Source organism: Euprymna scolopes, chromosome 15 (assembly GCF_053919585.1).
Source record: "Euprymna scolopes isolate OS-2025 chromosome 15, ASM5391958v1, whole genome shotgun sequence".
NCBI classification, from domain to species: domain Eukaryota; kingdom Metazoa; phylum Mollusca; class Cephalopoda; order Sepiida; family Sepiolidae; genus Euprymna; species Euprymna scolopes.
Window position 1 is genome coordinate 126,293,731 of NC_136496.1, and position 72,089 is coordinate 126,365,819.

At 32.6% G+C, this 72,089-nt stretch overlaps 1 protein-coding gene across 1 annotated transcript; it reads left to right on the forward strand.

The window, feature by feature from the left end:
* The first annotated feature begins 13,948 nt into the window (after window positions 1-13,948).
* LOC145294119 (uncharacterized) lies at window positions 13,949-41,185 on the forward strand. The gene is made up of 4 exons (XM_080141221.1): window positions 13,949-14,580; window positions 33,346-33,567; window positions 36,131-36,337; window positions 40,836-41,185. The coding sequence occupies exons 1-4, from the start codon at window positions 14,314-14,316 to the stop codon at window positions 41,031-41,033; spliced, it is 894 nt and encodes a 297-aa protein (XP_079997347.1). The 5' UTR covers window positions 13,949-14,313; the 3' UTR covers window positions 41,034-41,185.
* Window positions 41,186-72,089: the final 30,904 nt, after the last annotated feature.

Genomic DNA, 72,089 nt, shown 5'->3' on the forward strand with positions numbered 1-72,089 from the left:
GAGGTTACGGTCCTTAAGAGTATATCTGAGAAAATTTACCTCATCCTGTCTGCTCATCTTTCGGCTACCATTCACATTTGCGGTGACTGCAATGTCCATAATGTGGAATGGCTGACCCACTCAAATAAGACAGATGATGAGGGGAGGTTCTGTCATGATTTTACCATTGCCTATGAACTTACTCAGATTGTTCACGAACCCACCCGTGTGCCCGATACTACTGGTCAGTATGCAAGCCTTCTAGACCTTTTTCTCACAACTTCCCCTGAGCTATGTTCATGTTCCGTTCTATCTCCTCTGGGATCCTCCGATCACACAGTTGTATCAGTTAAGATAAAAATGAAATACAATAAGTCTTCAGATGTACCTCTCCACCGTACTGTATATCAATACTCTATGGCTGATTGGGATAGCTTCCGTACATTCATATCTGATCTACCTCTGCATTCCATGTTTAAAAAGGATGTATCCTCTATAGTATCAGACCTGACTGAATGGTTAATTGTAGGCATAGACCGATTCCTACAATCCAAAAAATTCCAACAAAAACCCAACAGCCAGCCATGGTTCTCCCCAGAATGTGCTGCTGCCATTGCGCACAGAAATCACTTTTTCCATAGCTACCAACATAATAGATGTACTGAGACGAAAGCTGCTTTCAGGACAGTCAGCAACCACTGTAAAAGAGTAATAAAAAATGCAGAGAGCTCAGTTTGTCAAGTCCAAAGTAGCTGAGCAACGGTTTGGTTCCCACCAGTTTTGGCAAATAGCAAACAGGATCCTGAACAGAAGCGTGCGTTCTATCCCAACCATCATCAATGGACCTGAGGTCATTACATCAGCATCAGACAAGGCCAAACTATTTGCCAAGAACTTTGCAGCTAACTCTACCCTCTGTGATGAAGGTCATCAACTCTCCGTATTTCCTCCTACAACAGACAACACACTATCCAACATACAAATATCTGTGCATGAGGTCGCCAAGCTAATCAAGAACCTTGATTCCAGTAAAGCAACTGGCCCAGACAGCATTCCAATTATAGTGTTGAAAAAGCTTCGATTAGAACTTGCCCCCATACTGACAAAATTGTTTAAGCATTGCCTTAAGAAGAAGTGCTTTTCAACACCCTGGAAAATCTCGTCAGTATGCCCTGTATTTAAGAACTCAGGTGATAAGTCATCTCCCTCTCAGTACAGACCAATAAGTCTCTTGTGTGTCATGAGTAAGTTACTGGAATCCATGTTAAATAAAGAAGTAGTTAACCACCTCAGCAGAAATAACCTCCTTAGTGACATGCAATATGGTTTCCGTTCTGCTAGATCTACAGCTAATGTGCTAACAGTTATATCTCATAGGATTAATGAATCTCTCGACAAAGCCTTCCTTTCTAGGGCAATTGCTCTTGACATATCAAAGGCCTTCGATAAGGTTTGGCATAAGGGCCTACTTCACAAGATTTTCAGTTACAATATAAGTGGAAATGTTTTCTCAATTATTAAATCATTTCTCTCTGATAGGTTCATAAGAGTAGTGGTTGATGGGCAGCAATCAGAGGCTCACAGTATTAATGCTGGAGTCACCCAGGGGTCCATCCTGGGCCCAACTCTCTTCCTGATCTACAGCAATGATCTCCTAAAACACATACTTAAATCATTCGTTGACATCTATGCTCATGACACGACCATCTAAGGCCGTAAATGACAAAGCTCTCGCTGATTCCCTCTCCTCTGATCTTGAGTGTGTGGTAAAGTGGGGGAAAAGATGGCTGGTTACTTTTAATGCATCTAAAACCAAGCTCCTAACTTTACATCATCAACGCTCTGTTCCTCATCTAGCATCAATTGAAATGGATGGCTCTCGTCTTGGGGAGGCTTCATGTTTTGACAAGCTCTTGGGTTTGACCTTTACTCCTGATCTGAAATGGAACACATATATCAAGTCTGTTGCCCGGGCCGTTAGGAAAATGGTGGGATCCTTCTACCGCTCCAGAAGATATCTCACTAGTGATGCAATTCTTTATCTCTATAAAAGCCAAGTACATTCTCATTATAAGAATTAAATTTCATTCGCTTGTCATTACAAGCATTCAATTTCATTCGCTTGTCATTACAAGCATTCAATTTCATTCGCTTATCATTACCAGCATTCAATTTGATTCGTTTGTCATTACAAGCATTCAATTTCATTCGTTTGTCATTACAAGCATTCAATTTCATTCGTTTGTAATTACAAGCATTCAATTTCATTCGCTTATCATTACCAGCATTCATTTTCATTCGCTTGTCATTACAGGCATTCATTTTCATTCGCTTGTCATTACAAGCATTCAATTTGATTCGTTTGTCATTACAAGCATTCAATTTCATTCGTTTGTCATTACAAGCATTCAATTTCATTCGCTTGTCATTACAAGTATTCATTTTCATTCGCTTGTAATTACAAGCATTCAAGTTAATTCGCTTATCATTACCAGCATTCAATTTGATTCGTTTGTCATTACAAGCATTCAATTTATTTCGTTTGTCATTACAAGCATTCATTTTCATTCGTTTGTCATTACAAGCATTAATTTTCATTCGCTTGTCATTACAAGCATTCATTTTTATTCGCTTGTCATTACAAGCATTCATTTTCATTCGCTTGTCATTACAAGCATTCATTTTCATTCGCTTGTCATTACAAGCATGCATTTTCATTCGCTTGTCATTAAAAGCATTCAATTTGATTCGCTTGTCATTACACGCATTCAATTTCATTCGTTTGTCATTACAAGCATTCAATTTCATTCGTTTGTCATTACAAGCATTCATTTTCATTCGCTTGCATTACAAGCATTCATTTTCATTCGCTTGTAATTACAAGCATTCATTTTCATTCGCTTGTCTTTACAAGCATTCAATTTCATTCGCTTGTCATTACAAGCATTCATTTTCATTCGCTTGTCATTACAAGCATGCATTTTCATTCGCTTGTAATTACAAGCATTCAATTTCATTCGCTTGTCATTACAAGCATTAATTTTCATTCGCTTGTCATTACAAGCATTCAATTTGATTCGCTTGTCATTACAAGCATTCAATTTATTTCGTTTGTCATTACAAGCATTCATTTTCATTCGTTTGTCATTACAAGCATTCAATTTCATTCGTTTGTCATTACAAGCATTCAATTTCATTCGCTAGTCATTACAAGCATTCATTTTCATTCGCTTGTCATTACAAGCATTAATTTTCATTCGCTTGTCATTACAAGCATTCAATTTCATTCGTTTGTCATTACAAGCATTCATTTTCATTCGATTTTCATTCGGTTGTAATTACAAGCATTCAATTTCATTTGCTTATCATTACAAGCATTCAATTTCATTCGTTTGTCATTACAAGCATTCAATTTCATTCGCTTGTCATTACAAGCATTCATTTTCATTCGCTTGTCATTACAAGCATGCATTTTCATTCGCTTGTAATGACAAGAATTCAATTTCATTCGTTTGTCATTACAAGCATTCATTTTCATTCGTTTGTCATTACAAGCATTCATTTACATTCGTTTGTCATTACAAGCATTCAATTTCATTCGCTTGTCATTACAAGCATTCAATTTCATTCGTTTGTCATTACAAGCATGCATTTTCACTCGCTTGTCATTACAAGCATGCATTTTCATTCGCTTGTCATTACAAGCATTCAATTTGATTCGTTTGTCAGTACAAGCATTCAATTTCATTCGTTTGTCATTACAAGCATTCAATTTCATTCGTTTGTCATTACAAGCATTCAATTTCATTCGCTTGTCATTACAAGCATTCATTTTCATTCGCTTGTCATTACAAGCATTAATTTTCATTCGCTTGTCATTACAAGCATTCAATTTCATTCGTTTGTCATTACAAGCATTCATTTTCATTCGATTTTCATTCGGTTGTAATTACAAGCATTCAATTTCATTTGCTTATCATTACAAGCATTCAATTTCATTCGTTTGTCATTACAAGCATTCAATTTCATTCGCTTGTCATTACAAGCATTCATTTTCATTCGCTTGTCATTACAAGCATGCATTTTCATTCGCTTGTAATGACAAGAATTCAATTTCATTCGTTTGTCATTACAAGCATTCATTTTCATTCGCTTGTCATTACAAGCATTCATTTTCATTTGCTTGTAATTACAAGCATTCAATTTCATTTGCTTGTCATTACAAGCATTCATTTTCATTCGTTTGTCATTACAAGCATTCATTTACATTCGTTTGTCATTACAAGCATTCAATTTCATTCGCTTGTCATTACAAGCATTCAATTTCATTCGTTTGTCATTACAAGCATGCATTTTCACTCGCTTGTCATTACAAGCATGCATTTTCATTCGCTTGTCATTACAAGCATTCAATTTGATTCGTTTGTCATTACAAGCATTCAATTTCATTCGTTTGTCATTACAAGCATTCAAATTCATTCGCTTGTCATTACAAGCATTCAATTTCATTCGCTTGTCATTACAAGCATTCAATTTCATTTGCTTGTCATTGCAAGCATTCATTTTCAGCCAAAGATCCCAGCAAAGGTTTGGAGGGAATTAACGATACTGAAAACACGGCATGGGCCGACAAGCCTACAGGTTCAACAATAACCTTCATTGAACAGAATATGCCTAACATACCCCTAGAGGGCTGGTTATGCCATGACATTAGAGCCTCTCCAGAAATGTCACCACGATTGTATTACGTTTGCTGAAACCATATTCAATTCAGACCACATATTATATGACTTTATAAACTTAGTCTTCAAATGAAGCCAACACATCATATTTTGTGAAAATAAAAGAATCATCATGAAAGGAAAATATTTCTATAAACAACAACAATATATTTATTTGAGTGACCTACACCATTGGATGTACAGGGTGGTATGCTAACGTTATCACCCTAAAGAAAACGACACTACAGCTTTATTTTAAAAATTTTATTGAAAAAAAATTAATTCAGGTAACTTGATCATGTTGTAGAGCTGACATTTATTTAATATAGCCGCCTTCAGCCTTATTTATCGCCTCAATGTGGGTCTGGAACTGAGAGCAGGATTTTTCCACAAGTGCTGGTGGGAGATCGGCGTATGGCAGTGATCAGACTGGCTTTGGTGTTGTGGAAGGTCATGTTAATGATGTTTTTGATGTATGACCAAGCAAAGTAATCCAAATGGTTCAGATCGGGGAAGGAGGGGGAGGGGTTAGTAAGAGAAGAGTACAAAGTCATAACACTCCTTCTGAAGACAAGCCTGGGTCTCTTTGAAATTGTAGGCCGGCGCCGAGTCCTGCTGCTACACCCAGTTTCTTCCAGCGACCACCTGTATCTCCACACACTTCAGCACATACAGGTACACTTTGATGCTGACTTTCAAGTCGACTTTGAAGATGTGAGGTGGCATGATGTGGTCCTCACTAGAAATCACACTAAAGATCATAATTATGACCGGAAACTTTGCTTTCATCACTCTGGGCACGTCCCTATTATTCATATCAATCCAACGATGCATTTTGAGGGTGCTAGCAATGGTCCTGTTGTCATAATTTTGATCAGTAGAGAGCATGAGTTGTACAGCGGCGCATCTCTGATCTCACTCGTTGAACATTGTGCCACTTTCAGACATGATAGAAGGCTCCTATCATTCTTAGTATTGGTACGCAACTGGCCAACTAGTAGATGGTCTGTAACAAAAAAAGAAAACTGGTTTTCATCAAATGGAAATGGAATCATGTTGTCTTTTCTAGGGCAACAATTTTATTATTCTACCCTGTAGGTTGATGAAAATTTAGGAAGTGAAGAATTGGAATTAAAGCAAGAAATTTCAGCTAGTTAAAGTATTTTTTCAAGTCGAAATGTATATATCTTCCAGTAGAAAATAGCCTCGTCTGGCTTTCCAATAGGAAGAGGCAGGAGGGCAGACATTTTTCTTTGTTGGTGCTAGGAACTTCTCTGATGACTTCTCGGTAATTACTCAAAGGTTGAAAGTAATCCTTCAAGAGTTGGAAGAAATTAATATGCCTAGAAATCTGATTGGTCCTCATCTGACCAAATCACCTTGTAGGGGCTGTTCTCCAGAAGAAGAAAGACCAAATATTTATAACTGTTATATCTCCTGCAACCCTCTCTATGTTATGTTGTTCCTTTTTATATGCTACTCATATCTTGTGTCCTGTTTTGTTTTTTTGTTTTTTTTTTTGTTACTAAAAGAGTTGTCTGTGTTTGTTTCTTTATTGCATTTTTAATTGATATAAGGGGCCTACTTTATCAAGGATTCAATTGTAATCAGGCAAGATGATACGTTAGCCAGTCAACCACTGGTAATATGGGCTATATCTAGTTTAATTTAGTTTTATGCAAGGTGGCAGAGAGATGGGATGAACATAAAAAATTTGACACCTTCGATTTCATTTGAATTTTAACAATGGGTATTAAATATGAATTAATTTTAGTTTCTTTGGTCTGTTTTAAAGGTGTTTTAAAGAGTTTTTAAGGGGCATAGTATAGGCACAACCTCTCAGTTGAAAATTCAAATATATTAGATTTGCATTAAAATAGTCATTAAACATAAATTTATTAAAATTACTCGGATTTCAATTTCTTTTTAAGGCCTCTTAAATTTAACCCTTAACTGTTAGATATTTCTAAAATCAAAATTGTGTAATAAATTTTCATTAAAATTAGAACAAGGATCATGGACACAAGATTTAGTAGAATTATATTTTGATTTTAATCTCCACAAGGGGACATAGAAGTGGTGCAAAACTATTCAAGCAAATAATTTTACCTGTTCTGGGATTAGTGTATTCAACTCTTCTTGCATCCTTTATTATAATTAATTAAGTTAACACAATTTCATTATTTGCTTTTATTTTATTTCGGAATCTATAGGAAACACATGCACACACAAAGTGCTTTTTATATATAAGTAAAGATATTGTAAACATAAGCACATTTTAAAAAAGATTTTGAGGGCAAATCTGCCTGCAAAATCATTTTTTAAAAAGTGTGTATTTGGGTGGATGCACCCTCTAAATAGTAATTTATCCACCCAAATACAAATCTGCCTTCAAAATTTTTTCAAATAAGTTAGATGCGAAAAAGAAAAGAATTTCTCTATATCAAATTTTGAGTTTATATTAAAAGTAAAACGTGTTTAAAAAGGATTTGTGCACGCATGAGCATCAATAATATGTAAGTGCTTGATAAAATCATAAACAATCAAATGTATCATTATGAATCATGTGTATTCTAGATAACACTATATGTAATGTGAGCACATTATTTTTTAATCTATATAATTTAGAATGAGCCACCAAAACATGACCATACCCCCTCAAGGAAAGAAAAAAATATAAAAATTTAAAACTAGTGCTATATTTAGTGTTTATACCTGTCCTGGAGCGGATATTCTACTAGTTATGGGTAAATATGGAATTTTTAGTAGCTGTTATAAATTTAAAAGCAATTGTACTACTATATTAAAACTTGCTTTTAAATTTTACTTCAATTTATTCAATACTATACATTCGATATAAACATAATTTCACTAAAATTACCTAAATTCCTTTCGTCTCTACACTGAATAAAAATGAAAATAAGCAGAAAAAAATCATTTTAAAATTTAGATTATCTCCCTTGGTAAAATCTTCATTAAAAAGAGTGATCACTTCCATAGTTTTCCCTGGAGAATTTTATACATATGATTTACATTTATTCAAAATAGGATATGTGTATTATTTGGATTCATCAAACTACTGTTCTCATTTTAAGTGTGATTTTAACGTTTCCATTTATTTACTTCACGGAGGTAGCGTACTCTTGTGCCATCAGCCATGACTGGATAGAGGTCCTCAGTGATAATTGTATTTTTCAGTTGCCCACACTGAGGATTGAACTTCCAACCTTCAGGAGAATATCACTTTTTAACAAATGATTTTTTTTCCAAGTACTCTAATCACCACACCACAGTTCCTTGTGGACAATTCTGGTTCGAATTTTAGGAGTCTTAAACCTATTTTATTTTTAGTTGTAAATATCACTATTTATTACTGTATATCTACATATATATATATTAATATTTTTACTTATTACATATATATATTAATATTTGTACTTATATATATATATATATATATATATATATATATATATATATATATATATATATATATATATATAATAATGTTCTCTCTCCTCTTTCTCTTCCCTGATCTTTCTTATTTATATTTATGCCTTGGAAGTAGAGTGAAAAGCTCATCTTGGTTGTTATTGTCACAACGTTTCCGCCGTTTTGCCCTCCGGCCTTCATCAGATGTTTTGTATCGAACTGGGGAACCGTTTGTTAGGAGTCTCGAACCAAACCCTTTATTATTATTACAGGGTTACCGTGTTCAGACTCCAGCTAGGGTTTGGGACATAGTTGCTGATTGTCTGTTTTGAATGTTACTTTTTCACTGCCTTCGTTCAGTGATTGAACTCAGCACCTTTGGGTAACTGTAAACTTTGATACAACGTCTAGGACCACCGGCCATATGTCACTAGGACAATTCTTAGTTGGTTTTTGTTAATGTTAAACCTATGTTGCTATTCAAGGTTTTCTCTCTCTATCAGAGATGTCCAAATTGCATTCAGCTCTATGCTTGGTTTGCTCAGTAAGTTGTTATGTCCGAGCATGTGAGCTGTTTCTTTAAGTTTTCTCACTTTCCAGTGGGTCTCTCTGTTTATTATGGTCCCCCCTCTCCATCCAGACATGGTTGGCTATACCCGATTTTTCCGTCTCCCCTTTAGTTACCACTTTTCGGTGTTCTTCCACCCTTACTTTAAGAGGGCAGCATATTTCACCCTTGTAAACCTTTCTGCAACTGCATGGGATGGAGTATATGCAGTTTTTGGTCATGTTCTCCTCCATGCGGGGCTTCACTCGTACCAGGTGTCGTCTGAGTGTTGACTCGCTCTTGAATACCGTCCTGATGTTGTAGGGGGCACATATTCTCTGAATTTTTTCGGAGATGCCTCGTATGTATGGTAGGCAGACCATTGGAGGTTTTTGGGTTTCATTCTCCTCTCTTATACTATTAACACGTCTGGTGGATAGTATGCTATCGGGGTAGTTGTTACAATGGAGGGTATTCTTCAACCTGACCATTTCTTGGTGGTATGTAATGGTGTCGCTACTTATTGTCTCTGCTCGATGTTGTAAGCAGATGAGGAAGTCAGTCTGACAATCTCAATCAATGAAAACACCTCATCTCAAAAATACAGACAATTACTAGAGTGAAAAGCATATCTTATTTTTCTTTTATTAATATTATTGGAATCTTTTCTTTTTTCCTTGTACACATTTTTGTGAATTATTCCATGGATTTCTGCCTTTGGATTATTATGGGCCATCTTTTTCCAATTACGGAATTTCCTTGGATTTTACTTGTACAAATGGAAATTCTTTTCACTTTCTTGAAGTTTTACATTTGGATTTTACCGTCACTAGATTTTTTATCTTCCACCAGATTCATGTGTAATCACCTTTTTCTTCACCATATTCCCTCTGATTCACTTTTTTTGTTTTCAAGTAAGATCTTTGACTTACTTGTTGTTTCATCAAATACTCTGCATGTAAAATCCGATCCCGCATTTTGCTAATTCCTACCCTCTGACGAGAAGGAAAGTATTTCTTCGAAACTCCGCGGATTAAGGACTAGCCACTTATCTAGTGTTACCTTTTCAGATTAAATATGTTTTTAACTCATTTCAAAGTGTTTTTTAACATATTTTATTAACTGCTTGCTCATATATATATATATATATATATATATATATATATATATATATATTACCTATTATTTATAATTAACACTTCCCATATCATAAATTCTATATTAGGTCTACTTAGTAATTGGTTGTCTTTCAGCATATGTGCTGCTTCTTTGAGTCGTCTTACTCTCCACCGTTCTTTCTATAATTTTTACTTCGTCCCATAATGGTAGATGGTTTCCCTTTTCCTTCCAGATATGGCCAACTATACCTGACTTTCCAATCTCTCCACATACTATGGCTTTTCGATGTTCTTCTAACTGTATTTGAGTGGACGACATGTTTCACTGTTGTATAGTTTTCTACATTTACATGGGATTTCATATACACAGTTCTTAGTCATGATTTTTTTTGTCGGAGGTCTGACTTACACAAGCTGTTCCCAGAGAGTTGAATCACTCCTGAATACTGTCCTGATGTCATATGAATTACATATCCATTGAAGTTTTTTCAACAAGCCATTCATATATGGTATACAAACTTTGGTGAATTTCTGAGTTGTGTCTTTTTGTGTCTGATCCAGATTTCTTGGAGCTGATGTCATGCTCTTTAGACAGTTGTTTCGGTGGACCAGAAATTGTCTGAGTAATTTTGTAGAGACTGCAGAGGTCAATTTTTTAAAACTTTAACCCCAATTTAAACCCCTTAACATTTATTATTTTGGGTCTCAAATCAAAATAAAAAGTTTTACCCATGTCCAAGTTACCTACATCTAAAATTTCAAGTGCTTGGACCAAAGATTGGCGGAGGAATTTGGTAGAATCTGCAAAGGTCAACTCTTTCAACTTTGACCTTTTGGCAGCCAAATTTTCGCCCCCAAACTGATTAAAATGCTTGCCGCATGTCTGAATACCCACTAGCTTAAATTTTCGACCCAAACCGATTAAAAAGCTTGCCCTATCTCTGAATATCCTTTATGTAAAATTTCAAAGGTTTAGACCAGAAACTGGCTGAGTAAATTGGTAGAGACTGCAGAGGTAAAATTTCAAAACACTTTTACCCCAATTTTGCCCCTTAACATTTATTGTTTTGTGCTCAAATACAAAATAAAAAGTTTGATCCATGTCCAAGTAACCTACATTTAAAATTTCAAGTTTTTAGACCCAAATTGGCGGAAGAGTTTGGTAGAGTTTTCAAAGGTCAAATCATTGAACTTTGACCCCTTGACAGCCAAACTGCTGTTGACAAGGCAACCAAAAACTGATTAAAAAGATTTTCCTAAATCTCAATACCCCTTATGTCAAATGTCGAGTCTCTAGAGCGGACACACACATACACACAGCCAATTTCACTTTTATAGATATACTAGCAGGGGGGGGTACTCGGTGTTGCACGGGTTTTTGTGTAAATATCTAAGAAAGAAACAATGTTAAAACGAATAAAGAAAATTTGTGACGAAACAAAGACAATTATAGAAATGAACGTGATGCAATACGAACAGTCCAGCGGTGCTCGGCTGTTTGGAAAATCCAAAAAAAGTTTGAAAAAAAAGATTTTAAAAAATTAAAAAATGTGATGAATTAACCGAAAAGTGAATTAGGTCAAATATCAATTCCGCAGTGAAGTTTGTTTTGGTTTAGTATCAGTAGTCACGCATCACCCTGGAATTGTAAATGAAATTTTTTGTTTTAATTTTAATTTAAGTGTAATGCAAGTGAAATCACGATATCGTTGCTTTGTAATAATAAATATTAAAGAATGAATTCTTTGTGTAAAAGTAAATGTTTAGTTGCAAGCAATAATAAATAAAAGTCATAGTTAGATTTCACGGTTAGAGTTGTTAAAACTGGAAGCAAGAAGCGGTTAGTCCCGCAGGTTGCGTCTTACACTAATTAAAAAAAAAGGCAAAAATGAAAATAATAATAATAATAATCGCGTTTTCTTTATATTTTTTTTATGTTTATTATGATGGGAAAAACAGAAAGCATAAAGCAGAGGAAAAAGATTAAAAAAAAAAAAAAATGCGGCATAAATAACCTTGTACGATTCCAAACCGGTATTTCCTCGCACTGATCCTTGTGAACACATCCGCTGCGGTGTAAATGGGGAACGGGGAAAGGAGGAATCTAATAGAGAGAAAAGATGTTGCAACTTCCATTGAATCTAACCGATTTTGGCAGTGGAGTCTCACCGGAAAAAATATAAGAATGTACCATTGTCGAGGAACTGTATAGGTAATAGGCCTATAACACACCTCAGATAATGTACTAAAGTTTGTATGCATTACATTTATGGCCCGGAGGTTTTTTTGGTTGGTTTATAGATGGAGAAGGGGTGAAGGAAATGAGGCCATAGAGGTCACAACAAAGAATACATTTAATTGACAACTTTTGAAGTATGTAGAATCTGACTCCATGCAATTAAGGACAGACGAATATTGAAGGTTGAGAACCGGTTTTATTTATTAATGACAGTTTTAATTAGAAGAGGTAAGGTGTTCGTAGGATGTTTGTAGGTGTGTATGCATTGATAAGGAATGAACTTTTGTAGGCTTGTATAATTTAACAAAGAATGAATGTTCGTAAGCGTACTTATCTTTTCAGACGATGGGGGTGGTAAGTGGGTGGCCGGTTGTGCTACTGTCGGTGATATGTGTCCTGGTTTTAACTTGAAAGCGGCGAATTCTTTCATCAACAGCTAGTAGCACGGCGTCTTCGCCTCCTATGTTTTTCTCCTTTTTTCTTTTCTTTGTATGAACTAGGCAGTGTTTAGAATTGAAGGCGTTCTGGCCCATAACATGAGAGCGTAGTCGGCTTCAGTTCACTGGTGCCTTATCTTTTTCTTTTTCATCTCTTTAGGTCGGGTGGGAGAATCCGTCCGTGCGTTCACTGACGCAGCAGGGCGAATCTCCTCTGCCCTCCTTTTTGGTCCCCTCATTTTATAGTGGCAAACCGGCTCCCAGTGACTGTGATATTTTAGGCCTTTATTTTAGGCGCGGAGCTCTGCCATTGGTTGATGATTCTTTTGTGGTTATCTTATTTTTTTCTTCCCAAGCGGAAGCGATGCGTGGAGCCATGTGCAAACGACGATTTTTATTTTGTCTCTCATGGTGGATGCGTTAACATCAGATTGGCTGCCAATTCTCATCATGTTCCCAGACATTTGCATGTAATCTCATGAGTTTTAATCCTATTAAGGTCAAAATCGGAGGGGAAAAAATGTCTTCATTTTATTTATATAGAGAAGAGAAGAGAAGAATAGAAGAAAGAAGAAGATAGATAGATAGATAGAAGAAGATAGATAGAAGATAGATAGATAGATAGATAGAAGAAGATAGATAGATAGATAGATAGAAGAAGATAGATAGATAGATAGATAGATAGATAGAAGAAGATAGATAGATAGATAGATAGATAGAAGAAGATAGATAGATAGATAGATAGATAGATAGATAGATAGATAGAAGAAGAATAGATAGAATAGAAGATAGATAGAGAATAGAATAGAGAAGAGAAGAGAAGATAGATGGAGAGTGTGGATGGAGGAGCTGGATTCTCCCAACAAAAAGCTCTCTTCCTGACGTTCAGGCTAGGATCAAAGTGTAGTATTTGTTCTATCTTCAGTCAGAGGAGGAGAAATCTTTCTTAACTTTTTATTTTTGTTCCAATCTAGAAACTAGCTTTTAGGGAGTTCGATACATTCATAAAAAAATTAAAAATAAAAAAAATTTGACCTTTTGTCTAACTTCGCCTTCGTGGGGAATCAAAGAAATAGTATTTACTTGGCCCTCCCCACGAGAGCAAAATTAGGCACAAGATTGATTTTTAATGTGGGGAAAACCTCCAAATCCCCCCCCCCCCAAAGGGCTCTTTAGATGGGACAAACATAAACAGACCTTTTGTCTAACTTTGCCCTCACGGGGAGACAAGTAAGTGTGTTTAATTTTTTTTTTTATCCTCATTAGGAGTGGAGTATAAAACATGGACAAATTTTTATTTACTTGGCCCGAAAGATAAGTTAGGCACAATATTGTTTTGTTTTTTTTTAATGCGGAGGGAACACTCTAGCTCCCTCAAAGGAGCACTCTAGATGGAACAAACATAAACATTGCCGCAGTCTGGAAAGATTTTTTTCACTTGACTGAGGACGGAAGAGATATTGTACCCGGCGAAGTTTTTTTTTTTTTTTTTTTTTTTCTGGCCTGCGCTGCTGCGCCGCCTGCGTCAGTTGGTGAGAGAGAGAGAGAGAGAGAGAGAGGGAGGGGGGAGGAAACGTATTTATCAGCAGTAAATTTGATCAGTTAGCGAAGGTGACCCGACGAATTTTGGTGCTAGTTTTAGAGTTGTTTGTTTGTTTGTTTGTTTTGGGACTGTACTTCGACCTGTCGGTATTCAACAAACGTAGACAACTCACATAAATAAGCATCACACACACCACGAGACACGGAGTGTGATAAAACCGGCGAGTTAAAAAAACAAAAAAAAACAAGGTGTAACTTCGGTCATCCATCCAATTTAAGCCTAAGAATAACAGCAAAAATGGTCGGCACCTACTCGACAGTTGCCATATCAGGAAGTTGTGGAATGGTCCTAGGAGCGACTCTTTACGGCTATTATTTATGCCGGAAAGCTCATTCCAAGAATGTTTACGAAACTAAGAAATCCGTCGATGAGTACATGCACTTCCATTACGGAACCTTTGCCGAGACTGCACATGGCAATTGGTACAAGGAACACACAGTCGATGATGGGTTTAACTTCCCCGTCCGATGTGCAATTCTTTGTGCCAAACATTCTACACCAGAGGTAAAAGGACATGTTTTTAGGGGTGTTCGTGAGGTTTCAAGTTAAATTACAAAAGTTTTGTCATAATTTGAAACTTCACAAAAGCTCCTTTAAATAGATAACATTGCTTTTTAACGGAAACTCAATTTTTGTTTCCAAGAAATACCGTACTTTTTTCCCCCCAATACGACTCTAAAACGAAACCCGATTCTTGTCTTAGAATGTTACCAACTTAGTTGTGATTTTATAGAATCACTCCCATCTCCTGGGCTCCAATTTGGTGATTTTTTTTTTTAAATGAGTTTTTCGAATATCCTAATCCTTAAGTTAACCTTAAATTATAATTCTAACTTTTCGTTTTTAACGACGCAAGAATAAGTCGGTTTCAAGACGGGAGTGATTCTATAAAAATACCAACTTACTAATATTATACCTATTTACTATGCCTCCCCACGGGACAGAGTTAGACACCAGGGTCGTTTTTTAACGTGGAGAAAAGGTACAAAAATAAAAATTGTCTCAGTCGTGAAGGATTTCTCCTCCACCGAAAGAGAACAAGAAATGGAAGTGCAGCATCTGAAGAACAGATACTACACTTTGATCTTTGTACTGACTTTTTTGTTCGTTTAGGTAAATAACCTTTTTCGCAAGCTTGTAAGAATGTTAAGATCTTTTTCATGGTCAAAATAAAATCAAAACTAGATAATAACTTGCTAAAAAAAAAAAAAAAAAAAAAATAGCTTTTATTAACTTGGGTAAAAAAAAAAATAAAAAAACGTGTTCGATCGATCACGTGATTACGTTACAATAATTAAATGTTCTTTTTGAAATAGAGTGAAATGAACAAAAAAATATTTCCCTTATTTTATTTTAATTTTTTTGTTAAAAATGGTTTTATTCTATACACTTTAATTTTGTGTTTTAAAATATCTATCGGAGCGTAAAATTACAATTAGTAGTTCCCATCACTAAGAAAAAACAAAACAAAACAAAAACAAGCATTCCTGGGTTCAAAACCCGCCGAATATATATATATATATATATATATATATATATATATATATATATATATATATATTTTTTTATTACATTTTCATCCCAAACAAGGCAAATTGCCACTTTGGTGTAGGGGGCTACTATCAGGGGAAACAACTACTGGGGTACTATGTAGGGATTTGGGCAGCAAGGTGTCGGTTCACGTTAACCTACACTGATGATTAAATAAGTCCCTGTTGGTAAGAATAATTAGTGTTTATTTAGAAATAGCAGTACTGTTGGGGAAGCAGGGACCTGGAATGGAATTCCAGAGTCTTGCGGTTCTGGGGAAGAAACTATTGGAGTAAAAAGATCTTTTACATCTAGGGATCTCTACAGTGTGGGGGTGGGATCTAGTAGCCTGTCGGGTTTGTCGAGAGTGCTCGCGTCGTGGGGGCACAAGTGATTGCAGTTCGTCAGAGCATTCACTACTAAAATACTTGAATATGTCAACCTATGTCACAGTAACATGTATTGAGCGAGTTTTTAACAGTATTTTATCCGGTTTTTTATTTATAACATCTTTTCCCAAACTTACCGTGTTAAAGAGAGGATCAGACTCCAGCTACCAGCTTGAATGTTCCAATACATCGGTAAACACTGTATGGTTTTCGAGCTGAATAAACATGTTACATTGAATAAAAACACTAAAAACATATCCAATTAGGTAGAAAAGTAACTTATCTTGCCTTTGATAACATTTATTTGTTATATATTTGTTTGACAACTTTTTCGAATCTGTGTGTACAGTAATACAAACCCACAAAACAAAATGATTATAATGAAGTTTTTGGCTTTAAGATGGCTGCCGGTGAAAGAACATTATCGAAAAATGAGGTAAAAAAAAAAAAAAAAAAATACTGTTAGAAACCCACCCAATATATGCCACGGCAACATATTGGGTTGGTATATAACAGTATTTTGTATAACTTTTCACTTTTAATTCATTTTTTTCCAAACTTCACGTATTTAACGGTCAGTTCGTCGCCATTTGTCTTTTTCATATATATCGATAAACACTGTATGATTTTCGAACCGATTAAATGTTTTAAAGTAAGTTAAACCACTAAACCTTTCCAGATAGGCAGAAGAGGAACTTTTTGCCTTTGATAACATTTGTTATATTTTTTATTTTTTGACTACTTTTTCGTATGTCTGTGGATTGTGAAGCAAACTCATAAATGCCGTCTTTTTTGAAGAAAAAAAAATGCCTATGCAGACTATAAACCGTGCTGAAATAATGTTATTTAGAAACTCATTCTTAACATGGGGAGGATGTTTTGTAACTGTTCTGTACGTTCACTTAATAATTTAATCAAACGGTACCGTAAAACTTGAATATATTTATATCACGGTACCTTCTCCAAATAAGTACCACAAAGAATTTGGGACGCTGAAAAGTACACGACAACCACTGAAGTTTTGGAATGTTCTTGAGTCAAGCAGCCCCCACCCCCATCATGTTATTACTGATAATTTTATTTATTTTTCTCATCAACTTTAGTTTGTTCGAGATAATTCTAAATTAAAATTAATTTTTTTTTTTTGTACCTCGTGTATTTATTACACTTAATCTGGTTATATTGAAGATTTCAGCTTTAAGATGACTGACATTGAAAAATTCTTGAACCAGATTTGGTTCAATTGATAATATAACCAAACGATGCCGTAATAATTAGCTTCTAATCCTCTGTCAATGAAGCAGGAATCTTTCTAGACTGAGACAATTTTAATTTGTCTCCATTCAGAGTTCTTCTTGGCAAATGAATTTCAACTCTTTACTTGGTGTCTAACCTTACACATGTTTACTGGATGGAGACTTTTTTTTTTTTTTTTTTTTTTTTTTTTTTTTTTTACATGGTAGTCACCACTTATCAAGGCCCAGAAGCCACTCGAGGATAAGGGTTATTGCGTGGACAGTAATCAATCGAATAATATTGTAGTAATCGTTAGTAATGGAGATTTAATAAAGTGCCTTACTTAAGGGGGCGGTTTATCAGGAATTTGTTTGGACTTGAAGACATCCAAGTTGTAGTCAGGTAGGAAACGGGCAAACGGAAGAGAGTTCCACAGGCGTGCACTTCTAAGAAAGAAGATTTGTTCATGAAATCTACGTTTTGATTTAGGCACAGATAAAGAGTGGGGAAAATTATTGACAGTGGTTTCAGCTAGACGGGTGTTTTTCGTTAAATATTGGCAGGTGGGGGGGGGGGACCAGAGATTGGAGCTCAGATGAGCACTTGACATGGAAATAATAAAACAAAGACTGGCTCGCAACGTCTCTTCTGTGGGAGAGACGTTGCAGGGAAGAAAAAAGGGCATCCCCCCCACTAAGCCACGAAGTCTATTTTGTACTCTGTCAAGGCAGGATAGGCTGTTTTTAGCAGCTCCTGCCCAGATGTGGCAGCAGTACTCCATCCTTGGACGTACTTGGCTTTTATATAGATAGAGAATTGCATCAGCAGTGAGATATCTTCTGAAGCGGTAGAAAGATCCTACCATTTTTCCAGCGACCTTGACAACTGACTTGATGTACGTGTTCCATTTCAGATTAGGAGTAAAGGTCAAACCCAGAAGCTTGTCAAAATATAGAGCCTCCTCATGACGAGAGCCATCCATTTCAATTGATGCCAGATGCGGATCAGAGCGTTGATGATGTAAAGATAGGAGTTGTTTTTAGATGCATTAAAACTAACTAGCCACCTCTTCCCCCACTGTACCACACACTCGAGATCAGAGGAGAGAGAATCAGAGAGAACTTTGTCATTTACGGCCTTTGATGTGTTGCCATAGATAGTCATTTCATCAGTATAGATGCCAACAAATGATTTAAGTATGTGTTTTGGGAGATCATTGATGTAGATCAGGAAGAGAGTTGGGCCCAGGATGGACCCTTGAAGGACTTCAGCATTAATACTGTGGGCCTCTGATTTCTGCCCATCAACCATTACTCTTATGAGCCTATCAGAAACCATTTAATAATTAAGAAAACATTTCCAGTTATACTGTAGCTGAAAATCTTGTAAAGTAGGCCTTTATGCCATACCTTCTCGAAGGCCTTTGATATGTCGAGCAATTGCCTTAGAAAGGAAGCCTTTGTCGAGAGATTCATTAATCCTATGAGATATAACCATTAGCACATCTGTAGATCAAGCGGAACGGAAACCATATTGCATGTCACTAAGATGGTTATTTCTGCCGCGGTGGTTGACTACTTCTTTATTTAATATGAATTCCAACAACTTACACATGACACACAGGAGACTTATTAGTCTGTACTGAGAGGGAGATGACTTATCACCTGAATTCTTAAATACAGGGCATACTGATGAGGTTTTCCAGGATGTTGGGAAGCACTTCTCCTTAAGGCAGTGCTTAAACAATTTTGTAAGTATGGGGGCAAGTTCTAGTTGAAGCTTTTTCAACACTATAATTGGAATGCCATCAAGGCTAGTTGCTTTACTGGAATCAAGGTTCTTGATTAGCTTGGCGACCTCGTGCACAGATATTTGTATGTTGCATAGCGTGTTGTCTGTTATAGGTGGAAGTACTTGGAGTTGATGGCCTTGGTCGCATAGGGTAGAATTAGCTGCAAAGTTCTTGGCAAATAGTTTGGCTTTGTCTGATGCTGACGAGATGACCAAGTCCAGTGATGATGGTTGGGATAGAATGCACACTTCTGTTCAAGGCCCTGTTTGCTATTTACCAAAACTGGTGGGAACCAAGCCACTGCTCAGCTATATATTATTATCCGTGTAGGAGTTATTGAAAAAAATCGATTTAATAAAGTTATTTGCATATATGCGCGAAAGCCACCAGATCTTGTTTGATATTTTTTTTTATTTAAAACCATGTGATGCAAAAAATCCATATTTCTTTATTTTTTATTTTCTGTGAATTTTCAATTACACTTGACTATAAAACGAGTGCGCGTACAACTAAACATTTATTTTATATACCTTTCAAAATCATGGTAAGATTGTAGATTAACACTCGCGACTGCCCTCCTCCTTAAAAACCACAAAAAAAATTGTATTTTTAGCAATTTAAAAATTTGATGGAAAGAATATTTTAGAATTTAGAGTGGGGGTCACTTTTTGTATGTTAATTGTACAGTGATCCTTTATTTTTGAGCCATTCTAATTTTCTAGGGAAGTTACCCACTTTTTTACTATTAACCCTAAGTTTGAGTGGCAAGGTAATAAAATCATATGTAATCGCCTAAGAAAGATACCCTCCCTAATCCAGAATTCTGATAGCAAAAAATAATAAAAAAAATAACTGCACTAAAAATCTAAAGTAATTCAAATGAGATATATATGGAACTCGTACATCCATTCTTTTCTAGCAACTTTTTTTTTTTTTTTTCAGTGTTTAAGCATAATTGCTTGCTAGAGGTAATCTACAAAGTTATCAAATTATTTCCAATTTGGCATCTTAATGCGGTAATTGACAATAATCTGTGTTTGTGTGTGAAAATTAATATATAGGTGGCTTTAATTCCAAAACTCTGCCGGTCAGTACACCAAGGTCAGTCGTTGACTGTTGTTTAACTGAACTTTACTTTGACTAAAGTAAATATAGACAACATTATTCTTTCTTTTGAATAAACATCATTTGATATTTAACCGACTAAATCCTATTTCAATCACGTAAATTATTTGGAGCAAAGTGAATTCTGTTGTCATGTCCAGTAAAAATAAGATATTTGGACATTGTCCAAATATCTTATTTTTACTTTAATCTTGCTTATTAAAAAAATAAAAGAAATAACGCACTTAAGTTATAGAAAGTTTCATTGTAAGCTTTTTAAAACTAATATAATTGCTTTTCTGTGAATTGTACAAGTTTTATTTTTTGCTTTAAAAATTGTATCAGTAAAATATCGATTTTTAATCGATTCCTACACTGTAGGACAACTTATCAAAAATTTAATGTTTATAATTTTTATTTTATTATATTTTTATGGGTTTTAAAACGATCATATGGCTGAAGGGGTTAAAAACCAACTTTTGCTTCATTAGAAACCAAACTCGTTTCGAATTTTTACACAACCATAATATTACATTCAAGGATACATATTAAAGATTACCAATCAAACTGTCAAAATAATATTGCAACAAAAATAAAAAGGTTGCACAGTTTAAAAAGGGCAAAATAAAAGTAGATTCTCGAGCAACACCGGATAGATTATCAAGTAATAAATAATTAAATGTTTACAGCTGTCTTTGATCGTAGTTTTAAAATTAATATAGAATGATAGGATAAGAAAGGCTAACTTTAAAATCTTAAAATGTAAAAAAAAAAAAAAAAAAAAAAAAAAAAACACTTTCCTCGAAAAGTGGGCATGGTTTAAAGTTCTGCAACTTTTCATTTTTAACAAAAGTCGGTGCTCAAAAGCAGACGTCAATTTTTATTGTTCAAAAACGAAAGCAAATTATTTAAGATGCTTTTGGAAATTTTTTTTTTTTTTTTAACGTATTACTTTTTAGCAAATTAACAATTTGAATATTTATATTTCTTTTCAAAGAAAAACACTTGAAAGGGGTAGCAATCAATTAATAGATAAAAAATTTGTTGAGTATATAGGTTGAGAAGTGTCCTCACACACACACATTTATACTCAATAGAGAATTGCTTCTGTAATAATAATTAAAATATATTTAAGCATATTTTAAGGACAGGCGCCCCTTGCTAATTAAGCAATAAATAATCATAATTTGCCGTTTTATCACATAAATGTAGAAAAACTATGGGAAACTAGTCTGACACCTGTGCAGTCCTTACAGCTAGATACTTAGAAAATGTGACTGTTAAACTTCTCATAGTGATATGAACACGATGAAGAGAGTAGCATCCTTTGTTGAAATCAGTGTCTCCCATTATGCCGGTCTGAAACGGTCGAAAGAGAAAACTAATACTTTCACAAGGAAAGTTGTCACCACTGGCAGCAATGAGCAACTCATTTTGCACATCTGCTCCAATACAACTGCCTGCTGAAGTCTAAAAGAAATTCGTTTAGTACTAAGTGAATTGCTTCAAACATCTCCAGTATCCAAACAAACTGTTGACAGATCATATTTTCAGATCTATCCACGGCAATAATCTAAAAATAAGCATGTTAATATCATTCTCTCATATAACTGTAAAAACTATTAATGCATAGGAATGCGAGAACCATTATTTTTTTTTTTTGTGCCTTTGTTAGTTTCATTCATCTCTCCAAATGCTACTTTTTGAATTTACATAAAGGCCAAATTCTTCAATGAAAAGGAAATATGTGTTAATCCATGTGAGTGATCTCCCCCTGAACACTCTTCCAGGTGGCCTCACAAGTTCCAGACTAAAGTTGTGAGGCTGCCATTATTGTTTTCACCCTGTAGTTTGTAGAAGAGCACAAATAGAATTTTCTCTCTTTATCTGTTATTGGTGTGCTTACATTTTTTTTTTCTACATATTAAGTCTTTTATTTCTGTATTAACGATAGCCTCATTCATATATATTATTCCTTAATTGGAATTCATTTTTGAATCAGTTGGCCAAAACATCGTGAATAAACAATTCAATAAAAGATGAAAAACAGCAACTAATAAAGATGAGACTAGTAGTCCGAAATAAAAAATAAATTAATAGCCTCATTCATGTCTCAAATTTTCATATTTTTAAATCTTGTACAATTAAGTTAATACTAAAATAGCAATTATTTATTAACTTGTTTCTATTTGTTCTTTGTATGTCAATTTCGATCTTTGTCAAGCTTCTACCATTTTATAGCAAGTACTAAAAAAAAATCGCTGCATTTGCATGAGAATAAGTAACTGTGATGAATGTATTTACATATAAATTGGATTACATTTGATCCAACTTGACTTACTTTCTCAAATGTGTAATCCCACAAAGTGACAAATGCTTTTACTAATAGAATAGTGGTTTTATTTGAACAAACTTAAAAAAAAAAAAAAAAATACATATATGTATTGTAATCAGCTGCGGCTGAAAAATACATTGTAAGAATTAAAGTTATTCTTTTTATATTACAAATGAACAAAATATGCATATCAATCTTTATCTGTACACTAGCAGGCTGCTGGCATTGGCCTGTCATAACATATGTTAAATATGGTATCTTGATTAATGCATATTTCGTTTTTATTATACTAGCGGGAGGTGGGGGGTACCCGGCGTTGCTCAGATGTGGTGAGGTGTGGTGGGTGAATTAAAACATAATGAAAAATAAAGACTAAGTGAACGTAATAATCCTGTTTAAATATTATAAATTTATTTTTAAATCAGAAAAAACAAAAAAAAATAGGTGAGCATGATGCAAAATAAAGAATAAACAAACGAAAAAGAAATATAAATAACCCTGTTTAAATGTTAAAACTTTTAAAAAAATCGGAAAAACAAAAAAAAGCAAATTTGATGGCATAAATAACTGTTTGAATGTTAAAACTTAAAAAAAAAAAAAAAAAAAAAAAATCGGAAAAACAGCAAATGTGATGAAAAAAAAATAGCTTAAACAACCCTGTTTCAATATTAAATCTTTAAAAATCGAAAAAAAATATCTGATATCTAGGCTCGAACTTGCAATCTTAGATAATGATGCTGCCACTATGACTGGTCTATGATCGTGTGAACGAAGTTAGTTTTTTTTTTTTTTTTTTTTTTTTTTTTTTAATATTCCAGAAAGAACGTTTTTTGCACATGCATATTTATCATGAAGGAACGATTTTTTTGTGTCCCCCTCCCTGTAGAAAAGTGGCAAGTTGAGGGTGAAGGAATTAATGTTTTTAGTCAATTTTTCGATAATTGCCATCTGAAGGGTCAAGCTTCAAAAATACCGATTTCGTAAAAATCCATCGCCTTTGTGGAAAGTTTTAGGCATATATACATAAATATATATCGAAAGAGGCTTGTGTTTACTATAACCTTTTTATACAAATATAAATCATGTAGAATATTTGCATGAATATAATTTCACGTAATAGTTAAAGATGATCATCCTATATGAAAACTGAAAAAACTAATAGGGAATTAATTAAAATGAATGTTTAAAAGAATATGCAAATTAGCTAAATCTTTTGGAGATGAATGCAATTCCATGACCCATATATAACAAAGTTGTATTTTCTTTTTAAATAAATAGAAAAGAGGGGTTTTAAAATAAATATCAATACACAAAAAAAGCAAATTTATAGAGGAGTACTAGCGTGGATACCCAACATCACCAGAGTCGACATGATGTTCGGTTTGGACGCATCTGCTATACTAAGGATATTGAGCAGGTTTTCATTATATGTCAACTCCATCATTACCCCAAGAAAAATTTTAAAAATAAAAGAACGAATGAAAACATGAAAATGTACCCCCCTCCCCCCAAAAAAGTATGTGATAAACTCTCCACCAGATATTTTGGCAGAATGGATATGAAGAGAAAATGTTCTCCAGATATTGATTACCTTTTTATGACTATATACCAGTTTAAGTGAATTTCTTTAATGCTGCCTCAGTCTAGAAAGATTTGTCACAGTATGTTGCAACGAAAACAAACTGTAAATAATTCAGTTTCAAAAATACCAAAGTAGAATTTGTGTTAACTGAAATACATGTTTTTATGTTATAAAAATGATGAGTTATGACTAATTGTGTTATTAAAAGAAAAAAAAAAAATTAGCAGTTACGATGTCAAAAAAATATTTAAAAAAAAACAAACTAGTAAACAAAATGTATAACTGAAAGTTTTTTTTTGTTTTTGTTTTAAATAAAGAATCGTAGTTGATTTGGATTGTTTGTTTATTTTAAAATAAAAATCCACTGGACCAAAATGTTAATTGCGAAATCACGTTGGAAATTATTTTATTTAAACTAATTCCAAAAATAATGCTTGAAAGTTTGTGAATAATTTTTAGTTTGATTATCCGCCAAAAAAAAGAGTTGGCATCCAGAGGAAATAACTCAAATTAGTTTATTAAAAAAAAAAAATCGATGTCAGTAAAAATAAATTAAATGTTATCAATATAAATCAAATTTAAATAATAAGCTTAAATAGAACACTTAAAACAATTCTCTCACTATAAACAATAACTAACACACCGCTATTTAATAAAATCGATTTTCCTTAATGTAATATGCAAATGAGGTGACTCTTATATTTTGCAAGAATCCTACTATATATAGAAATTAATGAAATAATAAAGTATTGGACCTTTTGTATATATTAATCAAATTGTGAACAAACAGGAATACGAATTTGTGCCTTCAAGTTTCAAGACTTTTGCATGAGCATTTTTATTGATAGTAATCTCCTCCAGCTGCAATGCACTTGTATCGTTCCAACAACTACTGAACGACCCTATGGAAGTCCTCTTGTGTGAGCATGTCAATGACCCTTTGTCATAGCCTCCTTTATCTCCTCAATTAGACAGCCTCTAAGGTTTTCTCTGAGCTCAGGGAATAACCAAAAGTCACAGGGAGCAAGGTCTGGACAATAGGGAGGGTGAGGAACTGTCTTGATGCCATCTTGGTCATGACATCTTTCTTTCTGATCCTCTCCGAGTGCCCTTGAGACAAACTTTGTGCAAATCTACATTTTCAATTCCTTGTGAATAATTGCGTACAGTTCCCACACTGACATCAACGGTGCACTTATTGTCCATAGACACATGATGGTCTTTATCCATGAAATTCTTTAATTGGCCAATAAACTCTGGAGTTTGAACTTCCTTACTCCTCTTTATCTTTCATCATCCCTCACAGACTCCCTGCCTTCCTTGAATCTCTTATGCCACTCAAAAACTGATGCTAAATTCATGCAAGATGGTCCAAAAGCAGTCTGAAGCATTCCATACGTTTCTGTGGCATTTTTTTCCAAGTTTAAAACTGAATTTTATTGCATATCGTTCTTCTTCTAAAGTGTCCTTACGTCCAGATTGCATTTTTGAAATTTACCCGTTGTGACAATCGGGCTTTAGTAGGGTGTATTCCAATTTTGAGCTTGAAATCATCAAAATTTGTCGGTCATCTCAGAAGATATATAGCAATAACATACTGAATTTTCAATTGAAAGCACCTCATATCTCAGATTATTTTTAAAAAGTTCATTCGATTAGACTTGCTTTCTCAAATTTGTAATCTCATAAAGAAAATCGTAAGCATGTTAACTATCCTGCAATTACAATCTCACAAGAAACTCATGGACATCACATGATTTTATTCATATAATTTCTACCATGGCAGTGCACATTATTTCTCTTCATAACTATTGCTGTTTCCTACATGTTACGTTCAACTTACAAAATAAATTACAATGCTCCTTGGTCTTGTATTACATTCTTTACATGTTCCAGAATGTAATCAATGAATAATGGATTAACAGAAAGATTCAGATTATGAGACAAACTCAATAGGTTAACATTACATAGAAATTGCTCTGCAGAATATCGGATTGATTTAACGAATGTCTAACCCTGCATTCCTATAAATCCTCAAATGTAGATAACCACAATAAGTTTCTTTAACATTCTTTTTGTTTCCTTTGCTTTGAAAAAAGAAAAACACAACTATGAAACTCATACTGTCTGCTTATCTCTTACAATATACAAGAAAAGCTAAAACATCGGACATTTATTTACTTTATAATTCATTGATTTCATTTCTCTGCAGGTTGATTGTATTGTTGAATGCACACTGGTATGGATTCTGTATCTGCCATAACTAGAGTTATCATAACTTATTTCTTAAAACTACTAGCAAACCATTCTTCTATATTAAGCTATGCAGACTAAAAGACGACTTCACCATAATTAATGGCTCCATACAAATCAGGACACCAACTGTCCATTCGTTTACGTAATGACCAAATAAAACATTTTAAATGCTGATTACTTTCTACGTAATAAATAATGCACTTGTGTACTTACATTCTTTCTTATTAGTTTTTCATTTCCTTTGCTATTAAGAAACACTTTAACAATGCTTACGTATTTTTTTATGAAAATCTGTTTAAACTTTAATAACAAAAGCAGTTAATCATTTATTTGTTTACTTTACGATTTGATATCAAGTTATCTTTTTTTTTCTCATATGTAAAAATTTCAATATTGTTAACTTTTCAGGAAGAATATTTGCAAACACAAACTGTCTTCCACAAACGACCCAGGATTAAATACAATAACACAAATTATTACTGCAGTTGGTCAGTTCGCTTCAGTCACGAATGAAGAAAGTATTTTAATAACTTATTTCTGACAGGATTATTAATACAATTTAACAAACATTAGGAATTTTTTTTACATTACTATTCGTCTTTTTAAAGCAATTAAAAAAAATATTTCAGTTTCTTTTATTGACTTTTTGTGTACGTATAATGGAGCAATGGTGTGACGAGTAGTGTGTATGTATGGGTTCAATACATAGCAACCATTTTAGAATTGAAAAGGAGAGAAAAGCAAAGAGGAAAGAAAGTGAAGAAACTGAAAGTTGGGTGGATGATTTCCTTAGAATGAACTGTGGCTGTTTTGATTGAAGGGAATTTATCAAAAAATTTTTAAATATAATAAAAACAAAATTTAATTTTGTGATACCTAATTCAAGTAATGAAAAATGATAAAATTTTTCAAATATAGTACAAATTCCTTAGAAGAAATGGTTTATATCTAAAATAAATAGTGAGATATGATAACAATCTGGTCATGGTTCAAAGGTTAAAGCAAAAGGTCAACCACCTGCAGTTCCTGCTGACAGATTAGGCATTGTTTGATTAGCTAAGGTGTTGTATGAATTAACCAATGAGAAGGCAGGATAGAAAAATCTTTATGAACAAAATAATTTTAGTAAGCTTTGACTTTGGATGACAGAATGAAGATGAGAAGTAATTTGATCCTCGATCATGGCAGCTGGAGGTTTAGTTAAGTACCTATATTTGCATATCATTTTGAGGAGTTAGGAAATTTTTACTTATGAAGTAATAAAATGTTTTTTTATAAAGAGTTATTTTACTTTTTAATTAACACAATAAAATTTGTTTACATTTTGAAATTCTTCTTCATTTTGGCATTGTTTTACATTTTGGAGATCTTGAAAATATTCCAAATTAGTTTTGTTTTCAGTTGTCATGTAAAAATAGCTTAAAGAATAATTTTTTGAAATGTTCTCGCCTGCTTAAGCTATACATTTTTTCATTTCTGTACTTACCCATCCAAAACAAGGCACTATTTATTTATTGAATTGTTTAACTAGCAGGACCTGTGTTCCAGCATTACCCAGGTAAAATATAAAAGAATAAGATTTAACTATTAAAAAATCTGCAAAAAAGGAATTTTATAATTTTTTTTTTTTTTTAACAATAAAATGAAGTGTGGAAACCATATTTAATGTTTTAAGGATACTTATTTCCCCTACCTGCAAGCTTAAAAATGAAATCTCGGTTCGGTTAAGGTAAAAAAAAAAAAGCTTGCTTTGTATTGTGTGGAATTTTTTAAGTTCATTATCGTCAATTTTACTTGATCAAGCAGGAGTATTTTATTGATTAATTTTTATTTTTTATGATTAACCCCAAATTATAGGGAAGTGAAAATGTTACAAAATGAATTCCTCTCTAAATTTCCTGTAGCAAAATTGAGAAAACCTTTGCTTATACACATAAACCCTCCACTATCCCCTATTTAAACAGTAAAAATAAAATTAATCAAACAGAAGGCATCTTGAATTTTCCCACCTGAACATTAAGAAACCGTTCAGTTATGTTGAATTAATGGTAGTTGTTTTTGGAGTGGGTGCTCAGTACTCATTAAATTTTTGTTGGAAAACGATCTCCTACATTAAAAAGGAAATATTAGTGGCTGTTTGTGATGGAAGGAATTTGTCACGAAAGATGAGTGTAGAAATAGTTATTGTAATAATAAAAACTAACTACAAAAAAGTCATCCAATGCGATAATTCGGTTATGTCCCTGATATATTTTGCTAAAGAATTATTACTAAACCAAATTGTTATAAAAATATTTTGTGAAACTGTTATAATCTTTATAAACTGATTAGATGTAAATAATTTGAAATTTTTAATTTGTTCAGAATTTTAAATTACTCTTTGTTTCATTTTACTTTAGCTGAAGTTCTCAGAAATCCAGGGGGCCCCCTTCCTGGGACTAACACTTGTAGATATTCGATTATTCCAATTAAGTTCTCCTTTACCTCTATTATATTAAGTTAGTAAAGAAGTTGAGAACATAATTTTAATCCCCCCCCCCCCCAATTGACCATTTATATAGTAGGTTGAGAGAAAGTGACCAATTTGTGTGAAAGAAAAGTAAGATAATGGCGATGGATTGGATGGGAACTGAATGACAAAACTATTGAGGTTGTTGAGAAGCTTTATTACCTGGGTTATACCATTGGGGCATAAGATGGAGTAGGTGCTAATATAATTGCAAGAGTTATTAATAGCAGAAGTTACTTGAACTTCTGCTATTAATAACCGACAGAATGTTACAAGCATGTGGCCAGTGAATAATAAGGATAGGCATAGCATGGAGAGAAATGGTAACGATGGGTTGAGATCTGACTTGTGCAGAATGGCCATATTGCAAGACTGGATGAGAGTTCTTGGGTTAGTGGATGTAGAACAGTTAAGATAGCAGTTCCAGCTCACGGGGAAAGGCTAAAAATATTTAAAAACAGATGAAGTTCAGAGAAAGAATGAAGACGATTTTTAAAAATCTTAAACTTGTGCCAGCCTATAAAACTGAGGCTAAATTGAATATGATGAGACGGACAAAAAATATTAACAACACTCGTTCGATGCTTTGACATTTTTCAACAAGAATAACTTTTTTTTTTTTTTTTTTTGTGATATGGAAGTTTGAATGATTTTCATTAAAAAAAAAATATCTATTCTTATGTTGACATTTTGATATTAATACATTTCTCTAGTTCAATAGTCTATCTTTAAATGACATTATTGAGACAAAAAGTACATCAGTTTCCACATTCTTTGTATGGGACTGACCCCCCCCTCCCCAACTCTTTTGTTTATTTTATTTTGTTCTGTTTTATGATTAATTTTTATATGAATTAAAAATTCTTATGCAAAGTTAAAATTTATACTATCATGCAAACACTACCTTGTTTGAATATATGGTGAAGTGACAGTTTTAGTCATTTAGAACTGCTTTACTGCTCACTCATTTTTTACCAAATTTCAAACAATTATTCCAATTTCTAGATCACCTTCTCAGCTATATTGTCACGAAAATTTTTAATATTCGTTCAGTAAAACAAAAATTATGAATTTACTGATGTTCAAAATGGTAAAAATTTGTAAAAAAAATAAAACTGAAATTAAACAAAGTGAATTTATTGGAAGCCTGGAAAAATCATGGATTACAATAAAAAAAAAATATGAGCATGAAAAGTAATATGGTTAAGCTTAAACATGGAAAGGAAAAGGACAAGATATTCTTATAAAAAATATAATAAATTTATAACTTAAAATATTGCAGCATTAACAATTTTTCTTTTAAAATTCAGGTTAACATATATAATCAATTCTTAATGCTGCAATATTTTAAATTATAAATTTATATTTTTACTAGAATATCTAGTCATTTTCTTTTCCATGATTAAGCTTAACCATATTACTTTTCATGCTCGCATTTTTCTATTGTTATATATAAATTTAGGAATTTAAAATTCATGATTTTGAAAAAGTCAAATTTTAAATATAAAAATTTTATTGTATGCAAGACAAAGAATACAGTATAGTAAAATATATTTCCTTAACCCATGAGTTTTCGATGTTTATACATCTTGGAGGAAAAATATTAGCAAATAATATAAAAGGTTTGCACCTGATTTGCTAAAGGTAATAAACATAGAAAATTAAATTAAATGTTTTTAAAGTTTTTAAATCATTTTAGCTACATAGAATAAGGGAAATTGGATATTGATGCAGCAAAAAAAAATAAAAAAATAAAAGGGCATTGAACTTCAAATCGAAAGTGTATGCTAAATCCTGTAATGGAAGCTCCTGGTATTCGGCAGGTAAAAAGATCCAACGCGTATTGTAATAAATCCAAGGTAGTTGGTATCAATCTAATATATACATATTTCCACAGTTTTTCTTTAGTTTGATTGGATATCCGGCAAATCTTTGATTATATCAATCCGGTAAAATTTTCTCCATATATCAGTTTCAAAATTCAGTTGAAGTTTTCAATCAATTTGTGAATAAAAAACTAAGATATCCATAGACAAGCAAGTAAAATTAAATTAAAATTAAATTAAATCGCTGGATTTGCACACCAGTAGATTTATTGTATTTCATTATTCTGAATAATTATATATATATCTACTAAGAGTCACTTTGTGTGTGTGTGAGTTTCTTCCTCATAGGTTCTGAAATGGCTGAGCTTTTGCAAATTTCACACAAAGATAATTTATGTCTGGCAGTGTCCTTAGATATGTTTTGTACAGAAATTAATCAGATAAAAAAAAAAACCTGATCTTAAAGTCTTTTTCTTATAGATAGAATAGAAGAATTTTTACAGGGGAATATTTTACGTTACACCAACTGGTGTTACATAAAGAATTTTTAAAAGGAATATTTTATCTATAACTAAAGTTATAACTGTTTAAGATTGTCAAGCCCAAATATCAGCTGACATGATATTGTAAACAAACACAGAATTTGATGAACAACATTTATCATTATTTTATTTGTTTTTACAAATTAGTCCACCAGGAAAATTATTCCTTGTAATATATAAGTCAATAGAGGATTAATTCAATAATACATATGCAATCTGCATAAATTAAAATATCATGTGTAAACGTATTATACAACCGGGCAATGCCAAGTGGCCAGCTAGTGTGTGTGTGCGCGCACATACACATACACACACATATATGCTAATAGATAAAACTAGTACAACTATCTGGCATTGCTTATAAAGGGTGGTTAACAATTAAAACACGTTTTTAATTTTCTCTTTACTTCTCTTCCCCTTGCTCTCTCTCAGCTGGTTCAATATAAGAAAAAACAAAAAGCTGACTTACTGCTTAACCTAATTTCAGTGTCTCTTTAAAATTATTACTAGTAAGTATAAAATTTAATTTGGTCCCAGAATATTGCTTTTTTTTTTTTTATTAGTTCCCCCCCCCCCCCGACAAAAGAAGGGTGGACCTGTAAATTCACCCTCGTCCATTCGTCTGTTCGTCCATTCGTCTGTCCGCATTTTTCTCAATAACTACGCCTTGGAATCTTTTGAAATTTTGTACAAATATTAAACATGATATGAGTGTAAAAAAAAAAAAAAAAAAAAAAAAAAAAAAAAAAAAAAAAAAAAACACAGAACCGATTTTCCGGGAGAATTCCGGTTCCCCCCCCCCCCCCCCTAGGGGTGCCTTTCAGGTTAAAATGGCTAAAATTGACACTTTTGTGCTTATTTAAAAACATTGATGCCTTGGATTTTGATAAAAATTTTCTGAAAAGTTGTAACTGATTTCTATATAATTTTGTTTGTCTATACTTCGCGATAACTCTTGGATGTGCCCCAGGGGCTCTTTTAGGGCTAATAAAAACACTCCATTTTTGGGACTTTCTTTGTATGTCTACTTAGCAGTTTTGCATGGTGCTGAACTCAAATTTAAATATTTTAAGGCCTTTGGGGCTAAATGGAGAGGGGAGCAATGATGGACTTGGTCATTTCTTTTTTTTTTGCATGGTGCAGAACTCAAATTTACATATGTTAAGGCCTAAAACTGCACTGTTCGTTCATTTTAACCAGGATTTGATGTCTCCTGGGAACTCTTGGGGCTAAATTAGGGGGATGGCAAATGCTGACTTGGTCATTTTTTTATGCCTTGTTCACTGTGCACTCACAGGACTATACATGCTCACTTGTTTTAACTAAAACCAGGGTCACATGGACTATGATATAAGATTTGTAAGTATCTCATGTAGCTTCTGATCTTTAGTCACACACACACACACACACACACACACACACACACACACACACACACACAGAATTATGACTTGTCTTTGTACAAAAGACAATATGTGAAAACAATATTGCTCCCCACTATCAAATTTGAAACTCTGAATCCTGGGCAACTTCGAATTTCTTTGCTAATTTAAAAATAATTTAACTTGTATAATAACAAACAGCTTCCACTGTATTCTTTGAACTGTTATCCTCATCTTCATAGTTGTTTCAGCCAACTCATCCTCTGCCCCTCTTCAGTTGGTTAACTGTGACAGGATAGGAATACTGAATCTTAATAACTGTATCACCAATAATTACTGCCTTCCATAGTTGTCTTACCATGTTTGGACCAGCTAATCCTCTGATCTGCTTTGGATAGGATTGAAACCACTATCTTCAGACAACGCTCACCTGCTTACCAACTTAATACCTCTAATCACTGTGCCACAGACCCTGAAGGATAATCAAGATTGGGTTTTGTGGTCTTATAAATCCAATTTTGTGTTGTCTGGTTTTCCATTGTCGGGTCCATACTGAATGGTATTATATATTTTATTTATTTTTTTTGATCTATGAAGATGTAGATAAGTCTGTAACAAAATGAATACATAAATTAAACTTCATCTCAAAGGATTCCAAAAAATAAAAAAAATATATACGCTGACATTGTATTTTTTTTTTTTTTGTTCTTCCTTTGCACAAAAAATTTTTCAAAAGCCGATAACTTTCATGTATCTACGAATTGTATTTTATTTTTTTATTTTTAGTCCGATTCCACCGAACCTCGTCGTGCCTTAGATATTGGTTGCGCAGTTGGCCGTTCTACATTTGAATTGTCGAAACATTTCGATGAGGTGATTGGGATCGACTTCAGTAAAGCATTTGTCGCCAAATGTAATGAAATAAAAGATAAGAAACAACTCAGCTACACCGTCACAACTGAAGGAGATCTTGTTGAAAGTGGCACTGCTCAGTTGGATGCTGATTTGGTAAGTTTGGTTGATTTCAAACAATTCACAATGGATCATATGACGTGCCTTCAATAAGTTTCCAAACTTTGTACACGCATTTAAAATTGTAGACTCTTGCAAATTCAGTATGATTATTGCTAATTTTTATGGTTTCAGGTTCAAATGAACAGCTATAGCAGGAATTGGAATACACCCTACTAAAGCCTGATTGTCACATATAGTGATTGCAAAAATGCAATCTGGACATGAGGACATTTTAGAAGAACAATGAAAAAAATGCCACAGAAACGTATGGAATGCTTCAGACTGCTTTTGAACTATCTTGCATGAATCCAGCATCAGTTTTTGAGTGGCATAAGAGATTCAACAAAGGCATGGAGTCTGTGAGGGATAATGAAGGGTGTGGGAGGATAAGGATAAGTATCTATAGAGATAACAAGTGCACAATTTGATGTCAGTGTGGGAATTGTACATGATTATTCGCAAGGAACTGAAGATGCAGAAGATTTGCATGAAGTTTGTCCTAAAGGTGCTCCATCCTTGTCACCGATTGTTTGACCAAGATGCGCATCAAGAGAGCTCCTCACCCTCCCAGACCTTGTTCTCTGTGACTTTTGGTTAATCCCTAAGCTGAAGGAAAACCTTAGAGGCTTTCCTTATGAGATAATTGAGATAAAAGAGGCTGTGGCGAGGGTCATTGACATGCTCACACAAGAGGACTTCCATAGAACCTTCCAGAAGTTGTTAGAATAGTACAAGTGAATTAGTCAGAGGAGATTACTCCGAAGGGGACTAGAGTTACATGTGTATACTATCAATAAGAGTACCCATACAAAAAATGTCTGGAAACTTGTTGAAGGCCCCTATAGTTGGGAGAATCTCGTCTCAAAGAATTACTCCCCTCCAACATGCATGCTTTCTCTTAACAGCCATGTTTTTTTGATCAGATGTGTTAATATGACGTTTCCAAATTATTGAGATGAGAATTGGTTATTTGTATTATTTGGATTTATCGGACTACTGTTCTCATCTTGAGTGTGATTTTTCACAACGTTGCAGTCGATATGACCACTGATCTTCTTCAGATATATCTTGTTGAACTCTGGAATTTGGACAGAATTTTGAGCAGAAATCTTTATTTACTTCATGGGTAGTGTGCTCTCATTCCATCCAAATTCCTGAGTTTGACAAGATACACCTGTTGGAGGTTACATCGACCGAAACGTGAAAATCTCACTCCAGATGAGAACCGTAGTCTGATGAATCCAAATAATACAGATATATTAATGTTTTAAACTTTTATGATAGAAAGAAAATGGAAATTCATCTCCATTTAAAATTATTTTGCCATTGGCTACTAACATTCTAACAGTTTCATGTGTTAAGTTTTTTAGTATGCGCTTCCAGAAAAAAATATGTCTGGAAACAGTTTTTTTGTTTTTATATTTTATTATCCAGTTAGCCATTCTTTCTTTGCTTAGTAATTTCAGCTTAGCAAAAGGTGACCCTATTCAGTTAATGGAGATTATATAAAGGCCTAAGGATTTTTTATGCTTATTTAAAATTAAACCCATTTTCCAAATAAAAATACAGAAAAATCTTTTTAAAATAAATGTGCATAGATATCCTGGAATAAATGTTATATTCCAGAAATCACATAAATTGATAAACTAGTTTTATTTTTAAGTATGAAAATAAGCAAAAGGGAACTTTTCTGTTCCCATTTTGAAAAAAAAAGGGGGAGGGGTGATTAGTCCACAATAATTCAAACTTACAAGATCAGCCTTGTAATCCTAATGATTTTATATTGATCACAAAATATTGTAAAACGATTTTCTTTATAAAAATAAAACTATTTGATCAATTTGTGATTGTTGGAATATGACCTCTTTATCCCATGACAAGTCTATACGTTGGGAAGATTTTTCTGCTTTCCTGACTGCTAGAAAACTATTTAATCACTTTGTGACATTTTTGATAGGTCTGTACATCGTAAAGATTTTTCTGCTGTCTAGATTTTTCAAAAATAGGTTTAATTCTAAATAAACACTTTTTTAAACCCTGACTTCTGAAAAATTTACCCCCCCCCCGGTTGATCTGGAAAGTTGAAAAAAAAAGACTAACTCTGAAGTCGGTTAAACAAAAATACTTTAGATTCCATCAGAAATTTCTGAATCTTAATCCTCTTTTCTTTTAAGGTGTAGAGCCTAATGTTTTTCCTTTTTGGTTGAACTAGAACAAAAATTCTTCTGGTCTAGATTATCCAGCTTAGTGTTAAGATAATATCGTGAAAAGGTGGTGCAGCATTCATTATGTGTAGCCATTCCAACCTAATATTTTTATTTGGACTTCGAATATTGTTATTTTGAATATTTGGTCAGTTTACTTTTTGGGCAAAGTATCCCCATATCTGGGTAACCTGACAAACCCCTATACAGAGGGACCAAAGGCACTTGAAGGTGGTTTCTAGCAAGCATTCAAAATTTCTTTTTTTTTTTTTTTTTTTTTTAACCTATTTTCGTATTCATGTATTGTACTTGATGACTCCAATATTCAATTGCTTTTATTCTTTCGATGACAGGACCCAAGTAAAGTCAGCTTTAGAGTTGGAGATGCTTGCAATCTTCCAAAGAATCTTGGAAAGTTCCATTGTATTCTTGCAGCTAACTTGATATGTCGTCTCTATGATCCATACCTGTTCCTCGAGCGGTTACCGGATTTATTAGAAGTTGGTGGTATTTTGGTTCTCACGGCTCCCTACACATGGCTTTCTTCTTTCACACCAAAGGTAAGTGATAGTTTCTATGTTTGTGTTTTATACTCAAAATACAAAAGCAAACTGAATGAAAAGCTAACAATATTCATTAACAACCTCCCTGATAATATTGTGTCAGAGATGGGTATATTTGATGATACACCACTTTATAAACTGCATGCGGGAAGAACAGATGTACACAAATCTAAAACAATGGCAAAATCCTTAAAAATGACTATAGTGGAATCGGGCCATAAATGGTTGGTAACATTCAAAGCTAGTAAGACTAAGCTGCTCTCTTTTAACAATTATAAGACGCCTCTTCAACCACCGATATCCATGACCAAACACACCCTACCTGAGAATTCCTCCTTCAAACTCCTTGCCTTAACATTCACAGACAATATGAACTGGAGCAAATACATTGAGGACATTGCAAAGGCTGCTGCAAAGAAGGTGAGTTCCCTCTATCGTGCTAGAAGATGACTCGCACTTGAAAGTATCCTGTACCTCTATAAAGCCACCATTTGCCCATGCATGGAATATTGTTGCCACATCTGGACTGTCTCTCCCTCTTAGATAGGACCCAAAAATGTCTGGGATCTGATAGGTCCCACTTTGTCGACTAAGCTCCAACCCCTATCCCATTGCTGCCATGTTGCATTCCTGTGCTGGTTTTGCAAGTATTTTAATGGAATGTGCTCTGATGAACTCATTGCACTTGTGTCTCTCGACATATATAGCCCTGACAAACCCGCTTAGCAACAAAATCACACCCCTTCATTGTTGAGGTTCCTAAATGCTAGAAAGTTTTCTACTGTAGTAGTTTCTTCCCTTGAACAGCTAGACTTTGGAATTCCTTTCCTGCTATCTGCTTCTCTAACTGTACTGATATGCAGAAGTTCAAATAATGTAAATCAACATCTTGTTAATCTTTCCTTGGCATGGTCTCAAATAGTAGCCTCTTACGTCCAAGTGGCTGCGTTTGGGGGGGGGGGTGAATGTGAGTAAAAAAAACAAGAAAAACGTTTAAATAATTGAGGTTTGATTTTATTGGCTTGTTATGTTTGAATTGGGCAAAGAATTCTGTTATTGCTTTTAAGACTTTGGTTTGGCTATTTTATTGTATCAAGTTGTCCAGAAAACTTTAGCTGTTATGTTCTGACATGTTAGAACGTGCTGTAGCAGTTACATGAGGTACTTATTTTGTTTATATGTACATGCAGTATTGTATGTGTAAGATTGTGTGGTAGTTGATGGTGACTGTACAGACTCAAAATCAAGACACAGTTTGGCACCAAAAATTATTCAAATGAGTTCCAAAGTTGATCGTCTCATTGTTATCTCATTCTCGTCATGTTAGAAATGGCTTGCTGAACTGGAATTCCAGGATACAGGGTTCACAACAAAAGCAAGTTTATCGAATTATGTTCCAGCATTCTTTTGAATAAAAGTTGATGCATATTTAGTAGTGGAAATGTTCTTCTTGAAAGATCCTTTTCTTATTCGATTTCAATCAGATGCAGCCAGATACAGCTAACTCTAACCTCGCACTGTCAACTAAGCTCATACCACTGTCCCATCAGCACAATGTTGCCATTCCTATGCCCATTTTACAAGTATTTTAATTCACTGTCCCACTTGCACTCCCTCGATGTACATACCCTCGATAAACTCGCTTAGCAACAAAATCCCACCTCTTTACTGTATCCTTTCTACTCTCATAGCTTCTTCCCTCAGACTGCTAGGTTTTGGAATTCCTTCCCTGTTACCTTCTTCCCTGATTGTGCTGACATGCAGAAGTTAAAATGTAATGTAAATTGACATCTCGCTCATCTCCTAAACATGCTCTCAAATAATATTCTACGTCCGATACCATGCACTGGATAAGGCAAGGCAAGGGAAGGGAAGGCAGTAGCCCTAGATATATCTAAGGCTTTCGACAGGATATGGCACGACGGTCTTAGGAAAATCAGATCCTATGGTATTACTTGATGAATACTTAACATAATTAAATCCTTAATTGTACGTCTAAACAATGATTTAAATGCGGGTGTATCTCGGGTCGATCTTTGGACTTTTATTATTTCTGATATTCATAAAGGACCTTTCTGATAAAATAGTCTTTTAGGTGGGTATATTTGCTGATGACACCATGCTCTATAACAGGCATGAGGGAGAAAACAAATGAACACATATCCAAGACAATGGCAGAAACCCTAGAGGAAGACCTCCAGTCTGTAGCGGAATGGGGGTCAAAAAAGGATGGTAACGTTCAATGTTGCCAAGACCGTTTCCTTTAATTACAAGAAACCTTTTCAACCACCAATAGCTATGGCTAAAGATACATTACCTGAAAGTATTTCGTTCAAACTCCTCGGCTTAACGTTCACAGGGAACACGAGTTGGAACAGATATATTGAGAGAATTGCCAAGGCTGCTGCAAAAAAAGTTGGCTATTTCTGTGCTAGAAATTTACTTACGCCCGAAAGTATCATGTACCTCCACAAGGCCACTATTCGTCCATGTATGGAGTATTGTTGTCACATTTGGGCTGGTGCATCTGCTACTAATTTCTCCCTTCTGGACAGAGTTCAAGAGTCGCCAACATGATAAGTCCTGAACTTCAACCTCCATCCCATTGATTAAATGTTGCATCCCTTTGCCTGTTCTTCAAGCATTTTAATGGTGGATGCTTCGACGAACTACAATCCCTTGTACCCCCTCGATGTAAATACCCCTGACAAGCCGCAGGGGTAGCTTGGATAAATACTTTTGCAGTTTTAACAAAAGAGCTACGATAATATCAGGGCGTCTCCATTAATGTTGAACATCCACAGAATGCCGACATCAATACATTACATAGGAAAGAGTTCGCTGTTGAATTTCCACAGGTCCCGTTATTTATTCTTTGAAATATACATATATTCAATGACTCACCCCTTAAAACTTCAAATACATGAACACGATTTTAATGATATTTTAACCACGTGTATGAGACGTAATTTCCAAGATTTTCTTCCAACTATATATTAGTGGGTAAAATTAAAGGGTGGAGGGGATCAATAATTAAAAAAAAATATAATAGGGTTTTATGAACATAGTGTTTCTTATTAGATAAAAAATTGTTTTTTCTGCTAGTATATTCTATGAGAGGTACTTCAAAAGGAATGCCTCCTATTTTTTATTCTACCCAAATGGATCAGGAGATTCCAAATTGCATTATTATGATGACTGAACTTATGCATTCATGCCCTGAAAGTTTTCTCTTTGTTGCAGATATTGACAGTATGAGACTCTAAGAAAGCAACTCCTGTTTTGGATGTTTTTTTTTTTTTTTTTACAAGGAGGTCACCACTTATCAAGGCCCGGAAGCCACTCAGGGATAAGGGTTATTGCATGTACAGTACGTTGTATGTTAGTGTTGAGATTTCATAAAGCGTCTACTTAAGGGGGCAGTTCATCAGGAATTTGTTTGCATTGGATTTGAAGACATCCAAGTTGTAGTCAGGTGGTAAACAGGTAGACGGAACGGAGTTCCACTGGCGTGCTGTTCTAAGAAAGAAGCTGTGTTCATGGAATCTACGTTTTGATTTAGGCACAGATAGAGTGGGGAAAATTTTTGACAGTGGCTTCAGCTAGACGGGTGTTTTTCGTAAAAGATTGGCGAGGGGGACCAGAGATTGGAGCTCAGACGAGCACTTGCCATGGAAATAACGATAAAACAAAAACCGGCTCGCAACGTCTCTTCTGTGGGAGAGAGGTTGCAGGGAAGAGCATCCCCCACTAAGCCACGAAGTCTATTTTTACTCTGTCAAAGCAGGATAGGCTATTTTTAGCAGCTCCTGCCTAGATATGGCAGCAGTATTCCATCCTTGGACATACTTGGCTTTTATATAGATAGAGAATTGCATCAGTAGTGAGATATCTTCTGGAGCGGTAGAAGGAACCCACCATCTTTCCAGCGACCCTGGCAACAAACTTGATGTACGTGTTCCATTTCAGATCAAGAGTAAAGGTCAAGCCCAGAAGCTTGTCAAAACATTGAGCTTCTCCTAAGCGAGAGCCATCCATTACAATTGATGCCAGATGGGGATCAGAGCGTTGATGGTGTAAAGATAGGAGCTTGGTTTTAGATGCATTAAAGGTAACCAGCCACGTTTCCCCCGCTGAACTACATGCTCGAGATCAGAGGAGAGAGAATCAGAGAGAACTTTGTCATTTACAGCCTTTGATGTGTTGCCGTAGATAGTCGTGTCATCAGCATAGATGTCAACGAATGATTTAAGGATGTGCATCAGAAGCGGAGATGCATCCTTGAATTCTTGGCAAAAGTGCATTAAGAATGGTGACTGTAGAAAAATAAATTCTGAGGCATAAAAGGTTGCTTGTTTTAATGGTATTGCTCCCATTTTTATAACTCTTAAACTTCTTGAGTTAAAAAGAATTATGAGGCTTTACTTTTGGGATGACTTTTGTAAGAAAATAAATTGCTGTTTTGTTTAATAATTTTTATTTTCTTTCTTTCTAGGCCCGATGGCTTGGCGGCTATTTAAATGAAAAGAAGGATCCTGTCCGTGCAATTGACACACTCAAAGAAGTTCTATCCCCACATTTTGCCTTGATTAAACAAAGTGATATGCCGATGATTATACGCGAGACGGAACGAAAGCATCAGTGGACCATGTGTCATGTCACTGTATGGCGTCGGTTGCCCTTAGAATCTTAACATCTGCTACCTTTATACTTCACTTTTTTTTTTTTTTTCCTTTTGTTAAAAGATGACGCTTTATCTTTTCTACAATTGCCGGGTATATTTCAATTATTTGGGATTTATATGGTTCACAAAAAGTTAATAAATTTATCTATAAATTTAAAAAATTGTCTGATTTTAGTAATTTACTATAAGGATATGAACTATTTACAGTTGTTATGAATTGGGTTTGTGAGTTATAAGACACAAATATTAAGTAATAATTGGGTGAAAACGATTCTGTGTTGATTAACCTTATATATATATGAGAGATAAATCCAGATAAGGCGTGAAGCCACTTAATGTATGGAACTAACAAGATTATTATTGCAGAGACAGAATATGCCAATTGACTTTAGTCTTGAAAAGACTAAGGTTAGTAGTAGGAGGCAAACGGTTAGCAGAAAGAGTTCCACAAGCCCATGGTTCTTTGAAAGAAGCTACTGGAATAGAAAGCTGTATTGCAATGAGGTATAAAAACAGTGACTTGATGGAGACTACTTACCATCAAGTTGGAACAAAAGGAACAGGGAATTGATCAGACAATTCTGAAGACTGAGACTAGCAAAATAATGTTTTTTAGAGATTGCAGAGGAAATGCAAGCATTTCATCAAGACCCCTCAAATGAGACCAATTCAGTAGCCCAATATGATAATGCTCCATACATGATATAATAGGTTTCTAAAAATAGAGAATAGGCTGAGGTGTGAGAAAGTGTTTAAGACAAAACATTTACTTAAAACAATTACAACTGAAAGAATTACTTTAAAATGAGGAAGTATTGTCTCGCTGAATGAACCTCCATTTGAAGGTTTCCTATTTCTTGTGTTATCGTTCAAAAGCAGGGGCAGATAACTCTGTTTCAAAAAATCTTTAAGGCAGAAGTAACTTTGTATTCAAAAATTAATCTCATTTGAATAAAAATATTTAAACGTATCAGTTGGACAATAAATTTCAATGTTAAGTTTAATAGTTGGCTTCAAACATATTCCATAAGTATTTTAAACTTCAAATTTCAGTCAACGCTTCTAACATGGATAAAAAAGAAAAAAGAAAAAAAACTACCCTGATTTTCAAATCGCGTGGCCAGGAGCATTCTTCCGGCATTACAAAAACATCACATGAATTCTTCATTCAACTTAACACGATGGTGAGAAAAAATATAAGACTGACGAGGGAGTTTTATTCCAAAATGTATATAAAAAAATAAACACTTGTTTATTTTAATAATTTCGCGTTGTAATTTGGCTTTAAACATATTCCATACATATTTTATTTTGATTCAAATTTCAGTCAACGCTTCTAACACATAAAAAAGAAAAGAAAAAAAAAAAACTATCCTGATATATTATTTTATATTATATTTATATTAAACCACACCTTTTTTATGAGTTCCAAATCTCCGCGACTATTGATAAGAATTTAACAAATGAAGGCTCGTTGGAAGGGTAATGATCTGAATTGTGTAGTGGACTGTGGCATTTGTCCTTAAGTTCGCACATTAAGGGGATCATCCAGAGTCTATTTTTGTGCACTTTTTACAGCCCAAACAAATGTTTTAATCGTAGTCATTTGTTTTCCAAGTTTTGCATATAAATTACAAAATATATTTCCCCAAAATCTCTGGTCTTGGTGGAGAGAAGATTAAAACTTGCTGCTATGGTTTCAAATGATCTGAAATAACAGCAAGGGGAGACTTGATTCCAAATATTTCTCATGTTATATCTTTCCTCTTTCGTTTAAACCGGTTTTACATGAAGCAGAAAAAGCAATGGATTTAATACCCCAAGAAAGATTTGATGAGAAAGAAAAGCCAAGAAGTCCACAGAAAGAAAAGAGACACTCCTGAAATTGAAAGACACAAGCTGAGTCTTAACAGGATTAAATGAAACAAGCAATTTCGTATGTCAATCCATAACTGAATCCAGATCAAGTAAAGATGGTTGAAGGTCATTATCAAGAAGATATGTAGAGAACTCGACAATTTGGGACAAATCATGAGACAAAACTTAAAACGGATTTCACCAGCAAGATCTGCGCAAAGTTGGGGGTGGGGGTGGGGGGCTAGTAAGAATGGTGAACATTAAAATCACCAAATCATATTATATGAATCCAGATTCTGTTGTTGGCATTGGTTTCTCTGATATTTTTCTAGGTTAGAATTCTTTCTAGAAAAATATCAGATACATACGGAAGGGACGATGTGATGGTTGCCAACATCTTAAGTGAAAGTGAGTTTTGTGGAACAAACTGAATTTGAACTTGGAACATCCAGGTTGTCAGTCTGTGTCATTTACAATTGAACCACTGTTACCTACCAAAGATAGAGCTTGACGGATGAAGTTGTAATACATTATCAATACAGCATCCACAACAGAGCAGTCACCGTCAGAAGAGGAATGGTATCAAATGAACAAATAGAAAGTGGAGTGCAATCTGTTTAAACATAGAAATATACTGAATAAAAATAGTTATTCAGTGGAATGATTAGGTTATGGCCGAACGTATTTTTAGGATTAAACGAAATAAGTTAAATAGTGTAAACAAATTCAATGAATTAAAAATTAGTTTCACATAAAAAAAAAACAATTATGCATATTCTAGATTTAACCATTATTAATATTATCTATTAACTATTTAGAAATAATAAATTAAAATTATAAGTTTAAAAAAATGACTCTTGCACCACCGAGAATCAATACCAAAATCTTTAGCTTACGATTTACTTTTTCCTTTGATGTTAATGCCTGAGCTATGAAGATGAAGACATGTTTGCTACAAGGCTAAAAATTAAAACATGAACCAATAGCTATTACGTTATGCATGCATATTCGTAATGCTGTTGTTCAACCTTCACCAGGCAAATTCCATTGTTTTAATTTTCACACTTTTGCACCAATTTTTTTTCTCCCTGGCTAAAACCCAAATATAAAGTTTTGCATGGGTTCGAATACCCTATATATTAAGTTTCATGTCTGTACAACAAAAACTGACAGGAGTTTGGTAGGCAAAATTTTTTAAACAAAAATATATATATACACACACACACACACAAATATATATACACACACACACACACACACACACACATACATAAACATATATAGAAAGAGGTTAGTGTTTACTCCAACCTTCTTACGCAAATATTACACAAGTATAAATCATGTAGAATATCTGCATGAATATGATTACACATAATAGTTAACTAAAGAAAATAATCCCATAAGAAAACAAAAAAAAAAAAAACTAATAGGGAATTAATTAAAATGAATGATTAAAAGAATATGCAGATTAGCTAGATCTTTTGCAGATGAATGCAATTCCACGAACGTATATAACAAAGTTGTATTTTCTTTTGAAAAAAATAGAAACAGGGTTTTTAATGAATATCAATACACAAAAAAAAAAGAATTATAGGAGTGTAGAAAATGTGTGTTATAATACTGAACTTGTGCATGCCTTTTGTTTTTCGAGTTTTCAATTGTAATCCAATGTTTGAGAAAAAAGGATATTTCCAGAAATGTGTGGGGAAATTCGCTGGCGTATGGATGAGTGTTTCCCTTTTAATGTTTAAGTAATTTTATTCCCATCTATAACCGTTTGAAATTGCAGAGTTAATTCATGAAACACCTCAAATCTGTTGCTAATGCTGCTGAAAAAATGGTTGGCTCATTCTATCACTCCAGAAAGTAACTGACTCTTGATGCAAGCCTTTATATGTATGAGACAGATATGTCCAAAGATGGAGTACTGTTGTCATATCTCGGGAAGTGCCTCTCACAGAACTGAAAAATGGAGCAGTCTTTCTTGGCTTGACAAACAGGACTTTGAAATCTAGTGGGGGATGATCTTTCTTGTTCTCTACAGCCCCTTTTTCACATTGCTAGTCTCTCTCTCTACTATATAACTTCCATAGAAGGTACTCGACTGAGCTCCACTTTTTGGTTCTTACTTGCAAATAGACAAGTTTTCACTGTGATTGTTTTACAACTACAAATAACTTTTCCCTCTTCCTCCATGTACCTAATATCAAACAGAATTTCTATGAACAGTTCAAAGAAATTCCCTACCTTTCAAACACATTACTACAGGACTCCTTCCTTGCTAGCTACAACACGGTCGTCTTCAAATCCAATATCATAAACTGTCCTTATAAATAATCAAATTTTGTTCACTTCATTCGTTTTCAATTTTCTCATCACCAAAATTTTACTCAAAATGCTAAACCTTTATTGATAATATAAAAATATTTGTAAATAGAGTAAAATGGAAATTGTAATAGAAAACGATGAAAACAAATAGTTAATTAATGACATTTGGTTTTGCAACACAATATGCAAATTTGTTGATCCTCCAATATCGATTATATATGATAAAATAAAATGATGAAAATAAAATTTATATTAGTTCATCAAATGTTCAAACAAAGAATATAAGTTTTTTCTTAATCCATAGTTTCAGAGGGGAAAAAACAAACAGTAAAATAAAAATGACTAGTTTGCATAACTGAAAAATCTGAATTTGAAGAAAAAAAATTTTCCAAGGAAAGTCTCAAAGTTGGGTAGAAAAAGTTTCAAAGTTGTAAAATGTAAAGGGAACAAAAAAGTGTCAAAACGTCCTCTTCTCGATACAACCACGGAAGTCTTTTTTTTCCTTTCTTTCCTCAACTTGCTACAAATCCTCGTGTATTCGATATATTTTCCATTTGTTCTCGTGATAATTTCTATTGCAATATATATATATATAGTGAATTAATGACAAAAGTCTATATTCCAAAGTTCCTGATGTTAACCATCTTATAATTTATTCCTTTAATTCAGTTGACATTCACTATTCTTGACAGTATCTGTCTCGTAGCACAGAATCAATCACTTAATTATTATATCAATTAGTGAATCTATTTTGCCCCAGTAATTGATAATTAAGTGATTGATTTTATGCTATGAAACAGATACTGTCAAGAATTGTAAATGTCAACTGAATTAAAGGAATAAATTATAAGATGATAAAGATGGTCAACTTTGGAATATAGACTTTTGTCATTAATTTGCTTTATTGCTCTGTAATTGCATTGAGCTTCTTAAATAAGGATTGGTATATATTATAAGGAAATAAAGTATATTTCCACACACACACACACATATATATATATATATATATGACAGAGGTATACATGCCATAAAAATTGATATAATTTAAAACTCATTTAGAAAAATCTTGCTTGGAGCATTCTATACAAGTTTTATCCAACTTGCAAATAGAGGTTAAGCTCAACATTTCATCATATCTTAAAGTAGGGTTTAATATATAAGCGTTTATAGATTTAAACTCACATTTAAAGCAGCTGTATTTGAATGTCAACAGTAACATAATTCTTTTTAAGAAAAGACTAATATTTTACTGTTTTCACAAAGTTGGCCAAGTTTATTTTAGGTCAGTAAGTTCATTGTCCCTCATAAGTTTTCCTATTACACACACACACACACACCCCTAAAAAAAAAACAAAAAAAATCTATAAAACTTGAAAAGTAGTCATCCATGCAAAGTCACACATGAATAATTGTGCATAAAGAAATTCCAAATGAATGCCTATCTCAATTCTTGTGTTGTGAAAGCAAGAGAAAGTAGGTCAAGCGAAGAAATAAAACACATGGAAGTCCCTACTTTTGCAACAGCTTATTTTACAATCTTTTTTACTTGCCTCAGTCTGTTTATCAATGTCTAACACTGTAGTTATTTATTTATTTTTTTACAAAGGAGTCACCACTTATCAAGGCCCGGAGGCCACTTGAGGATAAGGGTTAATGAGTGTTATATTAGATGCAGATGTGTGGAAATAATGTTAAGAATGGTATTTTCGACATAAGTTTTTTTTTTTTTGTTTTGTTTTTTTAATTTTTTATTCTATTTATTTATTTTTACAATAGTTAACCGCTTATCAAGGCCCAGAGGCCACTCCAAAATAAGTGTTAATGGATTTCAAATGAGACAACATTACGATGATCAGTTATGGTGGAAATTGGGAGAGTCAATTTATTTAAGACTAGCCTCGTTGTCTGGGTGTGTTGAACAAAAAAAAAAAAAAGTGGTAGTAGGCAGGCAGGCTCGAACCTGTACCGGGAAGAAGGAAAAGAACATGAAAAAATAAAAGTGACGTCTTTGCTGTTTCGCCCATCACCAAATCGGAAGTGATGAATTAAGGCTAGTCAATCGAAAAGAGGGGAATGAATTTCGAAAATATCGACAAAAAAAAAAACAACCCCTCCATGTAGAAAAGTGCCCAGTTGAGGGTGAAGGAATTAATCTTTTTAGCCAATTTTTCGATATTTGTCGTCCAAAGGGTTGAGCTTCAAAACGATACCGATCTTGTGAAAAACTATCGCCTCTGTCAAAAGTTTTAGGCAGACATACAAACATACATACATTTAAACAAACAGGTGAGATTTATATTATAGAAGACAGCTCATCAAGAACTTGTTTGTTGGATGTGAAAACGACCATGTTATAGTCAGCTGAGAAGCAGTTCCACAGTATTGTGTTCCGCAGACGAGCAATTCAAGGAAAAAATGCTCTGCTCATATAATTTTTCATTTAACCCTAAGCACAAATCTAGAGTAAGGGGAAATCGCTGATAGTAATTGTAGTTAGTTGAGTGTTTGCCGTGAATACCAAAGAGGGTGAACGATGGAGTGAAGCTCAGTCGAGCACTTGCCATGAAGCAAAGAATGGAAAATTTCATTTAAAAATTAAAAGTAAAATTACTTGATAGGTTATAACGTTGTAGGAAGAAATTTATTTATTCATTTTTTTTTTTTTATTAAGGAGTTACCATTTGTAAAGGCCCAAAAGCCACTTGAGGATACTGGTTAAGAGAGTGTTAGGTGGACAGTGAAACAACACTATAATGACGGTGGTGATTGGACAGTTTAATTATTTAAGAGTGTGGATCCATAAGAATTTATTTATATTGAACTTGAAAACGGCCATGTTGTAGTCAAATGGGAAGCAGTTTAGTAGTATTGTTTTTTTTTCTATTAAATTTTTTGTATTTTGTGCTAGAAAAGAGACTTTGCTTATGGAAGTTTTGCTTAGTTTTAGGTAGATATAAAAATAAGGAAGCTACTAACAGTGGTTGTAACAAGACTGGTTTCTTCCACGTTAAGAATGACTTTCTAAATAGAACTAATAAATCGATCATTATGAATTTTGAGACTCAGTTGATTGAAGATTGCATATTAAAAAAACAAGTCAAAAACTATATTGTCCCTCGACTGATGCCTTGAATTTTAGGAGAAAAATCAAAATTAGCCCCAAAAGGTGTTTAAACATTCTTGGGCTGAAGCCCCAGAATTTTCCCAGGGTCAAATATTGCGTTTCCAGATGTATATCCAGATTGTCTTTCTTTTGGGTAATTTTCAGCAATATCTAATGGTTAGAAAAGATTCTATGTCCCGAAAAGTTCTATTTTTGACCATTTTGACCAATTTTCACCTCCTTGTGACGCAACCAAACTTTTTATCAAAAATCTGAAAATATTACATTTCCTCCCTTACATGCAAAATTTCAGAAAAATGTAATTAGTAGTCATTGAGAATTTTGGGAAAAACGGACGAGGGTGAATTTGTGTAAAACGTCAATGCGTTACACAATAACAGCAATGTCATCATTTCGTGTGTTTACTATTTTTTGTCAATTTCTATGGATGGCCATTGGTACTATAATGGTAAATGGAAGTAACGTTTTTTTTTTTTTGGTTTGCTATCGGATTTTCATATTTACATTTAGATTTAATGAACTAAAGATGAGAGTTAATAAAATAAAATTAATTTTTACGTCTTTTGTTGATACTTATTTATTTAAAGATAATGTTGCTTAAAGGCCTTTGTACTTTTTGGAAAAAGGCGCAAAAAATAAAGTTCACCCTCTATCAATTCAAATAATCAAATCAAAACAAATTTTTTTAGGCCGATTTTGGATTTTTATTATATCAAGAGTCATATACTCTAGTATATGAATATATTTTTTTAATATTGGAAACCTGTTATAAAAATATTTTTGGGTACTGGTCGCGGTAAGAGTTCCCTGCCGAACACCCTCAAAAAACAATAATTTCTCCTCGCACAGCCGCAAAGGACATGTTTTAGTTGCCATAGTAACAACACTTTTTATCGACATTGTTTTACTGTTTATGAATATTGAAATAAAAGACATTACTACACATTTATTAATAATATCTCACTTTTAATCACTTTTATCGACTTTTTAAAACTTTTTTTTACTCTTTTTAAATGACAACGTTAATGTTTATGAATATTGAAATAAAACATATTACTACACATTTATTAATATCTTTTTTTTTTTTTACTGTTTATGTGTCAATTTTGAAATTATTCTTATATTGAATATTGAAATAAAAGACATTACTACACATTTATTAATAATATCTTTTTTTTTTTTTTAACTGTTTTACTGTTTGTGTCACTTTTATCGACTTTTTTCGGTTCTTGAAATTTACTTTTATCGACCTTTTTTTACTTTTTATCGACTTTTTTCCGTTCTTGAAATTTATTTACCACAAAATGATGATAGAATAATAAATTTACTTACGTTTAATCAATGTTATTTTCTTTTTTAAATAGCATTTTCTTTTTAAATGACGACGTTTTTACTGTTTATGAATATTAAAAGAAAAATAATTACTAAACATTTATTAATAAGAAAATGGGTCCGCGCTATATTTTAAATCGTATTTCTAAGCTTAAAGTTTAATGTTTTTTATTCAATTGTAAGGTTAAAGTAGAGAATAGGTACAAAACACCCTCCCCGTGTTAAGAATGGCTTTTTAAATAATAACGTTATTTCAGCACGGATCAATAAGTGCACTAGTACCACAAAATGGTGATAGAATAATACAATATATATAAATAATATAAATAATTAAAAAAAAAGAAGATATTATTAATAAATGTGTAGTAATGTCTTTTATTTCAATATTCAATATAAGAAAAGAAAAAGTCGATAAAATTGACACATAAACAGTAAAAAAAAAAGATAAAGTCGATAAAAGTGACGCATAAACAGTAAAACGTAGTCATTTAAAACAGAAAAGAAAAAGTCGATAAAAGTGACACAAACAGTAAAAAAAAAAAAAAAATATTAATAAATGTGTAGTAATGTCTTTTATTTCAATATTCAATATAAGAATAATTTCAAAATTGACACATAAACAGTAAAAAAAAAAAGTCGATAAAATTGACACATAAACAGTAAAAAAAAAAGATATTAATAAATGTGTAGTAATATGTTTTATTTCAATATTCATAAACATTAACGTTGTCATTTAAAAAGAGTAAAAAAAAAGTTTTAAAAAGTCGATAAAAGTGATTAAAAGTGAGATATTATTAATAAATGTGTAGTAATGTTTCAATATTCATAAACAGTAAAACAATGTCGATAAAAAGTGTTGTTACTATGGCAACTAAAACATGTCCTTTGCGGCTGCGCGGGGAGAAATTATTGTTTTTTGAGGGTGTTCGGCAGGGAACTCTTACCGCGACCAGTACCTATTTTTGTTTAAACTTTATATCAGGGAATACTGGAATTTAAAACTTTTTTAAAATAATTAATTTTTAGAATTCTGTTTTTTGTTGTAATTCAAATAATTATATTACCGAGAAAAAAATTATCAAGAAAATGTGTTTATTTCTTTTTTTTTTTTTTAACGTAAATAACATTAATTTTATGTCCAATCTTATTTACAACTTTAAGGTAAATTAAATAAATAAGGGTGATTTTATATATAACTATTTTTTAATTATTTGATCTTTTTCAGCTTTATAAAATGTTGAAATTTTTATTGACCTACACTTATTTGGTTTAGTTTTTTTTTGTTTTTTTTTTTTACACAGTGATCACCACTTATCAAGGCCCGGAAGCCACTCAGGAATAAGGGTTATTGCAAGTACATTACGTTAGTGTGGAGATTTGATGAAGTGTTTACTTAAGGGGGCGGTTCATTAGGAATTTGTTAACATTGGACTTGAAGACATCCAAGTTGTAGTCCGGTGGGAAGCAGGCAGACAGAACAGAGTTCCACAGGCGTGCAGTTCTAAGAAAGAAGCTTTGTTCATTGAATCCGCGTTTTGATTTAGGCACAGATATAGAGTGGGGGAAATTTTTCGTAACATGAAATATGGGGGGGGGGGTAGAACATCTAAAAATATATATACATAATAAAAGTAGGTTTCGTTAAATGTAAGTTTATTTAATAATGACTAAATATCGAAAATTTCAGAAATATATGATTATTACTGGATTTTTGCTAAATTTTAAAATCATGGGTATGTTTACAGCTTCAAAAATATCACTATATAGGGACGTTGTTTTAAAGCGTCGATGATGTAAACCCGACTTTAGTTTCGCCTTTTCATTATTTTGGTATGCCGTAAAAATTTTTTAAAAAATATTAGCAGTTTATTTGAAGCTTCTTTTAAATGGTAAAAAAGTTAGGCTGATAATATTAGATTAAATTATAGTTACATCTTGTTACATATGGGGGGGGGGCAAAGTGTGGCGCGCATTGGAGGTACCTATTGCTTTAAAAGACTAAATACACGAAATTTGGACTGAAAACGTTGAGTTTGTTCTAAAATAAGTGATCGATTTACTAAAACGTTGCATTAGAAACTGAGTACCCCTTAAAAATATTGATTTTTTTTTTTTGATAATCTTGTAGATTTGTCCATTCAAAAATAATCCGCTGAAAGAAATAAAAAGACGAAAATAAAAACATATGGAGGGGAGGGGGGTACCTCTCGTACACGTGCACCCAATTTTTAATGAAATTTCATTTTAAATCGGATATTTTTTAGGGTAAATTTTTACAACATGCCCCATAGTATTATAAACACCTCAACCTCCTTATGTTAAGAACGGTTTTCGGAATACCACCCCCAACCTCGAAAGCCCTTCTTAACATGGGGTGGTTGGGGGTGTTTATTACGCTGGGGGCAGGTCGTAAAAAAAATACCTTTTTTAGAATGTAGGTTTTTATTTTCGATGTCTTAAATCTGCAAATCAGTAAATCAATTTGTATTGAATTAGTAATATTTTCATATGGAATTCAGAAAATTTATTTAAATCATAATAAAATACGAGTTATTTCCCTTTGCTCGATAAAATACGAGTTATTTCCCTTTGACTTCATTCGCTTGAAACTCTCGAGTAATAAGACAACAACAAAAAAAACTATTTACCTCCTCCCCAGGAGGTTAGACAAGAGATCAGACGTGGGTTTGAGAAAAGTGCCATTTTTAAAAATATCTCTTGCACTTGGTTCACCGGATATATTTGACAAGTACTTTTTAAAATTCATTTTCATGTATCTAGTTGCTCCTATAATTTCTGAAATGATGGAGATCTTCCTAAGGTTCCAGTTTCTTTTCATGTCGTACAATAGGTACGAGCAATAATGGTGAAAAAAGGGGGACATAGTGTTGAAACCCGGTTTGTCATAATTTTTTTTTTTTTAGGTTTCCGATTATTTTTTGATTGTGTTTGAAAGATTAAAGCCTAAAGTTAATTTCCAAAAGGAAAAAAAAATATTTGTACGCGTGAAAAAAAAAAAAAAAAAGTTATAATGAAAACTGTTTTCACGTCGACATACGGAAGCTGACAAATTCAGCTAAATTTTGAAGTTAAAAATCCTTTGAAAAATAAATATTAATTTTCTGGGTCTATTTCAAAGATAACTAGTAAAGTCCTAAGATATTGAATTAAATAAATAGGACTTAATAAAAAAAAAAAAAAAATGAGTAAAAAAAAACAAAAGAAATGAAGAAATAAATTTGAGGCTAACGTACACGTTTTTTTGAAGACCAAAATGTCTTTGTCATTTTCTATGCAAACATTTATTCCAGCTCGCTGATTTACAGCTTGTCAGCCACAGAACAGCAACGAGACCTGCCCTTAGACTGAGACAATACTTTCTCAGACCAAAGCAAACAGGAATTGTAGAGCGGCTACTTACCCAAGTCAAGACTAGCTGTGTCAATACCAAATTTTTATGGATCTTTAAAGATAGAGTGGATGTAGGGCAATTGACAGAGCAACTAATCAAAACAAGGCATTCCTCATCGGAATCAAACATTTTCGAAAGAAAGAATGAGAAAGTGGATTCATACAAAACAATTTTCATTTACAACTCAACACAACGAAAAATCTATACTCTTATAAATTTGGGTTTTTATTTTTGTGTATTGATATTCATATTAAACACCTTTTTTTTTTAATTATTTAAAAAGAAAATACAATTTTATTATATATGGGTCATGAAATTGCATTTATCAGCAAAAGATCTAGTTAATTTGCATATTCTTTTAAATATTCATTTTAATTAATTCCCTATTAGTTTTTATCATCTTTAGTTAACTATTATGTATAATTATATTCATGCAGAAAATAGAATACTACATGATTTATATTTGCATAAAACGGTTATAGTAAACACAAACCTCTTTCTTTATATATGTATGCGTATATATATTTAAAAAAATTTGCCTACCAAACTCCTAAGTCTTTGGTCTACAGACATAAAACTTAATATATAGGGTATTCAAACCCATGCGAAACATATTTGGGTTTCAGCCGGGGAAAATCGGTGCAAAAGTATGAAAATTTAAAAAATGGACTTTGCCAGGTGAAGGTTGAACGACAGCATTACAAATATGCATGCGTAACGTAATAGCTATTGGTTCATGTTTTAATTTTTAGATTTGCAGAAAACATGTCTTCATAGCCCAGGTATTAACGTCAAAGGAAAAAAGTAAATCATAAGTAAAAAGTTTTGGTTTCAATCTTCGGTGGTGGTGCACAAGTTATTTTTTTTTAAATCTTTTTAAATCATTACTATATATTGGGTCCAATATCTTCTCTCTTCTCTTTCTTCTCTATATAAAATGAACTAATTTTTTCCCCTTTGATTTTGACCTTAATAGGATTAAAAATCAAGACATTTCATGCAAATGTAATATGCACAAACTGCAGCACAATATCTGAAGTGTGTTATAGGCATATTACCTCTTCACTTCCTCGATAATCATAGATTCCTATAATTTTTCTGTTGAGAGTTGACTGTTAAAATCGGTTAACATCAATGCAAGTAGTGAAATCTTTTCTCTCTAATAAATTCCTCCTACCTCCGCCACCCATTTACACCGTTGTGTGATCGTTCATAAAGGACAGTTACAAACGAACACCGATTTCAGTTTTCTGTACTTCGTAGTTGCTTAAAAAAACGGGAATGGAATTTCACCGTGCCTTTCCATTTGATGCTTCTTATTGGGTGAAACACACCACGCTTACTTTTACGTTGCTTAATTACCATTTATACACGAACAAAAAAAAACAAGGATTCTTTCCAATTTTTTTTTTAAATAAACATATAATACATCATTTCCGTTTTATTCAATGTTTTTTTTTTTTCTGTTTTGGTTTTTCCGATTTTTTTTAGAAGTTTAACATCGTTTTTTTTTTTTTTTTATTGAAACAGGGTTATTACTTCGCTTATTCTTTACTTTACCCCCCCCCCCACCCTTACACACACACACATCTACAAAAACCCGGCAAACGCTAGTAATATAATAAATACGAAATATGCATTAATTAAAATATCATACTTAAGCGTATTTTACGACCGGGCGGCCTGCTAGTAAATAATAAAAAAGTGTAGAATATGAAATGTTCAGAAAATCTCAAGAATGCTCTACTGAAAGCAAGTTGTTTTGTCTTCAAGAAGTTAAGGACACATATTCATTTTGGCTGATGCTGCCTGCGTTTACATACATATAAATTGAATAGGCATTAAGATATACAAGTATTAGCGTGAGATAGTGTATTTACAAACTTGTGCACAAGAGGTTCAAGTTAACAGTGTGTATGTGCTGGCGTTGTGTGTAGCAGTCCGCGAGAGTCACTGTGCTGCTTTCTGATGGGACCTTTGTCCTAAAAGCTAGGCAGAATCGTGCCACACACACACATGTTGTCTGAAAGAAAACAGGAAAAAGATGAAAAACACTGTGTTTGGCAGTGAATATTTCTTGCATTGTGATTGGTCAAAGGAAACTGCAGATTTGGGTTTTTATACAATCAAAAGTTGATATGTAATAGAAAATAAAAATTGCCCCAGTTTAGAAGGATTTCTTATCTGAAGACAAAACAGATACTACACTTTGATCAAGCAAGATGAACAGCTGATGTGCTGTAATAGTTCGCAGGGTTAGTGAATTTATCAACGGGGGTTTCACTTCTAAGGCAATAGCTACTAGCACTTCTCTGATGAACTTGTTGCACTTGCGTCCCTTTGACAACAAACCTACTTAGCAACAAAATCTCACCTCTTCACTGTTGAGGTCCTTAAATGCAAGAAAACTTTCTATTCTAATAGTTTCTTCCCTCATGCAGCTAAACTTTGGAATTCCCTTCCTGCTACCTGCTTCTCAGACTGTACTGATATGCAGAAGTTTAAATGTAATGTAAACCAACATCTTGTTAATCTTTCCTGGGCATGGTACCAAATAGTAGCACCTTGCGTCCAAGTGGCAATATGCCTTGTTAGGGTGAACGTAAATAAAAAAAAAACAAAAAAAATTCAAAAGTTCTTGAATCTTGCATAAAGGTTCGCATCACAAGATTGCTATGGAATATCTGAAAATATCTTTTTGAGCATCAGATCCTTTTTCTCCGATAAATCTATAAATATAGTTGTTGATGGGTAAAAGTCTGAAGAACACAAGTATCAACGCCGCTTCAATCATTCACTTTGGGTTTAACCCTCTTCATGATCTTCCAACATATTTTGAGATCATTCATTAACACCTATGCAAACACCTTCTTGGCCTTCGGGTCAAGATCAAAGGGTAGAATCTGTTCTTCAGAGGCTGCACTTCAATTTCTTGTTCTCTGTCAGTGGAGGAGAAATCCTTCACGACTGAGACAATTTTTATTTTTGTTCCTTTTCTCCACATTAAAAAACGACCCTGGTGTCTAACTCTGTCCCGTGGGGAGACATTGTAAATAGGAACACCTATGCAAACAACACAATTGTCTATCGCAGCACTTTGAAGAGCATTGATGATAAAGATTTTGCTGATTCTTTCTCTTCGGAATCTTGGAGAAAAGGGAAAAAAGTGGCTTGTTATTTTTAACGTCTCTGAAACCAATCTTTCTCTTTTTTTGTTAAAGCTTTAATCCTTGTCTTTCCTCAGTTGAAATGAATGCGTTCTCCTTGGGAAAAAACCCCTCACTTTTATAAGACCCTAGGACGGATGTTTACTTCTGACCAGAGATGGAAAACTTACATGAAATCTGTTGCTAAGGCGCTGAAAATATGGTTGGATCATTCTACTACTCCAGAAAGTATCTGACTTCTGATGCAATCCTATACTCGTATAAAAAGTTAGATTCGATCCAAAATGGAGTACAGCTGTCACGCCTGGGGAAGCTGCCATTCAGAGCACTCTTTCTGCTTTGACAAAGAACAAAATCAACTTTGCAATCTAGTGGGAGATGATTTCTTTTCCTTACAACACTTTTACACTACTCTATTGTTATTTTCCATCGTAGGTGCTCGACTGAGCCCCAATCTCTTGTAACCCCCCCCACACACACACACATTCTAATATTACAAGTTATAACTATGTACTTTAACTTTTCAATGTTGCAAAAAATAATAATCCTTTTTGGAAGCTTGTAAAGTTAAGGTCTTTTTCATGGTCAAAATAAAATCAAAACTGCATAATAACTTGTTTAACTTGGGTAAAAAATATATATTAAAAGAAAAAATATAAATTTCTTAAAAACTATCGGTGGAGGGGTAACCGAAGGTGTAGGATTCATTTCACCGAGAAAAAAAAGTTGTTTGGAAGTAATACTTGTACAAAAACACATTTTACTCTAAATATGATAAACCGCCCCCTTAAGTAATGACACTTTATCAAATCTCCAATACTAACGATTACTACGATACTATCCCATTGATTACTGTACACGCAATAACCCTTATCTCCAAGTGGCTTCCGGGCCTTAATAAGTGGTGACCTCCATGTAAAAAAAAAATAAATAATTTGTGACAAAATGAAAATTAACCTTAATATTAAACTAAAATTAATAATAAACTAAAATGAATATTGAACTAAAATTAATAATAAACTAAAATTAATATTAAACTAAAATGAATAATAAACTAAAATGAATATTAAACTAAAATTAATAATAACCTAAAATTAATATTAAACTAAAATTAATAATAAACAAAAATTAATAATAAACTAAAATGAATAATAAACTAAAATGAATATTAAACAAAAATTAATATTAAACTAAAATTAATAATAAACTAAAATGAATAATAAACTAAAATGAATAATAAACTAAAAGTAATAATAAACTATAATGAATATTAAACTAAAATGAATAATAAACTAAAATGAATATTAAACTAAAATTAATAATAAACTAAAATTAATATTAAACTAAAATGAATAATAAACTAAAATGAATATTAAACTAAAATGAATAATAAACTAAAATTAATATTAAACTAAAATGAATAATAAACTAAAATGAATAATAAACTAAAATGAATAATAAACTAAAATGAATATTAAACTAAAATGAATAATAAACTAAAATGAATAATAAACTAAAATTATTAATAAACTAAAATTAATAATAAACTAAAATTAATATTAAACTAAAATTAATAATAAACTAAAATTAATATTAAACTAAAATTAATAATAAACTAAAATTAATATGAAACTAAAATTAATAATACACTAAAATGAATATTAAACTAAAATTAATAATAAACTAAAATGAATATTAAACTAAAATTAATAATAAACTAAAATTAATAATAAACTTAAATTAATATTAAATTAAAATTAATAATAAACTAAAATGAATATTAAACTAAAATGAATAATAAACTAAAATGAATAATAAACTAAAATTAATATTAAACTAAAATGAATAATAAACTAAAATTAATATTAAACTAAAATGAATAATAAACTAAAATTAATATTAAACTAAAATGAATAATAAACTAAAATTAATATTAAACTAAAATGAATAATAAACTAAAATTAATAATAAACTAAAATTAATAATAAACTAAAATTAATAATAAACTAAAATGAATATTAAACTAAAATGAATAATAAACTAAAATGAATATTAAACAAAAATTAATATTAAACTAAAATTAATAATAAACTAAAATTAATAATAAACTAAAATTAATAATAAACTAAAATTAATAATAAACTAAAATGAATATTAAACTAAAATGAATAATAAACTAAAATTAATATTAAACTAAAATATATAATAAACTAAAATGAATATTAAACTAAAATGAATAATAAACTAAAATTAATATTAAACTAAAATGAATAATAAACTAAAATGAATAGTAAACTAAAATGAATAATAAACTAAAATGAATATTAAACTAAAATGAATAATAAACTAAAATGAATAATAAACTAAAATTATTAATAAACTAAAATTATTAATAAACTAAAATTAATAATAAACTAAAATTAATATTAAACTAAAATTAATAATAAACTAAAATTAATAATAAACAAAAATTAATATTAAACTAAAATTAATAATAAACTAAAATGAATATTAAACAAAAATCAATAATAAACTAAAATTAATAATAAACTTAAATTAATATTAAATTAAAATTAATAATAAACTAAAAGTAATAATAAACTAAAATTAATATTAAACTAAAATTAATAATAAACTAAAATTAATAATAAACTAAAATTAATAATAAACTTAAATTAATAATGAACTAAAATTAATATTAAACTAAAATTAATATTAAACTAAAATTAATAATAAACTAAAATTAATATTAAACTAAAATTAATAATAAACTAAAATTAATAATAAACAAAAATTAATATTAAATTAAAATTAATAATAAACTAAAATGAATATTAAACAAAAATTAATAATAAACTAAAATTAATAATAAACTTAAATTAATATTAAATTAAAATTAATAATAAACTAAAAGTAATAATAAACTAAAATTAATATTAAACTAAAATTAATAATAAACTAAAATTAATAATAAACTAAAATTAATAATAAACTTAAATTAATAATGAACTAAAATTAATATTAAACTAAAATTAATATTAAACTAAAATTAATAATAAACTAAAATTAATAATAAACCTTATTATATGAGTAGAGTAGAAAGTGGATCTCATAACTCTCACTTCCCTTATTTTGTCCTTTAGTCCTCACATTCCATGAACAACATTTCTGACAAAGGGAAAAGAATTGCTGTTTTCTAGCTCTGAATCTATCCATCCAACACTTTTTGTAGGTTACTTTCTGACCTTGAAGTAGTACTTTTTTTTAACTCATTACATTAAGTGGCTTCATGCCTTGTCTTGAGTGATTTCCGTAAAATAAAAGTAAAAGATTTCTTTTAGCTGCACCATGGTAAAGTATGAGTGATGTTTTTTTTTGATGAAACAAAATCAATAACAAAAAAGAAAAAGAAATTTACTAATGACAAATATAAATAAAAATAAAACAAATTTTACTTGTAATATTCAAATCAATTTTTCTTTTAACCGAATGAAAGTCTTTTTTGTTCTTAAAAAATGTACAAAGTTTTTTTTTTTTTAAATTAATTTAAATTACAAATTGAATAAGAGGTACTTATTAAGGAAGCATCTTGACTTAATACGATTAAAATCTGTAAAACCGATTCTAATTTTTTCATGCAAAATTTATTGCAAACCTCTATAATCGCCATGTTATGTCGCAGTAATGAACATATCCAAAAATTACAAAAAAATGATAAGGTAGAAAATTAATTATTAATGAAAATAGTTTTTAAAGACAATTAGCGAAAGATGTGTCTTGTTAAATTGGTCTAAGATTTTCAGTTTTCAGAAAATAATTACCTCCCTTGTTACGATTCAAACTTTCAGGTTTCTTTTTCTTTTTTCTTTTTCTTTTAGCAAAACTCAATTTTTGTTAATTGTCTTTTTTCAGTAAAATCACGAGCATCTTGAGAAAATAATTCTGTGTATAAGCATTAAAAATGTTTTTAATTTTAAATATAATTATATGATGAGTCATTTCAAGTTTATTTTATTTTACCCAATCTAAACTTAAGAAATGCACGATTAAAATATGTAAACATTACTTAAATCCATCATGGCTGCCTTGTAGAGGCTTCATATTAAATATAACGGCCTCGACATTTGCGATCAAAAGGACGAATCGAGTTAAACAGAATCAGAAGACGAACTGAGATGAAATTGAAAATACGATAAGTGTTTGTAAATAAATTATTTTTCACATTTCTTACTCAAAGTTTATAGAAATATTTAAAAATAAAAGCCATTTAATTGTTTTATGCATTTTTTGTGAAGTTTTGATTCAGGTTTTCAATTTCCAAGTTTTAAATTTCGGCTCAGTTTGTTTTCTGTTTCAGTTTAACTGAATTCATCTTTTTAGTCACAAATGTCAAGGTTGTTATGTTTGATATGAAGCCTCTGTAAGGCAGCCGTGACGGACAGTATTTTAGTAATGTTTACATATTTAAGTTGTGCATTTCTTGAGTTGGGTAAAATAAATTTCAACTCGAAATAACTCCTCATGTAATATTTACTATAAAAAACATTTTTAATGATTATACACACAATTATTTTCTCATATCACGTTAAGATTACCTCAAGACTCTATTTTGTGACTTTACCATTGAATTTACTTGAAGTCCAATATTTCGAATTTTGCTATTATAATGAAGAAGTGTCTACTAGCTTCCCAACAAGAGTAGAATTAAACATCTGATCAGTTTTGAACATGGGGAAAATCTAGCTCTCCAAAAGAAGTCCTCTGGATTGCAACAAAAATAAAAATTGTTTCAGTCTTGAAGGATTTCATTTCAGTGAGCAACGACAAAAAGATGGAAGTGTCGTATCAGACTATCATTTTAGGAAACACTGACCATAGGTGAATTTCTAATTTGACCGATAATAAACTTGGAAATTTTTAAACAAACTACTTATTTATTTTTGTTGTGAAGGAACATAACTGGCTATACACCGGTTACAAACTGTATATATATATTGGACTGTTTGGCAGACAGCGGCAGACAAGCAGTCGCAGTAAGACGGATAGTCTTACGTGTTGATTATCAGACTTTCTTCCCCATACTTGTTACTATGTACTTCTATTTACCTTAGGCGAGCAGCCTTACGTTTCTGTATTATAAATAAACCCCATTACACATACCACTCGGTGTAACTCACGTTTGTCTTTATTTCCTAAGTATTTAGGAATATAACAATGGCGACGAAAGGATGTTCTTTCTCTTAACAGAGATAAATTACCGTACCAAGGACTGTGTACAATGCAAGGATTTTTTGTTTTACGAAAAAAACAAACTACACAAGGATTTTTGACCACGTGCGTCAATGAATTTAAAAATTTTTCCTACCTAAAGTAGCGAAAAGTACGGATTTTTCTTCGTAAAGAACTCACAAGAAATTATAGAAACATGTTCAAGGTAAAGTGGAATTTATATTTATTTTGACAAGTAAAAAAAAAAAAAAAAAAAATGGTCGCAAGTTGAATTCGAAACTACACTAAAGGATTACGAGTTTCGAAAGAAAAAATATAAATACAACGACTATTGTACCATTTTATGCCACGTGGGAACGGCAGCCATATATTTTTTTTTTTTTTGGAAAATTAATTGTTTGTTATTGCCTTTATATAAATAATTGGAACTATTTGTCGTGGGAAGTAAGAAATATTTTGTGTATGAACTTACGTTGTTGCAAAAAAAAAAAAAAAATATTTTGTGTATGAACTTACGTTGTTGCAAAAAAAAAAAAAAAAAAAAAAAGAATTATTTTACAAAGCCTGTTGAATTACTATGGATGAACTTTGTTGAAACGTGTTGTGTCTGCATATTGCTACTAATTTACGATATACGTAAATTTACGATTTTTCTTTGGAATTATTGTGTAGAATTCGACATTTTTGTACTAGAAGCTAACATGGAACAATTAGCAGAGTTAACTAAGGCTCTAGCCCTTAGCATCCAGGAACAGACAAAAATGACTCAACAATTTTTAGCGCAACAACAACAACAACAACAAATTCAACAACAACAGCTACAGCAACAGCTGCAACAACAACAAGAAAGAACACAAAAAACTTTAGAGGCACAACAAGAACAAACAAACATACTACAACGACAAATGTCGACACAGCAAAAGAATTTAGAAAAGCTAATTCTAACGTCGACCGGGAAGAAGACTAATTTTTCTGCCGAGGGTATTTCAAATTCACTAACGGAATTTCGTTACTCCCCGGATACTGGTGTTACTTTCCCTGCATACTATAGAAGATACGAAACAATTTTTATGAAAAGATGTTTAGACTGGACCGATGAGGAAAAAGTTACCCTGCTACTACAAAAACTGGGTACTGATGAAAACACCAAGTATGCAAATCTAATTCTACCAAAAAAACCGGAGGAGGTTTCGTTCGAGGAAACAATTAGTACCTTGTCGAAAATATTTGATAAAAGGGATAGCCTATTTCACTCTAGATACAAATGTTTGAACATTCAGAAGGCAGAAGCTGAAGACTATCTAGAATATGCTTGCACTGTGAACTGTTTATGCGAATCATTTAAATTGAATGAAATTTCCGCAGACCAATTTAAATGTTTAATCTTTGTACAAGGTCTCACAGCACCAAGGGACAAAGATATACGTTCACGGATCCTAACAATTATGGAGGCGGATCCTAACATAACATTGCAAAAAGTCACTGAAGAGTGTCAACGTCTGATTAACATAAAGAAAGACAACACTCGCATTGAAGAGAAAAATATTTTTAAGGTGCAGCAAGTAAAAAGGCAAGGGACCACAAGAAAGTCCAGGTTCCAAGAACACAGGATCCTTAAAGGATACAAAGACCCAAAGCTAAAGTGTAAATGTTGTGGTAGTTTAAGACACAACAATAAGACCTGCTGGTTTAGGAACAAAATATGTTATGAATGTGGTCTCAGAGGTCACAAGGGAACATACTGTGCCCAGAAGAAAAGACAAGGGACCGATAATGTAAATACGCTTCGCATGAATAAAGAAAAAAGCTGCGAAAGACGGAAATATGTTGATGTTCAGATAAATGGACATCTGGTTACATTGCTTCTGGATAGCGGTGCAGATATTAGTATTATAAATGAAGATATATGGAAAAGGATAGGTCGACCTGAATTAACGAAAACCAGAAAGACGGCGAGAAGTGTGTGCGGCAAAAGATTAGAGTTCAAGGGAGAATTAAAATGCAAAGTGACATTCGCTAACCAGACTCATAAATCCAAAGTGTACGTCGTACCAGGAAAGAATACATGCCTGTTTGGGGTAGATTGGATTGTCCTGTTTAATTTATGGGAGAAACCCATAAATTCGTTTTGTAACGTTTTAACTGCAGAAAAAGCAAACCAAAGGGAAGACTTCCTGAAGGATTTGAAAACTGAATTTCCCAATGTTTTTGCCGAAGGACTAGGACTCTGTATTAAGACAGAGGCAAAATTTGAGTTAAAGAAAAATGCCACTCCAGTATTCAAACCTAAAAGGAATGTGCCTTTTTCAGCGATGGACGCAATCGAAAAAGAGTTGGATAGACTTCAACAACTGGAAGTCATTGAAAAAGTTAACCACACAGATTGGGCAAGTCCAACCGTGTATGTAAAGAAAAAAAATAACAGAATAAGGGTCTGTGGAGATTTTTCAACGGGTTTAAATGACTGTCTATTGGACCATAATTATCCCCTTCCGTCCGCAGAAGATCTGTTCTCTAAGCTTAACGGAGGAAAAATTTTTTCTAAGATAGACCTCTCAGATGCTTACTTGCAAATTAAGATCAGCGATGAATGCTCCAAATACTTAGGCATAAATACTCATAAGGGCATTTTTAAGCTAAAGAGGCTTCCTTTTGGATTAAAGGTTGCTCCTGCTATTTTCCAGCAAATTATGGACACGATGCTGGCAGGGTTGGAATTTTCAATGGCCTACCTTGACGATATCCTAATTAAAAGTGAAAATTTGCAAGATCATAAGATGCATGTAAAAGAAGTATTCAAAAGAATACAGGAATTTGGTTTTAAATTGAGCCCAGAAAAATGCGATTTTTTTATGAAAAAAATTAAATATCTAGGTCAAATAATCGACAAAGAGGGTCGAAGACCGGATCCACAAAGGACTGAAGCAATTGAAAAGATGCCTGCTCCAGATTCAGTGACAAAATTAAAATCGTTTTTGGGATTAGTTCAATACTATGCAATTTACATCCCTAACATACATAATTTAAGAGCTCCTCTTAACGAGTTACTAAAAAAGGGTGTTAAATGGAACTGGAATAAGGAATGTGAATCTGCTTTCCAAAATATCAAAAGATGTCTACTGTCAGACTTAGCATTGGCACATTTCAATCCAGAAAAGGAACTAATACTAGCAACGGACGCCAGTGATTACGGTGTTGGCGCTGTATTACTTCACAAGTATGAGGATGGTAGGACAAAAGCTATCGCCCATGCTTCAAGAACGTTGGTTGCAGCGGAGAAAAATTACAGCCAAATTGAAAAAGAGGCGCTGTCGATAATATTTGGAATTACAAAGTACAATCGATTTCTCCATGGACGATCTTTTATTTTGCAAACCGACCATAAACCCCTACTTACCATATTTGGATCAAAGAAAGGCATTCCCACACATACTGCGAATCGATTACAGCGATGGGCTGTAACCCTCTTAAACTATCAGTTTAAGATGGAACATGTATCCTCAAAAAAGTTAGGACACGCAGATGCATTATCACGGTTGATCCCTAAAAGAAGCGAAAGTTTCGAAGAAACGGTAATTGCTGCGCTTAAAGACGAAAGTGAATGTACAAGTTCAATGTGTAATATGATACGTGAACTTCCGGTAACTTTCGAAAAAATAAAAAAAGAGGCAGTAAATGACATTTTCATTAAGAAAATGAAAAATCAATTGGGATGGATAAAAAAAAATAAAAAGGTAGATCAAACAACGCCTTTTTCCATCTGTGAAGATGTGCTCATGTATGGTGAGAGGATCGTAATTCCACTAACGTTACAGAGGAAAATTCTGAAGGAATTTCATACAGGTCATCCGGGCATTTCGAGAATGAAATCCCTTATGAGAGGATATGTGTACTGGCCTGGTATGGACAAGGAAGTTGAAAAATGTGTCAAGACATGCAGAGGATGTCAATTAGCAGCTCGAGATCCTCCAGTAAAAACGACGCCATGGCCAAAGACGGACCTACCCTGGTCACGTCTGCATATTGATTATGCGGGACCTATAAATGGTCATTTTTACTTGATTATTGTAGATTCTTTTTCAAAATGGCCAGAAATATTTAAGTTTAGACATCCAACAGCAAAAAACACTGTGAGTGCGCTTAATGAAATTTTTAGCCGTTTTGGAGTGCCAAAAACCTTAGTGAGCGATAATGGAACAGCATTTACTGCTCATGAATTCAAAGAATTCTGTGACTCACTAAATATTCTACATATGACAACACCTGTGTACCATCCACGATCGAATGGGTTGGCCGAAAAATTTGTAGATACGTTTAAAAGGGCACTTAAGAAAAATCTTACTACGGACACAGACGAACAATGTATTCAAACATTTTTAGCAATTTACAGGGTGACACCAAATCCTAATAATAATGTCAATTCTTCCCCGGCTGAGCTAATGTTTGCAAGAAAGATAAGATCTGTCTTCGATAGGCTGCTACCAGAGAAAAAGAAAGTTTTCAAAAAAGAAAACCTTAATACCAAGTGCTTCTCCCCAGGTGAAAATGTATATTTCAAAAATTTTCAAAATGGACGAAATCAGTGGGTTGAAGGTATTATCAAAAAAAGGATTGGGAGCATGGTCTATACCATCCAAGGATTAAGTTTTGTCTGCAAAAGACACAGAAATCAAATACGTCCCAGACTGTCTCCAAATGTGGAAGAGACACCAATGGAAACATTGTGCGATATTTTTGATATACCAAAACCAGCGTGTGTACCGCAAACAATGAATATTTCGCCTGAACCGACCATACGGGCTGGACAGAAACCTTTACCCCGGGTAACGCTGACCAGAAGGAAAAGCGCAAGAAAGAGAAAAGTTACCAGGAGATTAAGCCCTGACCCTAAAAGGAAGAGGTATTTAAGCTAAAATCAGGAAGATTTCAGCTTCAGGGGGAGGTGTTGTGAAGGAACATAACTGGCTATACACCGGTTACAAACTGTATATATATATTGGACTGTTTGGCAGACAGCGGCAGACAAGCAGTCGCAGTAAGACGGATAGTCTTACGTGTTGATTATCAGACTTTCTTCCCCATACTTGTTACTATGTACTTCTATTTACCTTAGGCGAGCAGCCTTACGTTTCTGTATTATAAATAAACCCCATTACACATACCACTCGGTGTAACTCACGTTTGTCTTTATTTCCTAAGTATTTAGGAATATAACAATTTTTAATAACTTTAATAACCCAACCCACCCCTAAATTAACTTTAATAACCCACCCCACCCCTAAATGCAATAACAAATTTGCATAAAATTAAATCACGTTAACAGATTTTTAAGTCCTTCTCAAGAAGCACCTTACGTGAATTTTAGACACATAATTTATTTCAAGTTAAACGAATTTCGATAATATTCTCAAGCAACTTGAATGTTACTTAAAACCACATTTTAGCAAAAGTTGAAATTAAAAATAAGTGATTTATGGCTAGTTTGATTCGCTTGTTAAATTATAGTTTACTTAAAGAAAAATGACGTCCATGTCAAAGTTGTCGTTTCAGAAATAGAAAATTCATTCAGTCACCCTACTGTCACAAATACATGTTATTTTATATGCTGCAGCTCAAAAGTTATATTTTTCAAAAATGATTATGACATGCTGAACATATTGGTGTTAAAACCAATTTAGTATTACGTATGAAATAGGAAGAAAAATAACTTTAGTAAATTAGCTGACATACTGACATAAATTCAAGATCGATGTCTGTAAAAGCGAGTTGATATAAAACTTGGAATGGAGAATTATTCAGATGAAAAAAAAAGTTGGGTTTGTTTTACAATTCACAGAGATTCAAAAACATGGTAAAAAATCAAATAAATATTACCAAAGGTAAGGTAAGTTACTCTTCTACCTAACTGGGTAGGTTTTTAGTGTTTTTACTAAAATGTAAATAAAATGTTTAATCAGCTCAAGCGTTTTCAAAGAGGACATGACCACGAGAAAAAAATAGCTGCAATGCATGTTACACTGCCAGTTTTTTTTTGTGGTCGCAAACCTTTTGAAAACGCTTGTTTTTTGAGCTGATTAAACATTTTACATGCACGTGTAATACTAAATTGATTTTAACACAAATACATTACGCATGTTATTATCACATCTATATTAACTACATATCGTTTATCTGATAAAATTAAATGGGTTGGAAAACTACACGGTTACTTTTGGCAGAAAATCAAGTGTGAAGGAGGAGTGTATCAAACAGATCTGAATGACATTTAACCCATTTTTTGTTTTGTTGGCTATTGAAAAAATTTGCCCCCAAAACTTATTCAGGTAGGTAAGAGTAAGTTATCTTGCTTTTGGTAACAATTATTTGTTGTCCATTTTTTTTTTTGCTAGCACCTGTGTTTTGTTTTGTTAGTTGTTGTTAAAAAATTTTGGTAAATTTTTACTTTTTTCCACCTTGACACTCACATTTAAAATTACGACTTTTATAAGTTTTCGGCTATGCTGAAAACGAATATCACATTTAAATTTTGCACAAACAAGTAGTTTTCTGGATATCAAGACATTTTTTCCAATCCATTAATGTCAGTGTTGTTCGCCATTCTAAACATGGGGAGGAGGGGGTGTTTTGTAACACACATACACATTAGTACTTTTCAGTTGAAAATAAAAACATGGCCACCAGTGAAAACATAATGGATTACATTTGATAATAATATTCAGAAAACTACTTGTCTGCACCAAAATTTAAATGTGATAACCGTTTTTAGCATACACAAACCCTATAAATGTCGTCATTTTAAAGGTTAGTGTTGAGGTGCAAAAAAGCAAAAAAAGGTTTTTGTTAAAGATTAGCACTTCTTTGTTTACAAGGCCATTCAGCAGAAGTGACGTCAGACAATTTTTAGGTATGGATGACCAACACGGTATATAATGTAGCTTTTTTTTTTGTTGACCAAATATAAAAATAGAAGTTTTATTCAGTTTTTATTTGAACTTTTATAACAAAATTATAACAAAAAGTTTATAATCAAACATCAGGTGTTGGTAATTTTCGTATCAAACATAAAAATAGAATTGTTATAAAAAATATTTAAGAACTGCTTTGTTCTTTTTTTCTTTAAATGTATTTAAATATATATATTTTTTTCCAATAATATGTTTATGAACTGTTTTTTTTTTAATCGAACAAAAATAAAACTGTTATAATATATATATATATATATATATATATATATATATATATATATATATATATATAAGAGAGAGAGAGAGAGAGAGAGAGAGAGAGAGAGAGAGAGAGAGAGAGAACTTTTATAATAAAAATATAATATGGGCTGTTTTCAAGCATCAGGTGTTATTAATTTTATATTTTATAGAACTGTTATAAACAAAATATTTATTAACTGTTTTTTTCTTTAACAAACATAAGAAAACTTTCATAATAAAATATATATTATGAGCTTTTTTTTTTTAAAACATCAGGTGTTAGTAATTTAAAAAAAATAAATAAAACAAAAATATAACTTTTATAATAAAAATATATTATGGACTATTTTTCAAATATCAGGTGCTGAAAATTTTTTTTAAATCAAACATAAAGATAGGACTTTTATTATAGAAGTATATGAAATGTGTTCCTGTGTAATCAAAAAATCATTAAAAAAAAAAAAAAAAAAAAGTGACTAATAAAGAATATTTCCAAAATAATTGTCTTTGATTTGCCGCCGCCAGAGGAATTCTTGCAGATGACTACTGAAGTTTGCATCACTAATCCTTCTCATGTCAGTGAATTTTACTTTGCAAATACTCCAGCTATCTTCCACACAATTTGTGTGAATGGTAGCGTCATTTGGATCAGTAAAATTATACCTGTATTTTGCCACAGCATGGTTCGGTAGTGCATTATAGATACACCAACCATCTGTCACAATTTGAATGCCTGGTTGAACGTACTGTTCAATAAATGGCAATAGAGTTTTAGCATTCCTTGTTTGGATGGGCACAATCACTATAACATTTGTTTTTTTCTCGACTATACCAAGAACCCATTGCCTTTCACAATATCTTCCTCTGTGGTATTTACTGTGCATAAATCTGCTTATCTATTTCCACTGTTTGACCAGGACCACCCATTTCCACTGGATTCTTTTACAGCAGGGACATGGTGAAAAGTCCCGAATAAAATTGAACCAGTCAATTACAGATGACTTTGAAACACCTGTTTCTTTGCAGACTTTCACTTGGATTCCTCTAAACTCCACAAATACAAAATCGGAATTAATGTTTTTAGCTGTAAGTGACTGTGTTCGAAGCACAAACCCACTCCCACTTTTATATTTGCTTTTTTTAAAAATTTTTTGCATCTTGAGAAAGACCAACAATACATGTCAATAAAACTTTTGACGTTGTAGGTTTATTTGATGTTCAGGACAGATGTGCTGGTTGGTGATTAGTTTATGTGTTTGCTGTTTCTTTTTACAATGTTTTTTAACACCGTGTTTGTGATGCATAATTCTGCTGCTGGCATCATCCCATCGACTAATTTGTTCATGATTTTAAAATTGATGTATCACTTTAAAAGAGGACCTCTCATTAAACAAAATCTCATTGGAACTCACATTAAAAGTTGTTACACACACAAATATATAATATGTATGGATAAAAAATCAATATGAAAAATATATGTTTATATCTTTTCTGTATTTATTTCCTATTTGTCGATGTGTAAGAATACAGAAAGTCTTTTGAAAAAAAAATTAAAACTTTTTTTTTCAAAAGCACAAAATTTTTAACCGATCCTTCGGTTTTCTTCAGTGTGAATGATAGAAGCACAAGTGCAGGCAGGGCTAACAGCAAGAAAAGAACGAGTACAGCCAATAAGGTTAAGATGTATCTAAATACGATCATCTCAATATTTTTCATTTGGAATGGTCAAGACTTGTGTGGCCTTTATTCAACACCAAGTCTTTCATAAAATGTTGAAGTGGACACCCACATGTACACCCGTACATTACCACACATGCTCTACACATACCTGTACACGCACACATACACATAGCGAATGATGAACAGATAAGTGGAAGGTACTGACTAAAAGCTGGTAATTCCAATGGAATCATAAACTTATTATCGTTCTAAATATGGGGTGGGGTGAAAGGTTAACGGCTTCTTTGCTTGTCTGGATTTTATGTATGCCGCCTGTTCACCCACATACACCCACATGTCTGCGCATACAGCTGCCTCTACCTTGTTTTCTTAAGTTGATATGTTAATTTTATTTGCCTCCCATCCATATCTGAACCCATAAATTCATGCACACACATGCACACCTGTATATACATATGTAGATACACACATGCAAGCATAGAACCACATGTATACATACACACACACACACACACATATATATATATATATCTACATGTACACTCGCATGCCGACATATGTAAATGTACATACCGTGTTCTATGACAAAGACATACAGACAGGCAGATACATAAAAGAAAAGGCTATCAAACTATCAAACCAGATATTGTTATATGGAACAAGCCTGAAAGAACTGCACTCATTGTCGATGTCACAGTCCCAAATGATTTCGGCCTTAACAGAGCTGAACGGTAAAGGTAACAAAATATCAAGACCTAAAAAATTATCTAAAAACAACATGGTCTCTGAAAGAAATAAACATTATACCGGTTGTGATAGGAGCAACTGGTTTAATAAAAAAGAATCTTCATAAATACTTAGAAGCAATCCCTGGAATACCAAGCTGTAACGAGATACAAATAGCAGCCATAAAGGGAACAGCATCTATTCTTAAAAAAGTCCTCGGATATAAATTTAAATCATAACAGAATCAAGTGTTAGCTCCAAGAGGGAGCCCCTTGATCTCTTAAAATTTACCGAAGTAAAATAAAAAAATAAAAAATTAAAAAAAATGTATATGTAGAGAAAAGCAACTTCCAAAAATCAAAACAAAATCGAATTAAGACAGGGAGGTCGATATTCTATTGAATAAAACTATATTAACAATAAAACATAATCAAATTTATTTATTTCAACCCCTTACTGTAAATGTTAATATCTAGCATTAAGTGATATACACACATATATTGTTTTAAAATTTTAATATCTAACATTAAGTGATATACACACATATAGTTTTAAAAAAATAAAAAAGTAAACTAAGACTATTCTTCTATTTTTAGTTTTATTTATTTTATTTCTACTTTTGTTCAAACATAATAAAATATCAGTGAAAACCTTAGATTTTAGGCTATTTGATATCTAACGTTTCTGTCCGTCTGTCCATGCGTCTCTCCCTCCCTCTCTTCTTCCACACACATCCACACTCATATATACATACATACATAAAATGACAAAGATATGGGAAAAGCATTATTTTTAAATTAGATACTATCACAATAATTCGAAGCTCAATATGCCAGTTAGAGCAATCAGAGATTAAGAACAATTGATGCTGGAAATAAAACTCAAACTTAGATATATTGCAATGCTTAAGCAAGGAGTTGAATAATAATAATAAACCTTATCCTGTATATTTTTGAAAGAGGGGGTACTATAGTATATAGGGTTTGTGAGGAGGAATTGGTAATG

Bases quoted from the DNA above. Each gene is read 5' to 3' on its own strand.
- LOC145294119 (XM_080141221.1), top strand. From the start codon at position 14,314: ATGGTCGGCACCTACTCGACAGTTGCCATATCAGGAAGTTGTGGAATG. The intron at 14,581-33,345 runs GTAAAAGGACAT...TTTTATTTTTAG, and splicing joins CCAAACATTCTACACCAGAG to TCCGATTCCACCGAACCTCG. The intron at 36,338-40,835 runs GTAAGTGATAGT...CTTTCTTTCTAG, and splicing joins TTTCTTCTTTCACACCAAAG to GCCCGATGGCTTGGCGGCTA.